At 43.1% G+C, this 72,089-nt stretch overlaps 1 protein-coding gene and 1 long non-coding RNA gene across 3 annotated transcripts; one reads left to right on the top strand and one right to left on the bottom strand.

The window, feature by feature from the left end:
- Nucleotides 1-29,148: 29,148 nt before the first annotated feature.
- Nucleotides 29,149-35,925, bottom strand: Tmem18 (transmembrane protein 18). The gene is made up of 5 exons (NM_172049.2): nucleotides 35,806-35,925; nucleotides 34,778-34,898; nucleotides 33,114-33,168; nucleotides 31,801-31,894; nucleotides 29,149-31,716 (listed from the first exon to the last, which is right to left on the bottom strand). Exons 1-5 carry the CDS (start codon nucleotides 35,860-35,862, stop codon nucleotides 31,621-31,623), a joined length of 423 nt encoding a protein of 140 aa, NP_742046.2. The 5' UTR covers nucleotides 35,863-35,925; the 3' UTR covers nucleotides 29,149-31,620.
- A 7,249-nt stretch (nucleotides 35,926-43,174) lies between these two features.
- On the top strand, nucleotides 43,175-57,763 carry Gm32259. Of its 2 annotated transcripts, XR_872635.1 has the most exons (4): nucleotides 43,175-43,246; nucleotides 54,580-54,641; nucleotides 55,731-55,830; nucleotides 57,451-57,763. It is a non-coding gene; the product is annotated as a predicted gene, 32259 (long non-coding RNA). The 2 variants fall into 2 exon arrangements; XR_381416.2 differs by lacking the exon at nucleotides 43,175-43,246 and having other exon boundaries at nucleotides 54,318-54,641.
- The last annotated feature ends 14,326 nt before the right edge of the window (nucleotides 57,764-72,089 follow it).

Here is a 72,089-nt window from a genome sequence, read left to right as displayed (position 1 = left end):
CTCTTTCCTGGTGCGGTGATCATCCATGCCCCGAGGGAAGCAGTCAGAGGAAAGTCAGGAAGGTATGGGGTTCGTCTCACACACACACACACACACACACACACACACACACACACACACACACACACACACACACATGCACACACACTTAGCTGCAGGCTGGGGCTCATTTCCTCCACCAGAGGACTTAAGGAAGGTTGCCAATAAAGCATGAAGTAGAATCACACCCCTGCATGCACTGCCCACACTTAATTCTGTAGTCAGGAAAACTGAAGGAAGCCACTCACTAAGTGCAGAGGGAATCCTGACATCATGGGTGAGCAATGAAACCTTCTAAACCTTCTAATCAAGTACCACTGAGACTGTCCCTATGTCATAATTGTAAGAACCTTACAGCACTAATGGAAATCCACCACCACCATCATCACCACCATAACCACCACCACCACCATCATCATCATCACCATCATCATCATCACCACCACCACCACCACCATCATCATCCCTGTTGAGCACCAAAGCCTACTTTCTCTAAACTTGCAACAATGTAAGGAGTAAAGTTTTGTCTTTCACCACAGATAAGGGGAATAGACAAATACAGAGTGACTCCCAAGTCCTTGCTGGGCCTGACTCAGAGTTCTACTTCTGTCAGGGAGCCGTGTTATTCCAGGACCTTAGAAAAGCTCATAAGACACAAACAATAAACACATCTACTTTCCTGATGAAATTTCCTGTGTGAAATCTTATGTTCTGAATTTTAATCATTTTTATTAATTATATTTTATTGACTCTCATACAAAAAAAATTTAAGCACACTTAGAAATAGATGGCCGGTTACTAAATAAAGCCAAATTCTGTAGTGTGATGGGGTAAGCATGAGTCAGGTAGACGCTGTCGCTGTCGCTGTCTGGATCATAAAAAACAGTGACTTTGACTTTAAATTTCTAGTTACAAGTCTTATTATGCCTCAGGCTTCCCTGGGGGCTAAAAAAGTAGCCTCCATATTTTTCACAAAGCAGAGAGGGTTGAGAGGAAACTTTGCCCAAAGTTCCACTGAAGCCCCTGCTCCAGGGACTGGGCAGTGTGTTGAATGTAGCTTACCCATTGTTTGCACGAGTCTCAGCTGCTCTGACCCAGGGAGACCTGGCATTGCTCATAATCATAGCTCAAGAGAAGAGAATTTGTGGCACAAGAAAGGAGAGTGAAGATCAAAGGTCCAGAACAAACATGGCATACAGCGAATAATCAAAAGGCGAAGAGTAGGGGCGGATAAAGTGGCACCTCGCCCTCTGCTTTCTCCTCACCAGGACATCCTACTGAACTGAAAGGAGAAACAGGTAGATCTCCTCTTCAGAAAACTGCGTGTGTAAACAAGTGCTTCCTACAGCCCTAATTACCTCTCCAACGCACTTCTGCAAGTTCTGATCCATCCAATTAAACACGACCAGAACTCTTGTGTTAGTCGTTCAAAATCCCTTCCCCACACTGCACATTCAGTAAACATTTGCTGAGTGAATGAACGACTAAAAATATGAGTAAGGACTGTTATTTTAAATCCAATCACTGTGATGTAGTCCCACTGCCGCCTCCTCTAAGCCCCTGGGTTCTGGAATCTTCTCAAGAAGAATCTGCTCCTGATTATATTTGGCAGCGTGCGTTTGTTCCTTTGTGAAATTAGAACATAACTCTTCTCACAGGCTTGCTGGGACTCCAGCACTGGGGCTCTCATACAGATGGGCCCTGTAATGTGAGAAGAATGGACTCAGAGGAGTCCTGGCCCCGGGATCACTTCTGCTCAAGAGTCATCAAGACAAGCACACACGCCAGGAGCTGTGTGCAGACCACACACGGCAGCTCCCGCGGAATGTCAGTTCCTTAAAGTTCCCAGTGCTGGCTTGGAGCTGACCAGCACTTTCCCCTATGGCCTTGTAGCTGTTCCAGCAGGACTGCACATTTTGACTGTGCATGAATGTGGTAGCATGCAGCAGCTTATGCAAGCACTCAGGAAACAGAACGGTAAGGAGGATGCCCAGCAAGGCCCTGAGGCTGACTCTAGGGGTATCAGATAGTTCCTTCAAATAACTTGGTAAGGACTTTATTGGTTATTAAAGGGATTTTTTTTTTATAAAATGTGCTAATTTTGAAGCTCATAATTGTATCATTAAATTGAAGCAATTGATCAGAACAAACTTGGATCAACAGAATGTTCTTATTGAGTACAGTGTATTAGCATTTAAAATTAGAAAAATAGATGTCTTGTAGTTATTTTCAGTGTTGTGTTTAAATTCTAGGCAGACAGCCTCCCTGGGATAATGCTCTGAAAACTTTCAGGTCTTGCTGACCTCGGGAAGCATCTACTGTCCCCGTGTGTGTATTTAGAGATGTATCTGTGTGGATGCTTCTAGGTAAGAAAGAGAGGCTGACTGTGTGTTACCAGAGCCTCAGCATTTTCCCAAGATTTTCCCAGGCAACAAGTGCAATTGTATCACTCTCCTGCTGTAAGCAATTAGTGCCACAAACGTGTACCTCTCTCCTACGTGCAAACGGAAGTTAGTGGTGAACAAAATAAGTTTCTCCCATTCCTGGGATTCAGAGTCTGATAAGACAAACTCACCCATAATTGAATACAGCACACTGACTGTGATTTCAGAAATTAATAATTTTTCACTACTTGAAGAGATCTAAGACTAAATAGAAAATACAATGCTATTTTTGTTTCTTCACAGAAAGGAGAAAAACGACCCCAAATTTCACATGGGACTACAAAAGGCTGCATTGCCAAAGCAGTATTGAGAAGAGAATAGAAAACGGGAGAAATTGTACTTCTTGATTTAAAAAAATGTTACAAAGCAAAAATAACCAAAAAATAAAGTGTTCCTAGCATGGGACCACCAGAGAGAGCCCCAAAACAAACCTATGCATATATAGTGAACTAATCCTTCCTGCAGACATCGAACACAGGGTGAGTCTATTCAACAAAATAGAATTGTGGGAGAAGCTGTTTAGCCACCTAGTAAGGAAAACAAAAATAAGGTCATATTTTGTGCCACAGACACAAATCAACTCAAAATATATTAGAATTAACTGTCAGATCTGAAGCCATTAAAAACCCAGGAAGAAAACATAAGAGAATATTGATCTTGAAAAAAATGCCCACAATAACCAGAGAAGAAAAGCAAAAATGAGGAAGTGGGATTATAATAAACAAGACACTTCTGTGCAGAAAAGAAACAGTCAACAAAAGGAATGGGCAGTTTAAAGAATGCTGTAAAATATTTGTGCCCTGACAATCTGGTAAAGAGCTAATACCTAATATAAAGAAAGAACTTGCACACAACAGAAAGGAACCTGCTTAAAACCAGGAAAAAGATCCAAATAGACATTTTCCAAAGGAGAGATACCGATGGCAAACAGGTACACAAATATGTTCAATATCACTAATCATCAGAAATCTGCAAATAAAAACCATGACATACCACCTTGCTCTAATGAGAGGGCTGTCATCTAAGGCTGGCAATGGTGTGAAGAGAAGAGAATTCATGACACTACTGGTGAATGCTTAATTATTGTAGCCATTTTGAAAAACAGTACAGAAGATGCTCAAAAAAAAAAAGTTTTAGACATGGAAGGAGTGACCCTGGATCTTATAATCCCACTGCTGAATGTATGTCCGAGGGAGATGAAATCGGCATCTCAAAGACACACCTGTGTTCCATGTTCATTGCACCATTATTCAGAGTCCCCCGAAATGGGATCACCTAAGTGTCCACCACTGACACACAGATAAATGTGACTGGGGGTGAGTGTGCACGTACATTTGCGTAAATGTCTATGTGCACACACAGCATTACTGTCTAGCTTTTGAGTTAGAAGGAACACTTCCCTAGTGTGTGCATTGTCCTGAGTTTGATCCCTAGTACCACATATACCATGTATTGTAGAACACACAGAGAAGCCCATCACCTGGGAGGTACAGGTAGGAGGATCCGAAGTTCAAAGCTATCCTCAGCTACACAGAGTAACCTGGGAGACACCAGACCTTGTCTCACAGAGAGACAGTCCTAATATCCAAATAGAGAACTTCAGTGGGATGTCTTAGAAGCACTCTGCTGATTCAGGTTGTCTGCCATCTTCAAAGGAGTTGCTGAATTCAGGGAGGTCTGGGAAAATGGGAGACATGGCTGGTCCACACTCTGCCTGTGGTCCAGCTCCTCTGGGTTCTGAGTTTAGTGTACTCTGTGATGGGTCGTGGGCCTGGAAAGCCATGTAGCATCTCTAGGACTGAAGTCGCCAGCCTGCAAAGGTGGGTGATGAAGTTGCGTGGCTGTGTACACGGGAGCAGGTACAAGCATGCGCATTTCTAGGTCTTTCCATACTTGTACATTCTCTACTTCAAATAGTAAAAAGTTCAAAAGAAATCTTTCATGACTAAGGTCTCTCTGTGTATTGCATGACTCAGGGCACTTTGTGCTGGGCTCGATGATTGCTACCTTTGATTGTGAGACAATAAAAGTACGCTTTAAATGAGATTACGAGGTGGGGCTGGGGAGAACAGGAAGAAGGGAAAGGAGGAGAGGGAGAAGGAAGAGAGGGGGCGAACAGAGTAAGAAGCAGATGAGTATGCCGGGTTCTGGTTCATTCTAGAATTCTATTTATTGTTTTATCTACTGTTTACTCTCAGACCTTGAATTTCCACTCTGAAGGCAGCATCAAGATCACACCCCGAACATGGTTCAGTTTTTAGGCTTCTCCTTCGTATTGTTTCCACAATCAGTTGCAGAACTTTCTGCTTCTGTGCACTGTGTGTTTTCTGTCTGAGGTCCCACTGTAATAGAACTGGATGTGTTTGCAGCAAACACGAACACAGGTGAAATTACATCAGCCTTGATGGGGGAGTCACAAGGCCCCACAGCCTGGTGTATTCATTCCCACAGGCAGCCTATCAGAAACGGCCCCACTTATGTATTTCAATGGTTCTACTTTTGTGTAAAATATGAGGTGGTAAGATACATAGGTTTATCCTTTCGTTAACTTTTATTGCAATCAAAACAAAATACAAACCAGGCACCCCATTACTTATAATAATTGCAAAGTACTAGAGTTCTGTATTTTTATGACAGACACCTTAGAACATTAATTTTATGTATGCCTACTTTCATATTACTGTTTTAAATCCAGCATCTTCACTATTGTTACTGACACATGAAACATACTGTTGCAGATGAGCTTTGAAGTGTTTTAGCTTTGTTTTGTGCTTTGTGCTTTTAAACCGAATGTTGTCCTGAAGCCCAGGCTCACCTCTAACTTGCGATCATCCCGCTCCAGCCTAGCCAGTGCTGGAATGACAGGCCTTTGCCACTGTGCCCAGCCATTCTAAATTGCTCTTAAATAATATTCTCACATTTTAACTTATTTTATAATGGCTGTATTTCCTTTTTCACAAGAAATTGTTTTTCTTGAATAATAAATCAAAGGACTTTTAAATCCTACTTCTGAGTGATGCTGTAACTTTATTTAAATGATTTTAGCTGAAAACAAATATGTGCTGTCTTGATGCATTGAGAGAGAATAATATTTCCTGTCATATCAGGTCAATACTGCATAAGCATGCTTATATAATTTACATGTATTGTGAAATATACAGAAGTATATTTAGTTTAAAAAAAGCATAATAAAATTCCATTTGCTTTAATAGCTGGGAATGGTAGTCAAATCTTTCAACCTCATTGTTATTGTCCTCCTATAGTTAGAGTGAGAGTCTGTCCACCTTGCTGATAGTCTCTCTTTTCAAAATGAGTCTGAAAAGTCTAGTGGGATAGAAGAAGAAGGGGCGGAGGAGAAGAAAGGAAGAGGGAGAAGAGGGGGGAGAAGAAGAGGAGGAAGAGGAGGGGGGAGAAGAAGAGGAGGAAGAGGAGGGGGAGAAGAGGAGGAAGAGGAGGGGGAGAAGAAGAGGAGGAAGAGGAGAAAGAGAAGGAGAGGAGGAGGAGGCAGAGGAGGAGGAAGAGAAAGAGGAAGAGGAAGAATAAGAAGGAGAAGGAGAAGAAGAAGACGAAGATAAAGACAAGACAAAGAGACAAAAGGATGTTCTGACTCTCTTTCTCGTGTCTCTAGCTGCATATGTATCAGAAGATGGCCTAGTCGGCCATCAATGGAACGAGAGGCCCATTGGTCTTGCAAACTTTACATGCCTCAGTACAGGGGAACAATGGGGCCAAGAAGTGGGAGTGGGTGGGTAGGGGAGTTGAGGGGGGAGGGTATGGGGGACTTGAAATGTAAATGAAGAAAATACCTAATTAAAAAAAAGAAAAAAAAGAATAAAGAATAAAGGCAGTCACTAAGTGGCATATGGACTGAGCTGGCTCACTTACCTGCATGCTCCTGAAGGCAATGCCTAATCCCTAATGACCCACACAGGTTTCCCTCCCTCACATCAGGTGTTACCTGGTTCATAGGCCCTATCCTGCCTCTACCACATCCTCAAAGTCTCACTCTACCTCCCATTGATGAGGACTGAGTGAGGTGCTGAACTGGTGAGAGACAAATGAAATGGGTGAAACTGAGCAAGCTGAAATCCAGCAAGATGAGCCTCACATTAGGACAGAGAAACACCCAGAAAATCTCAGCATGCAGTGAACTCCAGTGCAGGTAGCCTGGATGTAGGAGGAAATGCAAACGAAAGATGAGTTCCATGAGGTGCTGGGGAAGACTCAAAGCATTGCGGTAGACAAGCATTTGAAACCCTGGCATTATGAACCCCCATGGAACCTTGAAGAGGCATTCCACACCTTTCTAGCCACGAGGCATCAAGGGTTTTTATGAGGATTTCATGAGATTACACAACTGCCCCTTCATTCCCTCAGAGGCAACCTGAGGGAATGACCTCAACAATGCCGAGAAACAAATAAATAACAACACATCACAGAGCTCTGCAAGAAGCCACACTGGAATAGGACTGCGTTGGAAGAAGCAGGGGATTTGCACACCCCCCCCCAATCCTGAAAGTCTAAAGACTTGAGGGGATGTGAAGAGAAATCCTCTGGCACCCTCTGTGGTTTTGAGTCTGCACAGCACCTTGCAGCTCGGACCAGAGGAAGAAGGAAGGTAGGTTTGTATCTAAAGTCCTTCACAGAGGAATGGGAAGGCTGGGATGCACTGCACAACAGATCTCAAGAGCCTTGCTAACTCGTTTGTCTTTCATTCATACTGAAAGTTGACAGGCAGTAGTATCAAAGCATCCGCTAAGTGTGCCCTAAGCCCTTCTCTCCACCTTCCCAGGGCTAGTGAGCTCATGGACATTAGAAAGGAATCCACTACCTCCACTATGATAGGCCACTTAGTTCTTACTACAGTCTAAATCTTGTCTATACAGTCATGGAGGAGCGTAGCTTACACCCCACATCAAGGAAGTCCTTCTGGCTGGAGAGATAGCTCAGCGGGTAAGAGCACTGACTGCTCTTCCTAAGGTACTGAGTTCAAATCCCAGCAATCACATGGTGGCTCACAACCATCTGTATTGAGATCTGACACCCTCTTCTGGTGTGTCTGAAGACAGCTAAAGTGTATTTACATATAATTATAAATAAACCTTTAAAAAATCTTTATGCTAAGTGAAACCCATCATAGAAAACTCGATACACACCTTGATACAATGGATCATGGGGAGCCCAACCAAGGTGGGTATCTATGCCATAGTTCCTGTATCTGTGGCTCAGGAAACATCTTAGAAGAATGGGTGGAAAGATAAGAACCAGAATACTCAGGCCTTGGCTGTGAAGTCTCTTCTAGAAATGGCTGCATAAACAAGGCTGGATCAGTGGCAATATCTATGCACATGTTAACATGGACAGGAAAAGTTTGTGGAGTCCCGTCTCTAGATAAAGGGCTATGAGCAACTGGTGTCACAGAGGAGAATTAGCCTCTTCCAGGGATGAGTGCTTATTGGTTGTCCAGTGTAGAGGTAGACCTGAAACTGTATACACACAAAGAACAAAAGGGCTCAGCATGGTGTGTGTGTGTGTGTGTGTGTGTGTGTGTGTGTGTGTGTGTATTTGTGTGTGTGGTGTGTGTGTATGTACATCAATAACAGTAAAAACATGAGGTTATCAACTTGAGAGTGGGGAGCATGAGAAGACTTGAAGGGATAAAGAAAGGGGGAAAAGTAATGTAATTTTATTTCAAATAAAACATTTGAAAATTTAAAACTAATAAAAGACCCTAGCCATTTTCCTCTGATTAATACTTCTAGGCATCAAAGGAAGTTGTAATGAGAAATGTCTGATTCAGTTTCATCAAAGCATATATCTCAGGCCAGATGGATCCTGAGCAACAGTTGCTAGCAACTCCTCACCGCCAGACCTGTGTTTGGCCCTAGAAGCCACAGACACCACCTATCTTAACCTCCATGTCTAAATTCAGAACTCCATAGATCAACAATTGTACAGTTCTGGCAGATGCACATGTTGAATTTTTCAAGATAATCAATTATCTTCTTTAATGATTACGACTGGAATACCTAGCACTATCTAAGCTGATGCAGAGAACTAACGAACCAAAAATAAAGGAGCTTAATTAACCTCTCTGGATTTGGCTCGCAGAATGCGGCTCGGAAATGCAGAAGGTTATAAGGTGCACTTACAGACCAGTGCCCAGACAGAAATAAGGAGAAGCAGCGCATACAAACCTAGCTCCCTTCCAGGATCTCAGTGTATCCAGGGTGCTCTGCTTCTTAAATCCTAATGATCAAAGAGGATCTGGTCTTTGTGCCTTACCAAGCAATACAAAGTGTGGATGGAAGCCTGACTGGGCTAGAGATTCAGGTAGACTGGTTGTTACTGCAGCCAATGCCTTCAGACATGGTTTTCAGACAGCTCACCATCATCACATGCAACTTGAGATTCAGACTTCACCACATTCAGGCTGAGTCTTGAAAAAAAGATCCTAGGGTAGTTGTTAGTTCACAGCTCCCGAACTCATGAAGCATCTTTTAAAGTGAGCTTTTGATGTTGGGCATTTTATATATTAACAACCTTGTGCTTACATGGTAATTCAGAGACTGATATCTTAGGATGTGAAAATTGACCAAAGAAAATGTCACATAAATAGACATACATGGTCACTTGAGTATGCACCACACATGTTTTATATTCTCACATGCATAGAAATACACACATGTCTATATATACTCACACTAGACCAGCCTATAATATAAATTGACACGTTCACAGATAGCAAAATATGTATGTACATGTGCACAGACATGCACACCATACACATGTTTACATACATGTACATATACCAGATTTGAACAAGAGTCTACTGATCCAATGAGACTTACTGTCACCATTCCAGGAGCTGTGCCATGCATTAGATACAGAATCAGGACAACTGTGACATAAGCTTGGCAGGGTCAATAAAATAAAGCAAGAACTGTTTGATCAACAGTGTCAGATATAGCCAGGGAACCTATCAGTACCTGGAGAGACATAATTGTAGAAAGAGATGAATTTTAGAAACTGTAAGAATGAAAAGCATTGCTGACAATTGTACACTCAATTCTATGTGGGTGTCTTTGTGAACTTGTCCTGCACAGGACTGTGTTGACATATGACCCTGGCACAGAATACTTGGAGAGGCATACAGAAATAAAACTATTGCCACAACGTCACTGAGGCCAGCTAATAGGACCCTTAACAGATGTATGGCAGCATCCTTGTAGATAGGCAATGACAAGAACAAATCAGATGTGAGGGCCTCGGGAGTTTTTCGGGGAAGCTAAGGACTGTGCTTGGTCTGCCTGGAGTGTAAAGGCAGGTACATATAAACTTCATTTTTCCTGATGGAAACACACCGTGGCTGTTAGCAATTTCTTGGACCATAAGAATGGCTACTATTTGTTTTTTAACAATAAAACAGTCATTTCTTTAAAAGAACTCCATAATTCACCCAGGACTTGCTCTTAATTCATTCTAAATCTCCTGTTTCATGAACTGGAGTCGTCGGCATTCCTAGAACTGACGCTGGGAGCTTTGCCCCTGGTACAGTCACTGAAGTAAGGGAGGGTCACCCAGAGGCTCCCCAGCAGTCCACTCTGAAATGCCAGTTTGGCTCTGGGCACATGAATGTGCACGTTGGTAGGCACTCTGAGGAAGTGCCGGGTTGGGATCAGTTCTTTTTAAATATTGTGGACCGTATTCTTTGCTTCCCCATTCCAGTGCTATCTACTTCTATGAGATTTCTGTTCTCAACCTTTTTATCTGCCTTATCCAGGGAAGACTCACCCTTAAAAGGGGAAACCACTAAGAAGGATTAAAAGGAAAGTTCTGGGGAGAGTTTGCCTGCCATGTCTCTCGAGGTCCTGTGTAGTACCATGTCATCATGTCATTCATCAGTGTAGGTCATCCTTCATTGGAGCGAGCCATATGGTGTTAATACTTCTAGATGACCTAGCAAGATGAGATCAGCGTGGAGGTTGATGGAGCTCAGTTACAGGTCTCAGACATGGCCGAGTGAGACAGTAAGACTCTAACCAGCCTCACTCTCAAGACAGCAGGCCTGAAACACAGAGAGGTATGGTATAGGACGTGAATCCTACACTTAGGCTAATCTCAGGGATATCCATGAGGTGCAGTTAAAGCTGAGATCTAGAGTGTTGGGATGAACCTGTTGTTCATGAATTCTATCAGCTAAAAGAAGCGTTCATGGTTGTCACGACTGAAATCAAAGAGCAAGAACAACTCAACTTCTGCCCTGGCTCTCCCTATGAGAAGTTAGTCCCGAGTGCTCAGGAATAGAACTGACACAGTGTACTGAATCCTCCCTTAGGAAAAAAGCATGAAGTTGTGAATCAGAATTACCTAAATGGCTGTGAAAGACTCACGGAAACGTGCAGCGCCTTGGTCTCATTAGTTCCAAGATGAGCTTGGTGCCTGCGTGAGCTGCATAGCCAGCAGACAATTAATACGTTTTGCTCCAAGCATAGGATAGCTTGATTTAACTGAGCAGATTCAAATGTAATCTTGAGGGACCTAAGAAAAGTCTGGGTGGGTAGACAGTTCCTGAATGAACATCGCTGAAAACAAAGGACACATTGGCCACCAGGACCCAGACAAGTGTGACTCACGCTGCTTGGTGCAAGCACTGACTTTCAAGTCCTTCAAGTAGAGCATTTCCAAACACTTTTGTTGCCTGATCCTGAGCTGGAAGGCATGGACAGGAGGCTCTTTCTTGTGTTCTAGGCTAATATAGGGCCCCCTCCTGCAGGAGGGTGTCTTATTTACAGAAGCACAGGGCAGTTTCCCAGTTTAAATCATCTGATAATCCAGGAGTAGGAGCCAATCAGATTCCTAGAGTGGTATCTACCAGGGAACCTACCATTTGTGTCCTGTAGGTCATAAGAACAATACGCAGAAATTCAAAGGCCACAGGAGTCAGAATGTGGCTCATATGTGCAAAGAAACAATAGGAAAAAGAACCCTACATTTTCTTCACCATAACTGAATACAAAAATCTACCTTCATATCTGACTTGGATTAACTCTGCTATTCCCTTTCACAGATCTCCACTGATGTTAGTTCAAGGGTAAATAATCAGAGGATAGACTATGCTTAAACTATAGTGCTACTCTGGGTATATCAACTACAGGACAGGCCCTACTCAAGGGCTTGCTCAAGAGGAGTTGGCTAACACAAATAGAGTACTGTTCGCTCTCTCTCCCTCCCTCTCCCTCTCTCTCTCTCTCTCTCTCCCTCCCCCCTCTCTCCCTCTCCCTCTCCATCCCCCTCTCCCTCTCTTTCTCTCTTCCTCTCTCTCTCTCTCTCCCTGCTCCCCACTGTGTGTGTGTGTGTGTGTGTTCATGCTTCCTATGTTGAAGATAGAGAAATAACATGAAATTAACTGTATTGGGAGATGCCGAATCTGAGATAATCTGAGAGGTATTGGGGGAGGGGAAAGAATTTTATCAAAATACATTGTGTGAAAATGCCAAAAATGAAATATTAACGAATAAATAAAATATAGTTCTACTAAGGGTTTAAGGGGTAGGAATCTTGGGAGCAAAGCCACATCTATTCTATTCATACCAAGGTCCAATCCAGTCTTCCCATAAAAGCAGACACAGAGGAGGTAGTACGAACCATTGGAAGCAACCTCCGTGACCTCTGTACTCTTGCCTACAGGTTCCTGACCTGACTGCCTTCAGTGAAGAACTCTGAAGAAGCTGAAATAAATCTTTTCCTCCTCACATTTTTTATAGTCATGGTGTCTTATCACAGTGATAGAAACCCTAACTCAGAGAACATCGATCCTGTCCCCTCCACCGTGGGGATGTATTTCAGTTTAATTCTGTGTGTGGTTTATAGAACTGTGGCGTGAGTACACGCATGGGTGTGCTATAAAGACAGTACTTTATTATCCATCAGCTTCAGTAGCTAGATCCTTACTAGGGCTCAGCCAAATGCCTGGGTGTCAGCATGAAGCTTGGGGGTCAGCAGATCTGTGCTCTATGTTCAGAATCAGAGCCCTATTAGTGTGTCTGTTATTTTAGGTAAATTATCAAAATGTGCTGATAGAGTCTCTGAGTTTCTGTGATGCACTTGGCTGTTTGTTTGTTTGTTGTTGTTTTTTTCCCTCCACCACCTTCCTTGATAAGTTTCTTACATACTCACTCCTCTGTCCTAGAAAGGGCAGCCTGGTTCCTCACTTTCTCTTTCTCTTGGCATGCAACTGCACCAGGATCCTCCCTGAAGACCACAGGGACACCTGATACGATTCCACAGTCTGGAGGGAGCATCCGATTACATGTCAGATTTCCGAATGAGTGCAAAGTATGTGTTAAATCTGTGCACCTGCCAGACTTCAAAACAAACAGAAACTACAGAATGCCAAGTCCCCAGTGACTAAAGATAATTACAACTGTATCTTTTAAAACATAATACTCTGTACAAATATGACTCTACCAAAAGGGGGAAAAAGCAATTTACTCAGGCTTCAACTGTTTGCATATATAACATATGCATGATATCTATATAGATATTTAGATATCTATTATATACAGATAGATAATGTTTGAACTAAGGTTTTTAGTGCTGTATTTTGATAGAATTTACTGCCATTTTCTCCTGATCTATTTATTCTTTTTGAGTACTGTGCCACTGACTGACTTTGGTTGGAGAGAAAACACAAATAGCAGTATGTTTTTCAGACCTGTGGCCTGGAACTTCCAGCATCTTCCCCTCTTCTTGCTCCTCACCTGCAGCTAGGGTAGAGAATCTCTACCGGGGTAGGGGTGGGGAGCCTGGAAACGGAGGACTCCTGGGGTAGATATGCCTGCCACTGCCTCTAGGATGAGCTGTTTGGACTGAGCTGTTCAAAATTTTGGGAGTTGGTAGACACTTTCTGCTTGTGAGTCACCCTGTCACACGGTTCTTCAAAGAAGGGAAGTGCGTTGCACAACGTTGTCAACTTTGCAAATAGGAAAACGAAACGCTTTTCTCAGGAAGTAAAGCGGCTTTCTAAGACTAAATAGTGTAACCATCAATGTGTTGCATATTCATAAGATAATGTGAGCTTTGGTGATGGTTTGAAGGACTTCCTATCACAATAGTGTCTGCATTTTATGCTGAATTTCTCAAAACATTAAGACATTTCTATTCACAGAACAGATTTACACTGCAGCCTGTTGGGTGAGGGTGGGGGCGGGGTAATCTAAGCCAGAATCCCTTAGTGCTTTCTTTCTTCCCCAAGAATGGCCTCCATAGGCTCAGCTCTCCTATACGCAGAAAGTCAGACTTGAAACTCTAAGCGCTCCATATCACCATTCAATTGACCCCTCATAAATACAAAACTCAACTCAAATTAAGTGTATAGAAGATTTCTCTCTGCATGACCTATGTGAGCACATGGAATAAAACACTTGGACGATTATTCATACAACTGCATAACTCTGATTTTGTCATTCTTCTCTGACCTTAATTTGGAAAAGAGAAAAAGTAGCAGAACCCGTGTCAAATAGAGGGTCTTCTCTCAACAGTTGCAACCCCAGCAATAAGCCAACGGCTGCACATCCAAGCCTGCTGACGGTGGCCATTCCCATTTCCTGCAACCTCTTGCTAGATCCCAGTACCCTTAATGAATTAAGTGCAACATACCTGAAGACCTTGGGGGAAGCACACACCTTTAGTTTCAATCCAGGGCTCTCAAAAACCACAGGATTGTTGGGCAATCAATACCACTGTCATTCCAGATTCCAGAAAATTGGGCTTGGGGCCAGCCAGGCTCATTTGTCCTGGGAGAGTAAAGCCACTTTCTCGGCTTTCGTACAGGCTTTCGGGAAGGCTATGGACTTTGTTGTGCTCTGAGAAGATCTGGCTCTGCGGTCTCACCTGTGAACTTCACCTTTCCTGTCACTGGGTCTGTACAGAGGAAATCAAAGATTTTTTTTTTCTTGATGGATGTTGCTTGGACACAGTTCCTACTACCTGGGGAGGTCAGACACGTAGGAAAATTATGTACAAATATTAAAAATCAACATTTAGGTTTTGATTCTTGTTTGATCTGATGCCTTTATAAAAACATTCTAATAATAGAGTGAAGAAGTGGTCAAAGCTATGACAACATGGACTATTATTTATCAAATAATGTTAGACTGGTAGATTTAAATAAGGTGATTCTTCCAAGAGATAAACGAGCAAAACATGTAAAGTATTTTGAGCAATATTCAAAAGGGAAGTGCATGTCAATATTCTTCTTACACGACTCCACAGAGCCTTGTGGGAACACCACCAGCCTGAACCCTCCCCCCACCCCCGGGGGGGGGGTCACCCATGTGCTGACTGAGGGTGTCTGCATCAGGATGTAGATTTAACAACTTGCCCTCTGGGCAAAGGCTGGGTATGTCTTCAGACAAGTGGTCCATACAGTGCTCTGTCAGGCTGGGACAGGGAGAAGGCTGGGGGAGCTGAAATGAGCTGCAAGGTATGTTTAAGGAGAAAACTAAATCTTCTGTTTATCCCATGCCACTGGTAAAGGGGACCATTCATCCTTGTGTGATATCTAAGACTGTTGCCAAAGGCACTCTAAGGGGACCGAATGCTGTGGAGGGTGGTGTGACCAGGGTGGTGACCAGGGTGGTGACCGAATGCTGTGGAGGGTGGTGACCAGGGTGGCCCTGGTCAGTGTTAGGAAACCATCTGGGTCATCTGGATCTCTCCGAGTTTGATGTTTTGAGAAAAGATGCAAGGCAGGAGCAGACAGCAGCACAGCAGGATAAATGTGTTAAAATATGCAACCTCAGCAAAACTCCTACTAACTGTGTCATCAAACACAGAAGGTTGCCTGTTCCTAGAAAGGACTTATCCCGAGAAGGACACATCCAGGGCTCCTTCTCTTAGCCCTCCATCCTCCCGGGTGTGCCTGCCACCTGCCCTGTTGCACTGAAAACTCGCTCCTCCCTGGGACACGCATGCTCACAATGAGACAGCAAGGTCTCTGCTGGTTCCCTACACTGTATCCTGAATTTTCATGTGTCCTGGGTCCTCGTTGCAGCTCAGGGAGGTCTTTCATCTCTACCTCAGATGCCAGACAGGAGAAAGCACAGAACTCTGTGTATGAAAGGAGGCTCAAAGGGGTCAATTCAGCCAATTCTTTCCCCAGGGTTTCATTAGTGACACTTGGCAGGCCAGGGCCCTGCAGGGCAGCTGTATAGACTACAGTGTAGACATGGCTCTGAGCTATGAAGGAAAGGGTTCCCAGACCTGAGCCCTGTGCATCTGTGTCTCCAGGAACTGGCTTCGGGATGGGCCCAGAAGGATTTGCCAGTGCGGCTTATAACGAATCTCGCTCACTACAAGCCTCCATTATCTGGTTTGTGTGATGCTAAATAATGGGAAACGTATTAAGTATTCAAAATATTCTGTTTACTTGGGTGAATGCAATGAAATCAATAACAGTTGCTACTCAGAAATCTGGGAAAGTGATTTTCTGGAATGGATTCTAAAATATTTTAGCAACTCGGAAGGTGGGGGGTGGGTATTGTCAGCCTGATTGTCGATAAAGTAGGGGTCAATTACAGAGTGAATGCAGTCTAAATTAATGCCACATGCTGGCATGCTCGGGCCACTCAATACACATCTGTTTCTAAGAGGACTCGACATTGAACCCAGGCTCTGTTTTGCTTTCCAGTGAGGACATGCAGGGGAGACTACAGCGAGAGGAAGTTGGTGGCTAGAGAGGTAAGTCTGAAGTAACCAAGTCCAGTATCGGCTCGATTTCACCACGGGGCTGGAGGGGGCAGTGGACCCAATCCCTAAGGCTGGATTTTGCCTTTGAGGCCAGAATGGGTTCCTGCATTGTGCGTTCTGGTCCCCCTCAGACTTTACGAACCAGCCTGGCCACTTGCCCCCATTTAGCACAGTGAGACACCCAGCTCTGTGTCCTGTTCTAGTCCCTGTCTCCACAGGAGGTCCACTGTTGGGCAGAGTCTGATACATCTCCCATAACTACACTGGTGCCCCTGCAGACAGCAGGGTACTCAGAACTAAATGTAGCCAATGCAATGAACCCTGCGCCTCAGGCTGAGGTGAAGGCAGAAGCCAAGGAAACAGACTCCCTGGATCCCAGCTCTTATTGCCATAGGTTCCGTTCAGGGGCCCCAAAATATTTCTTCTTTAAACGTAGCTTTGTGACTTCGTATCCTATGTTTTACTAAACAAACAAGTACACATCACACAGAAATTACACCATTTCATATATCAGATTATGTGGAAGAAAATACAACACCCACAGTCACGTGCCTTTGCTGACCAGGTGTATAAAGACAGATGGCTGTGACTTGCAGGATATTTGGTCAATGGAAGGAAGGGGGATTAAAGATATGGAAGAAAAGTGGAGTCACTGGGGTGCAGACTGAAATTTTATGCTGGAGTCCCAGGGTCAGTTGTGTGTCCCTGTTCTGAGCCATGTAGTGACATCAGAGAATACTCAGATCTGGCTTTATGGCCTTACATAGGACAAGGGGACCACAGCATCACCACATGAGGCCCATGTACCCAAGAAGAAGCATGTGATGAGAACCCCAAAAGAACAGGACAGAAGTAGATATTAGAGAGTCAGAGAGGCTCCAGATAGGGTGAGGGAAGGGAAGGCGAAACCGTGCAAGATATCCCCGGAAGATAAATGTTCTCATGGAGCAAAATGAAGGAGGGACATTTCCTTTGTCCAAGACACGGAGGTAGAGCAGATGTTGGGCTAAAGGAACAGCTGAAGCTTGACATGAGACAAGCCCACGTGGGGAAAGATACTCAACCACGTACCGTGGACATGAAAGGGGTGGAAGCCAATCAGTCGAAAACCCGTGCCTTTCTACGGTACAGGATGAAGCCTCCTTTGTGAGGGTACCCTGAATTCCCCTAGAGACCAGGGAGCTCCCAGAGCCCCCAGCCCTGAGTCCCTGCAGCTCAAGTTCTGGCAAATCCTGACTCTCTCTGCTGGCTTTGCTGGCTGCAGAGGATGCTGCCGAGTGAATTGGCCAGCTGTGCTCATTTCCTGCTTGCTGCTGGCTTTGGTTTTCATTTTGTCTTTTCCAAATTTAATAAGATTACCCCTTGAATGTGACAGAAAATGTTCACCCACCAATGTTAGTCACACCAGCGCTATATTTATTTAAGCTTTGTGATTTAGAATAATTTTATCGACATCTTACTTCCCGACCACAGATATCATAAAATAGGATGAAGGCAGATTAGGTGCACTTCAAACACGTCTCCCCTTGACAGGAGAAGCTGTTTGCCCCAGCAGCATGCATCAACAGTGTATGGAGGGAGCCTGATCTGTTTGGGTTCCTGACGAATGGTAGCTCCTAAGCAGGGTCTGCTGTAACTTTCTTTCTCTGGTGTGGCTTTGAGGCACTAAAGTGGTGAAGCCTATAGCTGGGTAGATTGCTCTACAAAACTGAGTCCCATCCACCCTCCGTCCCCCCCTCCCCGCCATACCCCCAGTTAATGCCTTTGGTTTGAGATGAGACCAGTAAGGTTCTTGGAGATAAGGTCTGTACCCTAGGGGTTCACAGCCCTCCCTCCCAGGTCTGACATGTTCCTTGCCACAGGCCTGGTCAGGGTGTCTGCTAAGTGCACTGCACCTATCCCCTTTACGCCACATCTTTGCCAATGTTTCACATTTTTAGACTTGACAATGTTTAGCAGATCAGAAGATGGCCCCTGGGAAACCCGAAGACTGTCTGGTACTCTAATCACCACCTGGTTAGTCTTTCCAGGAAATTCGATTTTCCCCTATGTCCACTTTCACTTTTTTTGTGGATTCTTGGGGGAAAATTCTTCATATACTTTGGCTAGGACTCCTTTTGCCAATTATGTATTGCCAGGCTTTTATCTTTTCAAATGCTCTTGAGTAATGCTTTGAAAAAGAATTGTAATTTAAGTGTAGGCAGTCAGCTTTCTCCATCTTTCTCTTACTGCTCTGTGAAATTGGGAGGGGGGTTTACAGTTTGGCATCTGGTGGGGAGGCTGCCTGTTGATACTGCTGGAAGCTCAGCTCAGTACCTTGGGGCCTCTGTTTGTAGTTTGGTATCAATCCAATCGTGCATCTTCCTCAAAGGGCCTCTTTTCCCTTGGCTGCCCTGACTGTAGATCCATGTGGAGATATTTTATTTTTGACATGAAGTCTTCCTGTGGATTCTTTCCTATCAGGTCATCTTTGCATCTTTTAAAAACAATTTTGTGAATTTATTCCTAAAAACTTCACACATTGTTTTTACATTACTTTCCATAATGCTATTATTTTGGCTAATATATCATAAAACACATTTTTTATAAGATTACCTGATGAACTTTTAAAAAAATAAAATAAAATAAAATAAATGGCGGACATTGATACTGGAGCTAACTGTCTCCCTCAACTATTTTATCATGTCATCTACACATATTTTATTTACAACAAGACTATCTGTGATTAAGGACAGGTTTTCTTTTTTCCTTTCAAATTTTATTTCTTTCATTTTTGTACTTGTCTTCATCCAAATGAGCATTGCTCATTTTTTGTATGAACTTTGTAAAGTTTATTTCTTCTTATTTTTCCTGAGAATATCCCCAGTCAGTCTTTCTTACAAAGCAGTTTTACTACTTCTGTGCAGCAAAGGCAGTGACTGAGGTCACTTGAAAGTCGGCTGTCCAGCTTTCCTGCAGCTAAACTTACTTAGACAGCTTTGACTGTCTTCTCTGTGAGCAAGCACAGATCGGAGGCCAGCCCCCGTCCGCATCCTCTCCACTGCCTGTCTCTACCTTCCTGTGTTTTTTGTTTTAGTTTTATAGCGGGGACTTGAAATAGTGAGAGAGCAGCTGCAACCATTAGTCTTAATCAGGAAGCAGGATGGAGTGGAAGAAGCAGACATCAGTGGCTGGACATGCAAGGACACTGCCTGAGTTCCCTTTCTGCTCCACGCCGACTGCACTCCACGCCGATTGCACTGGTCCCTAAAGAGCTCTGTGTCCAGCTTTTCCCTTGGGCCTACCCATGAGCATTATATTCTTTTTTAAAAAATTAAAATATGATAACACTTTAATAAAACATGTACCCTGTTTTCTCACAAGCTGAATGAATACACAGTGGAATAAGCTTTCTTACAAGTCTGTGGACTCTCTTACTTCTGAACAGGTCTGCTTAAGCAGAGGCCAAACCTGTCATGGAGTCTTAGAGGGAATAGGTGTGCTGTGTTGGTCAGGAAGGTCAGACTCCATAAGTGAATTTGACTGGCCCAGCTGAAATGATAAGGGGGCGTATCTTCATAACACTCTAAGGGTGACCAAAGCAGACCTAGGGCTTCATTTTTAGAAAGGTGATCCGGCAGCTCTTACTGAATGAAAGGTGACGGAGACACCATGGCACAGGCATTGCATTCGATCCCCAGGGCCAGTGTAGATACAGGGATGGACCTGTCTTTTGAGAGGTTCATTTTTGGAATTTGTTACCATGTTGTGACAGGGAAGCCTGCCCCTGGTCCAGCTCCCCTTAGGCCAGTCAGTGCTAACCCACCATTGGGAATGAAGAGCTTGTAGCCTGGATTCTCTACTGCCACCAGCGTTGGAGGACTGAATGAAGCCAAGCTGTTGACAAAACTGCATGTCCACAGGAAGCTTAGAGCATAGTGTTTTGTATACAGTGAGGCTGGCTGCACAGTAGCAGTGAGGAAGCTGATCTCAGGTGGCTGGTCTGTGCTGCCCTGAGCAGCCTCAGAGGGGCACCCTCAGCACAGGGGCTTTCCAGAGATCGGAAGAGGCCAGCTTCTCCAGCCTCCTGGAGGTGTTCTCACCAAGAAATACAACACACAGAGAAAAAGATCTGCTAACAGACACCTCCATAAACTTCGAAGAAATTGCCATTATTACTCAAGACTGCTGCTGTTGCCGAACTTCTGCACGTCTCCAGAAAGCTCGAATGTCTTTGGCATGTGGGACCCCAGCGGAGATGTAGCCATGAAACCTGTTTCTCTCCTTTGCTGATTTTTCACTTCCCTGTGTTGTGGTGTCCTCCAGGGCTCCTCACAGTTTCCCTTAAATTATGGCTGAGCTCAAACTTGCACTGCACTTTAAAGGAATACCATAGCTGACACCTAGCCACTCCCAGGTGCGTCCTGCTCTCTGAAGCTCAAGGCTGGGCTCCAAGTCTACAGAGATGAGACTTCGTTTGTCACTTGCCTTCCAGTTTTAGTGCACATCAGATCATCAAGGGACTAGAGGAAGAAAACATCCCCAGGAAGTGAGTCATACTTTCAAGTATAAACTTAAATGTTAACTCTAGAGGTTAATAAAGAATCCATTGTGCTGTACCAAGTTCAGAAGAGATGCTGTGTGAGCCAGTCTTCTTTCCAAACACCTGGAGGTCACCTACAGTGGGAAACCTGTTACTTGACGCTACCCTCATCTTCTTTTATTTTTTCCTTTCCTGTTCTCTCTCTCTCTCAGACAAACATTAGACCTCTCTTGGCTAAGCTTGTAATTTGGGCATCTATTTCTGTTATGTTTCCCTGTAGATCTCAAGCTTTCCTAGAAGGAAGGGAGATCCCCAAACTGTCCACCCTGTAGATACTAGGCTTCTCTGCTCAGCCCAAAGTTGGGGTCTAGCTGACTCTGGAGAAGTGGCTTTGGCTCTAATAAGGCAGCAGGGTGTGGACCGGGTCTCATGCACACTGACAGGAGCAGCTGGGGCTAGAGGAATACAGTGAGAGCTTGGCTTCCAGCCAGACTCTGGGCATGTGGGACCGATGGGGAGATTGAAACTGAGGGAGAGAGAAGGTTTGGCTATGGCTCGGTGGGTAGAACTCAGTCTCCACCACAGACACCAAAGGAAGAGAGACATTGTGCAAGGTAACTCAGACTCAGACAAGACCAGCAGGATCTAAGCTCTAGAGATGCAGACATATAGGACTCTCTCTATCAGCATGGTAGGACTGAGCATGGAAAACATTGCTCGCTCTTCATTTCATTTCTTTCTTTCTTTTTCTTTTCTTTTTTTCTTTTTCTTTCTTTCTTTCTTTTTTTTTTTTTTTTTTTTTTTTTTTTTTTTTTTTTTACATTTCATATAATCATGGTGCCTTTTCGTAGAATTATTGCAAAAAGTTAAAGGGTCCACAGCTGAAAACATAAATCATGGTTGTGCTGACAGTGGACCTGGTGGCCTCTGTTGGCTGCATACTGTCTTTCTACCTTCTAGTGTATCCCACAATTCCTTCTGCCAGCTAGAGCCGGGACTTGCTACCATCTCTCTCTGCTTCTCCTTCCCTTGCTCTCTCCCATTTTTTCTTGCTGATGGCACCCTCCATGCATCTTCATGGTGGCCTCAGTACTTGGCTTCCAAGAGTGGATCCCTCTGTAAGACTTTCTCTTTACTCTGACCCAAGTGTCCTGTTTCCCAAGATACATGACTTCGAGGCATTGGCCAAACCCTACGGTCTAGCAATGGCGGCTGTAAACACTTAACGATAGGATGGTCTGTACCTGCCTCTCGGAGGCTGTGAAGTAAAGAACTACTGCCGAGCAGCACCAGTGCTCACCTCGCACTGAAGGCGCAATGTTGAGGAAACACGGGATGCTAGGGCAGGGTGAATCCCGAGGCTGCTCCCGAGTCGCTCTCCATTGCCTTGTCTATTGAGGGAGCGGGAATGGTCCTAGCACAAGGTCAGGCTGTGGTTCTGATCCTTGGTCCTCTGGAGGGTTCATAGCAAAAGCTTACGTGCATGCTGGGCATACTCCGTCACGTGACCAACCCTAGCTATTACCACCATCAGCACATGCGCGAACAGGTGAAGGAGCTGCTTGCCTGAGTCTGGGGCTGTAGCTCCCAGGAGCCTATGTTCCTTCAGCATCCAACTTATATTCTATACTCAGAATTTCTGAGGCAGAAGCTCGCCCATGCCAGGCACCAGCCTCCTCCCATATGAAGCCAGCACCTCAGTGCCAAGCACACAGCAGAAACTGTGTCCATAGTGATCAATTCAATATCATGTGAGATTATAGATTGCTTAGGAAATGGCCCCATTGTCTTTCCCACTTACTCTCCTTTCTTCATTTGATGAAACTATCTTAAGATCATTGTTAGTGTAATGGGAAAAATCAATTACTTTATCTAGTCACTTGTGTGCTTTGTATGTATGTGTACCCATATGGGACATAACACATTTGAGTGTTTTTTTTTTGATTGATAAATATACAACATATTATGCTATATAATGTGTTTTGTTAATCTACTTTAAATTTAAAAGAAACTAAATTACCATTGTTTGTCCAGTTCCTTTAGTTCTGGAAGATATTCCTCAATCAAAACTATTAGGTCATCTTTCTTTCTTTCGTCTTTCCTTCCTTCCTTCCTTCCTTCCTTCCTTCCTTCCTTCCTTCCTTCCTTCCTTCCTTCCTTCCTTCCTTCCTTCCTCCCTCCTTCCCTCCCTCCCTTCCTTCCTTCCTAAAATAATTTTTTATTATTTTATTTATTTGCATTTCAAATATTGTCGCCCTTCCCAGTCTCACCTCCGCAACCCCCTCCACCCCATCTCCCCTTCCCTTTGACTCTAAGGAGTGTTCCCATACCTGCCCACATCTTTCTTAACGACATTCGTTTTCTTCAATAATCATAACCCGGGCAGCTGAGTGTCTGATGGTGGGTGGCATGGAGCTTTGTTGCCCTCTGGTGGGTTAAGTGAGAAGTAACAGCCGTGAAGAACCAGAGGCACCTTTCAGCACTTGACACTTGTTTTATCAGCCTAAGAAATAGGGACCTCTACAGGACAAATGATGATGATACTTCTGTCTTACTGCTTCTGTAATCTTTGGTTCTCTATTTGGTTCATAACACATGAACATGCATGCTGGACAGACTCAGTCAGGTGATCATCCCCAGTTATTACCACCATCAGCACACGTGCAGGCAGGTCAGAAGCATTCCGATGCATCCCCTCTTTCAAAGATGGCAGTGATCTTATCAAGTAATATGGCAAGTAGCACTATACATCTTCTTACAAGGGAAAGTAGAAGTCAGGAAAATTCAGTGATTTGCCTAACATCACATTTTTACTAAGTTCAAGATGCAAAATTCCAACTCCGCACTTTAGATCAGGACCCTGCTTCCTGGAGAATATATCGTGTTCTTGTTACTCCTCTGAGAAGGTCTGCAGGAACACTAAGAAGTAAATGTAAAAATATTTTCCCTCAGGCAGAAGCCAGGATATTCAAACAGGAGATACTCACAACTTTGCCACACTGAGTGGGCCCAGAGGCCGACCTACAGCTGACTGTGTTGTGGCCCTCGGCGTCTTCCTCTGAGTCCATCCTTACACACAGCAGTGTGTCTCAGGAGCTGTTCCTGCTTGCTGACCTTTCACTAACTTTATCGTTACTATTATCAACGTGTGGAATTCTGAAACCACAGTTTGCATCTTTGCGGGGAGGGTGTGGTTGGTTCTAGTTACCTGCTGCTGCTAAGTGGCCTCTCCTGTAAGGCAGAACTGTTGAGCTTCCAGATGACCAGGAGACTCGGAGTAAGTAGTTGAAAAGTTTTAGTGTTCGTCAGGACACTAAACCTGGAGTCTCTCCTCAGCATTCTAATTTATTTCCATTCTGCTCAGTTGCTCAGGCTTCTCAGGACCATGTATCCAGAGTAAACTTCCAAGTCACTGCCCCTACACACAGCTGCAGGCCTATGGAAAGCATGCATCTAACCAGAGGACTAGCAATTTTTTTCAGCTTATTTTTTGGAGGGGGGTCTCTTACCCCCAACCAAAAAAGATCCATTTTTATTGTCTATATATTCACTAGAACATGTTCAAATTTCTAGTGACCAGGCCCCCAAGGGAAGGTGAGAATTTCTCCACCTGTATCCCCACAGAAGCCGTACTGTGGCCAGAGATGGACAAGGCCAGCTCTCCCAAGTGCCCATGGTCAGCTCTCTAATGAGGCCATAGAGAAGCTGGTCCAGGGACATTAATATGGCCCTAGCTGATAGCCCAGATCGCAAATCTCTGCATGGCCTTTGGTGGCAACACATTCCACAGGCATCAGTATGGTCTCAGGCTGCTTTAGGAACACTGATCCACCCATGGCCTTAATGGTTGCATGGACCACAGGCCTCAATATAGCCTCAGATTGCTCTACATGCCACTCATATCCAGATGTCTCCTGGAGGCAGCAAAGCCAGAGGATATCACCAAGGCATCAATCAGAGGCATACACTGTACACGTTCACAGGGACCGCAGGCTTTGTCATGGCTTAGGGCAGCAGCATGAACCACAGACACCAACATGGCCTCTGGTGGCATCACGGACCAGAATGGTACCCCAAGGAGGTTTAATCTATAAAGTGAACTCCTCCCCATCTTAAGCCTCCATTGTAGCTCAGAGCCAGGGTGATCCTATGGCCAGGCTGGTAGCATGTTCAGGGGCCTAGTCTGCATCTCTGCACAAGTTCCAGGTTGCACACCAGCCTGCGGACCCTATGCTCCTTTTCTCTAATTTTACTAATTCTCCATCACACACTCATTCACTGGAGTGGTGGCCAGGCTGCCAGTGCCAGAGAAGGACTATCAATTTAAAACAAGGAAGAGATCAGTTAACTCTGAGACTCACACTTGAAGAGAGACAATATCCTGTCAAGGCACTCCGCCTACTTCAACAGTGAAACTTCTAATTCTGTACACCAGATGTCTTGACATATCCTTGGATACAATTTTATGTTGTCAAAATATATTGCCTAAAGCTTCTACTGACTTTGTAATTATCACTATCAGTAACTGACAGAGAAGAATTTAAGAGAAGACTGGTCTGAGGGGCCACATGGACAGACAGATCATCATTCTTTGCAAATGCCCACAGGAAAGAGAATCAAGGCTTCAGGATTCAAGTTTGTGGGCCCTCAGCACTCCTGCCACTGCACTGGTGTGTTTGAGAGCTGGGCCTGAAAAGTATAGTGGTGTCCATCCATGGACCCCATGAAACAGGCCAAGTAGATGCTTGAGCATGGCCATGACCCCACACCCAAGACATTTGAGGATGCATTGAAGACTTCCTCAACCCCTGCTACCTATTCCTTTCTGGACCTGTGAGGAAGAGACATCTTCAGCCTTTGGGGATCAGAGATTCAGCCCTTAGGAATACTTAGTGGCTCAAGTATACAACTATGAATGTTAGAGAACTTTAACACAAGTCAAATTCAAAGGCAGACCAAGCAGCCCCCATTTGCATCTGTGGTTGATTCTGACATAAAATTAGAAATGTACTTGTAAATTCTACATAGTAACACAAAGAGTAAAGTGTGTGTATGATCAGACTATACAAAACCAGGCAATGTTAAGCAAACCTCACTGATAACCAAGGACATACAATAAGCAGTGGGATTTTACCAGTCAATCACAAAAACACTTTTATTGTGATTAAGTGGAGACTGGTCCCAGGACATATGTATAATTGACACCAGGATTCCTTTTGAATAGTAACTGAATAATATTTCAGCAACAATAACTGCCATAGAATAGTTGTTTTGTAAGCTACTTTGACAGACTTATCCCAAGCCAGTAACAGAAAGATAAGGCAGTTCCTGAAGATGAGAGGTATCTGTCATTGGTGGTCATTACAGAACTGCACCTCCACACCAGAAACTGACCAAGTAAGTTGACCTTACCTGGTTTGGTCACTATGAGGTAATGGACGATCAGGTTATATAATAGAAGTATTGTAATGGTGGAGTGACTGAAAAAAAATGCGACAGAAGATAAGCTTCTGAAGAGAGATGATGGTGACATGGCCACCTGTCCAAAATATACTGGCTGTTTCAAATCACAACACAGGTGAGCTTGAGTGAAGACTGGAAAGAGCAAGGAAAAACACCAAGCAGATGGCACAGTAGAAAGTCAAGGGCATTAGCTATCCTGTGACAGGGACTCTGGGACAGCACCACATGAGATAAGGCACACACATGCACAGATGAGCTGCCTCCAATAACTCACTTCTGCTGCTAGAGACATATAAGCAACATTGTCCAGTTTCCTAAAACAGGGGGTCCAAGCCTGTCATAGGAGCTGCCGTTGAGTGGAGGTCATTGCAGTGGGTCAGCTGAAGGCTACAAGAGACACAACCCACAAGTGAGATGCAGAAACCTGAGGTCCACCTGACTGATGCTACTCCTGGAGTACTGAATGAGACAAAGCCTATGGTCACAGTGTCCCTTTGGTCCCTTTGATCTAGTTGGTTTTCATCAACTTGCCACAACTTAGTTATTGAGAAAAGGGAACCTCGAATGCCCTCCACCAGAGTGGCCTGTGGGCAAACCTCTGGGACATATTCTTGATTGATGATTGACTGATAATTGATATGGGAGGGTCCAGCCCACTGCAGGCAGGGCCACCCCTAGGAAGGAGGTCTTGATTTGTACAAGAAACCAGGCTGAAAAAGCCAGGAGGAGCAAGCCAGTAAACAGCACTCCTCCATGGCTTCTGCTTCAGTTCCTGCCTCCAGGTTCCTGCTTTCCTGCCCTGACTTTCTTGGACTGTGATGTGGAAGGGTTAAGATGAAATCAACCCTTTCCTCTTATGTTGCTTTTGGTTATGGGTTTTTATCACAGTAATAGAAACTCAAACTAAGACGTTCTAAACTAAGACATTCTGCTTATCTAGAACCCATTTACATGGGGTCAGCACTAGTTTTAGAGATAAAAAGAAAGTAGTACAAAACAGAAAATCAATATATCAACAGCAGCTGGAATCAATATAATCAGAGCTGTGCCTTGCTGCAGCTTATAGGCAACCCTGAAACACAAGACAGGTGGGTTGCACACTGCAGGTGGACAAAGCATGAGCTCTGGAGCCAGTGGCCGTGGCAGACAGCTTTACAGAGGACTCCTCGTCTGTGAGAGAGAATGCATCTGTTTGGACTTCCAATTTGGAGCTCATCTCCTGCTACATTTTATATATTTTTATATAAATTCTATGTAAAAAATGTAACTAAGAAATTTTCAATATTGGTAACTTGAGTACTTTACAAGGCAAATTCAGACAAGCCTAGATGAACCATGATGAAACCGTAGGATGTACCATTGGTTATGATTCTAGCCCTCCATGGATGGAACAGACTCCAGGCAAGGCCAGGTGGCTGAAGCTTTGCTTACCCGAGGGCCACCAACTCCTTTCCCCTGAGAAGCAGCATCCCTTTCCTTCAGGTCTAACCCTGGACATGCTCTCTCCTGCTATAGACGTGACTCCAGCAGCCTCACTGCCTCCTCCTACCAAAGGACACTTGTCCACATCTGCTTCGGGCTTTGGCTGTCCAGTGAGAGACACCTGGCCGCTCTCCCCAGAGTGTATGACACCCACTCCCCCATCCATGTATGTATCAGAAGCAGCCCTGAATCTGTGGTTTCAAGTCCCTGCAATCTCACGCCTCTCCTCCTCTTCCTCTCAGATGACTCAGTGCAGAAAAAGCCTACAACGCAGGCCCGGCTTTTGTCCTGAACAACCCAGTCATGGGTATCCATGTCACCAGGAATGCCCGTCTGGACTTGGAGTCCCTCAGGTTGGAAACTGCTGGATGGGGTTTCTTTCTTAGCTAGGCCCCACCATACTCTTGGTCTCCCATTGTCCTCCCATAAGCCTGAAGCTCGTCCCAATCTTATAGGGCCCCACCATTCTCTCCCTTACGGAGCTGCTTAAGACACAACACCGTGCTAAGAGCCTCCCACACTCCTTGCCTTTTCTCCAGAACGTCTAATGCCCAACCAAGCCTCTGCAAGCTCAGGTTCCAGCCATGCTGGGCAGAAAACATTCCGGGGGAAACCTGCACCCATGCTGAACATGAGACTGTTCTAAAAATTACTTCTGAAAAAAGTATAGCTGTAACTTGCATAGTGTTTTCCTTGGATTGTGTATTTTAAGTCACCTAAAGATTAAACTAAATGGGTACTGTGTGTGGGTTCTGTGCAGATGTTCTACCAGTTTGTTAGACTGGGGCACTTAAGGATTTTGGTATCTGAAAAGGATCCAAGACTCCATTCTTGTGTATACCAAAGGATATCTGCATAAATGTAACTGTCTTCAAAAGGCGCTGTCTCTAACCACTGGTTCACAGTACCCATGTTGATGGTCTCTGGCATTCGCTGTCCATTCCTTCTCTGCCATAGGAATAAGTGGATGTAGGGCAGGCACTCCCTGGCCTTAGCTGACCCCTGTAAACATTCATAAACAGCAGGCAGAACATCACATCACCCTGCACTCCACTTAAGGCAACCAGGAGGCTTCGCTGTGGGAGTCCTTATCAAAGGAAAGCCATCAGGTCTGGCCCTCAGAAATGGAGCCAGTTGTGTGCTGGACTCCAATGCCTGTTGAGGAATGCTGAAGCTCTGTTCTGAATGTCAGCAAGCCTGTGAACACTTCACATCCACAGGTTGTGCTGTGAAGAGATGATGGTCATGGCTCTGCACCACGGTATGTCTTACAGACCGCCATGCGGCTTTCTTCTTCACAGATCTCCATCCTGACTTCTCTTTCATGCTGATGGCACTGCATGTCTAGAAATACGAGGGTCACAGGCAGAAACCAAGAAGGCAGCACTGAGAAATCTTGCTCACACACACACACACACACACACACACACACGAAAGCACACTGTATATTATCAAACATAGTTTATTGTATATTAATGCATAATAATCAACAAACATGAAGTTTCATAGACTGGAATGTATAAGATGGTTATTTTAGGGCTTTCCAGAGCTTTCCACAACTACTCAGTAAACTCAGTGCTCACTGTGTCCATCAGTGCCTGTAAACCTTCCTTTACGGAAGTGTGAACACAGCACTGGGCAAACCCGTAAAATCCCCAAAGCAGCACAGAACCCAACTGCTTGTTCATAGTTGCACCTTGCAGGATTTTCCTTAATATCAGGGCAAAATGTTTAAAAGTTCCTCCAAGTATAATTTTAGTCACAGAGTGAATGTCAGAAAACACACAACATTTGTGTAGATGCTATATGTGTAGCAGTGTGCACACATGTGTGTGTGAAAGCCAGAGGGCCACCTCAAGTGCTGTTGGTCGGGAGTGACTCGTGCATCACTTTATTTTGTGTGCACATACAGTTAGAGGACAACCTGTAGTGGCCGCTTCCGTCCTTCCATCAGGCAGGTTTTCCCAGCAATGGGACTTAGCGTGTAATGCTTGGGAACAAATGTTAAGTTCCTCTGGAGACCAAACTCAGGTGGAGAGTGCCAACGAAGCCATCTCTCTAATCCAAAACTTGCGTTTAAAAATACAAAACAAAACATAAACATTTAATTATGGAAAAAACGAAGCACATGTGCATCCACAACCACACGTGCAGAAACAAGGCAAGAAAGCCGGTCAGGGTCATGGTTACACAAGCTGAGGTATTAATACCGGCATATGCCAGAACGCGGACATCGCAGCCGCTCTCTGCCCCATTCTGCCCCACTGGCCTCAGACACAAAGGCCTGAAGGGAACACATCTAGTTGGTGAGTCCAGGCCTATCTGACACTCAGTTGTTTCAGATTTATCTAACGGACTAATTTGTTCTTATTTTCTATGAAACTAATCAATGTTATAGTAAGCACCTTTGTAACCATAAAATGATCAAATATCCTGAACCAGAAAACTTCAGAAACATACAATTAAGTATCCCTTTAGACACAATGTCCACGACTTAACAGTGTGATTTAAATTCAAAATCTGAACTTAACACTGTGTTATTTTCCTTGGCACTTTTTTGTTCAATGTGAAGTGGAACAAATCAAGAGACTGTGCACAATGCAGGTTAAGTGCTGCAGCAGGAGCCGCAAACTCACACCACAGGATGATCAGATTGTCACAAGACAGTGAGTAGGTTTCTGTTAAATCCGGAAGCTGGATAAACATTAGAAACTATATAACTGGGTTTCAGAACATAACGGTAGTCTATCAAACGATCTACTTTTAACCTTTTAAATATTTTTAACTAGATTTTATTTTAGCTTAGAACTTTGAAGAATGTTTAGAAAGGAAAAAATCCTATTAAATAAAGAAAATACTTCACAAATTATTTCTTTAAACTAAAGCCAAGAGTGTATTTCTTACTGTCTCTAAGTCTGGGTCTCTGTCACCTCAAATCTCTAAAGGTTTATTGCTCCGGATTCCATGGAAACCAAGGGTGTCTGACAAAACAGAGGCACAGGTGACAATACACCCTGCTGTGTTCGCCAGCCCCCAACCGCACAAATGTGACACTTGGGAAGAACTGTCTGCACTTGTCACAGTCTGGGTAGAAACAGATAAGCCATTCACAGAGCATGCAGGTATTTATAATTCTGTATCCAGAAAAAACAAGACCAAACGGTTCATTTGACATACTATTTTCCACGGAGTCTTGACTTTACAGCTTTCATTCTAGCTTAATATTTTTAAACAAAACATTCCCAGTGGCATAGCCCCAACTCAATTATTTAGAGGCCTAGCTTCATGGGAACTGAAACACACCACATTCTTCCCCAGACCTGACCCACCGCTCCCTCAGCCTGGGCACTGCTGACATTATGTACACAGCAATACTCCACGGTGGGGCTGTCCTGTGCCCTGCAGGACTCGGCTCTGTCCTATGGACACAAGTACCATGTCCACCTGCGGTGACAAGCATCAGCAAAGTTCCTGGGGAACAAAGCCACCCTTAGCTGATAGCCACCGCTACAGGCTAGAAACAGAAGAGGGAGCAGGTAGTGATCCCAGCAGGATCGGGGCTCTTTATTTCCCAGTGTCCACACTTAGAACCTCGTGAACTCTAGTTACATAATGAGGTCTACCAGCAACGTGTGAGAAGCTGTGAATAAAGTGGCTGAACCAGGAAGCTCTCCCCATGTAAAGGAGGGGTCCCCATCCAACGTGTTTCGGTGATGCCATCAGTTCTTTTAAGAACCAGCTTTAAGAGGGCTCCAAACAGAGTAAACTATAAGAACCAGTTGTGGTGTGCTAAGCTATAAGGACCTTTTTCTAAACCATGAGTCGGCTGACATTTGGCATCTGGGCCATGTGCAGTTAGTTCCCAGCTGGAAACAAGCAAGTCAGAGGACAAACATGGCGCACAGCAGCAGTTCACCATTACTCTTCCTTCCTCCTCCTCCTCCTCTCCTTTCTTTCCTCTTGTAAGGTCTTCAGGTCGGTCATCACAGTCAAAGTCTTCCGTACCCACATAATCTAAAAACCATTTGGAGTCATGATTAAAACTGCAAAGGCTCTGAGTGAAGAAAGCCAGGACATAAGCGTCTGTGTCATACATACCACAATGAGCATGGCGTTGAAGAGCAGTGGCGCTGAGAACACAAGAGAAATGAACATCCCCCGGGAGTCAAAGTACTGGTACTTTGAGAACAATCTGTTGTAGGAAAAGCAAAACACAACACAATGATTGACGTTCGGTCCTGGAAGGTAACAGGAGAACAGTGGTTAATAGTCTGGGTTCACTGAAGGGTTCTCAAAACAACACAGAAGCAGCTTTGATGTTTGTCATAAATTAGAGTCAGAGCTGCATTCTTGCTACAGCTACTTAAGAAAGTGCTGTGCCTGGCGCTTCCTGCTCCCGTCCATCTCAGTGAAGTAACTGCCACTCTGTGTAGGAGACTCGAAGGCCACATGAGTCCAACTTGCCCAAAGGTAGAAAGCCGGGCAGTAGAAGGCAGGACTTGTCTAGGGGTAGACATTTCTGTCTTGGTAATGCGGAAATACGGTAGAGAGTTGTTTTCATTGACCCGGTAACAGTGATTGGGAACCTGCTACGTGAGCTATAGATTACAGCAAGGAAATGTAGAGACAGGTCCAGCCTTGAAGGAAGCCTATCTTCTGGAGAGAAGAAAGATCCCAGATAGTCTGACTTATTGAAACAAAGCTGAGAGCATGTGCATGTGTGTGGTGAGAGGTCAGGAGGACACTGACCAGAAGAAGGGACAACACACATCTGCTGTGGCAAGGGGCCCACAGGAGGGGCTACAGAAGAGGCTATGGGCACCAATACAGTTCTGTGCTTGCTCCTGAGTGACTAAGGACACACTGGAACATTGGGAGTCATCTGCTCTGAGACAGGAGAATCAGTTAGGACAAGTCAGGCGCGAGGGTTGCGGCTGGGGAAGCAGGGAGTAACTGTGGAGGCTCTGGCACTGTGTAGGTATAGGACAGTTGTTTTCAAGTGAAAAGGGGAGAGGGCAGGAGGAAGGCCAACTTCCTCTCAAATAATAGCACATGCTCAATATTCTCTCAAATTCCCCCTTATTAATATTCCCAGTGTTTTCTCGCAGGCTGTAATTATTGGTCAGCACCTTTAAGAGCTCACGAGGGACAGTCAACCACCAATGAGGAGCTTTTAACTATTCTAATAAATACAATTATTAGTTTTTGGTCAAAAACAAGAAAATATTTAACTAATTTATTTCTTAAGGCCTAACCCCATATGTATAGGCTGTTCAATATTTATGTGGCCACGATTCCTGGCGTCCTCAATTTCCCTGTGAGCTTCATCTTTTCTTTAGAAAGTGCCATGTGAAAGTGCCACTGTGGAGGAAGACTGAGGCAGAGGCGAGAGCATGAGAAGCCAACTTTACCTCCAGTTCACTGCAGCCACTTCGTTGATGTACTCGGCACTATAGACTAACACTACTAAGAAAACATAGAAAACTTATGTTAGAATTTTGTGACCAATTACAATCACTAGAGAACGAGATAATAGATCTTTACGTGTTCAACAGAATACCAAAACCAAATGTAATTCCTATTTTAACTATGATATGGTAAGGACTCTAAAATTGTCAAGTTATAAAATATGCCCACTTAATAGGAATCAGAAAAAGATCAACACATCTGTGACATGCCAAGGGTCTTACCCAAACTCCCATGAAGCCGTTCTATCCTGGCAGGACCACCACCAGGATCCAGGTGCAAATCTCGGTCTTATCACCTCAGCATTTGTGAAGAGGAAGTAAGCAACTGCAGTGGTTTTTTATTCTCTGAGATTGTAATGAGCCATAAAGCATACAGAGCACACAGCAGTGTCTGGGGTTCCCCAAGAACTCCTAGGGTTATCCCTCTCCAAACTGCAAGTGCATGCATTGTCCTTAATCTTAAGAAGTTGATCCATCTTTCAAGGTCCTTCCCCCGAGACTGCCGTGCACACTAGCTCTGCACCAAGTTCTCAACCTGGCCCTCTCACCTGCTCACCCCTATGCCTCTCCACTCTGCCTGCAGAACTCAGGCTCCTCCATATAGTCCCATGTACAGACCTCAGTTCTTATCAAAAGAATCATTACAACTGGCACCAGGACAATTAGAAAGCTTCTATGGTTAACTACTGAATCCCAAGTGTCCCCAAGGAAGCCATGCTAAGTTTAGGAGTCTATTTTGCTTACCAGTGTAACCCCAAAATTTCTCAGGTAAAATATTCCAAATGAAGAATGGACACCTTTCTGTTGTAAGCTCACATTTCCTGCCTCTCGGTTCCCTGGTTAACTGTCTAAAATCAGCTTTTCCACTCATCAAGAAAACTCTCCCCACCCTTCCAGTGTCCACAAAAATCAAGTATTTACCCTGTAACCACTCAGTTTGGGACACTTTGCTCCTGGGGATTGTGGTATCTGACCTATGAGCCAGCTTCCTTCCCATGTCCCACCCTGTATTTTGGGGGCTCTGAACACTTATTTTCACTGGGGCCAGACCTCACACCTAGGCCAGTCAGCTGTTACTCATCTTTTCTTCCTGACATTTTACTTTGTATCCTTCTGACCCAACTGAGGGGCCCAAAATAGTGAATGTCCCCATTTGGCCAAGTACCAGAACTTTTACTGTGTGCCTGTTTCTGTGCAATAAAGACTCTATCTTTCTCCATTTCACGTACCTAATTAATCCCTACATAGAATTCCTAAAGCCATTATCTTTAAAAATAACCAAAAGTAATATTATATGCATAGTCTGATTTCCAGAGCAGGCAGTATGGGACTAACCCCAGCAAGAAAACATCTACATGAGAGATAAATTGCACTGAACTCAAAGCAGGAATTATCTGTGTAAGAGTCAGCATAAGAGAATCAACATCTTAGTGTACAGATGTTTGGCATCCTTAGTGACCAACCTAGAACATGTCCAAAGATTACTTCATGATCTCCATATAGAAATGAAGGCTTGGGAAACGCTGTGAAAACACAACGCAAACAAACCCAGGGGCAGTATCGCAGCAATGAGAGTGAGCAGAGGGATTCAAGGTTCTCCTACTCACCCAGACACAGGAAGTGCCCGATCTGTAGCTTATACCTCTGTGAGGAGAAGCAAGTGAGAAGGAGGCACAGCAGGTGGAAGGCAAGGAGTCCTAGGAGCCACGGCTCTGTCCAGTCTGTCTCCTGTGAGGAGATAGCGTTAGAAACCTGGAGGGCAGCGAAACGAAACTGCTTTCCTGTGGGGAGTGGGAGCTACTGGTCCCTTCCATTGAGTTTGGGGGTCTTCCATTGGTGTTTGTATACAACCAGAACTCTCAGACAAGCAGGAGCAAGCGAGAGGAAACAGCGATGCCTCAATTGCAAACACAGTCACAGATTTTTATATAAAGATTTTAAAGTCTGAGCACACAGGATGGAAACTACTGTCCACTTGCCTCTTTGGACTGGGTGAAATCTAGAGGGTTATTATCAACTAAACTAACGAGCTAAGTAAAGTCATGTTAACTTGGAATGTGTGAAGCTGCGTACACCAAGCTCCTCTGTGCATGGAGGTCTGGAAATGAGAGCCATCCTAACCTGCAGAGCTGACTGTCCCTGACACTTCTGCACCATGCAGCCGGCTAGTGTGCTTTGGGGTCTTAAGTACAGTCCCCAAGGCTCCAATCTTTCTGATTCTGTCTCCAACTAATATTAAGTTCCTAGTCCCGACTTCTTAGAGCTTCCCATGCCATTTTCCAAGGGCACGGCTCCGCAAGGCAAGACCAGCTCCTCTATCTGGAGCCCTAAAGCTCTTGGGGACAGCTTGAAGTCCAGTTACTGGGTAACGCTCATCTCTTCTGTGCCACATCGGAAAGACAGCGCACTTGAGAGTCTCTCCAGACACTGGCAGGGAAGTCAATGTATGGCGCTAAGACGCCACCGGGGTGAACACTGGTGTTGGGGACTCAGAGGACGGCCGGTGCGCACCCGGGAGCTGCCCCATCCAGCGGAGCAGGGAGCGGCTTCAGGCAGCCCGCCCGCCCCTGCGCAGTTCTCGCAAGAACTAGCAAACCCCACCAAACGCCGGCGCCACTTAGAGCCTGCGAGTTACCATGATCACCGCAGGGATGCTGACTGGGAAGGATCGGACTGAGTATGCGGACGACATCGCGCCAGGGATCCCAACAGCCGGGACGAGTCCGCAGCTTCCGACAGCCGGGAAAGGCGCTTAGACTTCTCGCGAGATCTACGGGTACGAACCTGGCGCTTGGCTCTTCTCGCGAGAGTTCTGACTTTTTTTTTTTTTTTTTTTTTAAAAGAGCGTCCAACTTTCGTTATTGCAGTAGTGCATTTCTGTAAGAAGTGTCAACGTGCTCACCTAGTTCTGTTTCTTCCAGACTGCCCAGAAAGCGGAGGGTTCGTGGGTTCCACAGATGCAGCCGGCGGCTGGGGAGAGTTTGCCAGGGTCCGATGGCATCCTTGCTCCAGTAGCCCGCCAGGCAGCCGGCAGGAATCCCACTTCTACCCCAGTGGGATAAGGACACCAACCCACCCACAAAACTTTTCACCTCAAATTTGTCTTGCCTAAAAGAAATGCAGGCACAAAGATGAAGCAGAGACTGGAGGAATGGCCAACCAATAACCAGCCCAACTTGAGACCCATCCTATGGGCAAGCACCAATCCCTGACACTATTAATGATACCCTGCTATGCTTGGGGACAGGAGTCTAGCATAGCTGTCCTCTGAGAGGCTCCAGCCAGCAGCTGACTGAGACAGATGCAGAGACCCACAGCCAAACACTGGACTGAGGTCGGAGACTTTTATGGAAGAGTTGGGGGAAGGATTGAAGGTCTTTAAGGGGCTGGGAACCCCACATGAGGGCCAAAAGAGTAACTAACCTGGACCTCTGGGAACTCTCAGAAACTGAGCTGCCAACCAAAGAACACACATGGGATGGACCAAGGCCCCTGAAACATAAACAGCAAAGGCGCAGCTCAGTCTCCATGTGCACACACACACACACACACACACACACACACACACACACACACACACACACAACTGGGGCAGAGGCTCTCCTAAAGCTGTAGCCTGACTGTGGTATCCATAGCCCAACAGGCCTCAGTGGGAGAGGATGTGACTAATCTGGCAGAGACTTGATGCACCAGGGTTGGGGGAATACCCAGTGGGGGCTCACCCTCTCAGAGGAGATAGGGAAGGTGGGAAAGGGTCTCTGTGAGGGGTGACCTGAAGGGGGTAGCGTTTGGGATGTAAATAAAATGAAATAAAAAGTCCCAGGATGAATATAGTGTCAGGTCTCACCATGCTGGATAGATAGCAGCTGAATCCTATAATCCACACAGCCCTTACCCAGAGAAATGGGCTGCCAATGGTGTCTGTACCACAGGATTCCTGTCCCACGAAACCGAGATAGACATTCCATCAATAGGACATAGTGAAGCAGCCCTATCCAGTAGACTGGTGCATATGGTATCTGCCCCCAAGGCCAGCAATGAATATACAGTCAGTACTTGCAGATGTAGGATGGGCACAGTATTCTTCCCCTTGGCCATTCACATCCTAACTCATTGATCTAGAATAGACAAAGATAGTGGTGTTTCTATGGATCTATGGGATAAACATGGCCCTAGTAACCTTGTGTGGCTGGCGATGCTATCCCAATTCTGGGGTGGTAGATTGCTCAAGGGTGACATAACACTGGACAGTTTGGAGTATCCACGATCATGCAGACTGAGCCATCTTACTTTTACACATGTTATTGGAGAAGGGGCAGGCCATGGAATATGAACTGGTAATGCATTGTTTAATGGTTTTAAGTCAATCCACAGGAGGCTGTTAAACACAATTAGTTCATGTGTGAAGTTCTCCTAACTGCTCGTGTAAACAGTGAGGACCCAGGATTCTAAGTCTTTATGTCAGAACATAAACCTGTGCACACGTGCATGGCCTCTGTCATATGATCAGGGCTTGCTCTTTCCCTTGGTGGTGTGATCACTGATGCCATAGCCACCTCCACTAGTCTGAACAGTGACAGTCATAGTCTGTCTTCTTCACCGTTTAATGGGCTCTGATGTAGTAGTCCAATATCCTCCATCCATTTAGCATTGCCCAACCTAAGGCTTCCTCCTCTCTCCCAGAGGCACGCCCAGGCTGTCTTTGTTACCTCCTCTGTACTTTTCAGATTTGGGCTACTCTGCTTCTCAGGTATGTGCTCCACCCAAAGTATGCCTCTTCACCAAAGGTATGGAAATGGGGAAGAAAAAGAAGAGGAGGAGGAGGGGTGGGGGAGGAGGAGTGGGAGGAGAAGCTGGTGGTGGTGTCAAGGTCATTTGGATGTGCTCTAAAGTTGTGCTTTAAGGAACACAGGGCGTGTCCACGATACCCAGCCGAGGACCCTCCCTATTCAGTGGTTTTAGTGTCATTTGTTTAGAGTTGGTGTGTGGGTTAGCTATTCCTGATGATTTTTGGACCGACATCAGTGAGGATATGAAATGAAGAGTAACTGTAGTTGCTCTGTCATGGTGATGGGGTCCACCCTTCTGGCCAATTTGCAACCAAGGAAATTAAAAGCATCCATGATGGTGACATGGGACTGAATTCCTAGGCTGTGGAGTCAGCCATGAGTACCTATTATTAAGCGATCTGCATTGCTTTCCCTGGCTTGCCCCAGCTCAAACTCCTCCACAGGCAGCACATGAGGACTCTTACCTTCATTTCGAGGTACCTGAAGTCTACGATTTCCTCTACACCTGTACTGTGTCCCTGCCGCAGGCTTCTGTCTCACAGACAGTTCTTTATGCCACAGCTAGAGATCTCTCAACACAGACAAGACTTCTCAAGTGCTTCGTGTGAACACTTCACAGCTGTCCTTTGCCCTTGAGACCCCTTACCCCTTCCATTGTCAGGCCAGGCCCTCCTCTTCTGGCCAGGCCCTGTCTTCTTTTCTCAGCGCTCCTCCCTTTGTCCCCCAGCCCTTTGGCTCTGATGCCATGGTGTCCTCACAGTCATCCAGGCCTTTGGAGTCCCCTGGCTGCTCACTTTCACCTCTTCAGCCTTGTCCTCTGTGTGCTGGCGTCTCTGGGCTGCTCTAACAAGGTACCGGCAACTCTGGTGGAAGATTAGAGGGGAAGAAGGATCCCTCGCTCCTGGAGATCAGTGTTCCGGGCTGATGAGCGAGTCCAGCTCCCGAGTGTTCCGGGCTGATGAGCGAGTCCAGCTCCTGAAGGCCCTGGCACACTCTACCGACCTCCTCTCAATCCGGGTGCTGCAGAAACCCAACACACATTTGGTGGGCAGGGTCTTCCTTCTGAGTTTCTTCTTTTGGTTTGAGCCCAGCCTGACCTCCCACAGTTTCACCTAAACATGATCCCATCTGTAGGGACTTCAGTATGGCTACATTTTGTCCTGGTAGGTTCTGGCTACCACTTTCTCATATCTTCCTTGTGACACTGTTCAACCTACGATATGGCTTAACGTTGCTAGTATTTTTACCCATATTATTCATTTATTTCTTGTTGGGCATATGTTTATCTTACTGTTTATTAAATGACTCACTTCTTTGCTATGCAAGCCCAGGACCAAAACCTATCCCTGTCTTCAGTGCACCTTTGGTTTGCAACACACAGTAAGTCTGCTTGCATTTTCCAAATAATTGAATGGAATGAATTTATATATGGATTAACATGATTTCAAAGCTTTACTCCTCTGTTCTTTACATTTTACATGAGAACTATTGAGTACTTTAAAGATTTTTCCCACTTAATTAATATATTCAAGCCCTTCCTTTCCTTATAAACGTTGATAACCAATATATTCCTGGAAAATGTGTGTTTGTCTCACAGTTTCAATTTTTTTCCCATTGTCTTCTGTTTAAATTGTTAGAGGAGTTTTAGGGCAAACCTAGCTCATCAGGGAGTACTGAGAGACTAGACTCAGCCACTGTCTTGATGTGCCAAGGAACGTGATAAGTAATGATAAAAAATAGAGATAAAGGTTTAATCATTTCAGCCATATAGCGAATAGAAACAAGATACAGGAGTTCAGTTGCCCTAAGTCTGTCTTCAGGAAAGTGACATGAGGTTTAAATAAAGGGATAATTAGGGTAGACTGGCGAGAGCTATTCATAAGTAAGCAATTTTGTCAAGAACTGGCAGGGTTGATAATTATCTCAGTTTCAGCAGGTGGTTAGAAGTCCTTAATGAATCAGGATAGAAAAAAAATTAAGGAGACACTGGAAGGGAAAGGAGCCCCCTCACCCCTTCCCTGAAATCTCCCATCCATTGAGATCATGAAAGATGGCTGTCTCTAGGCTTTTATCTGCACTGGTCAGGAGACATGCAGGTCATCATGGTCGTGTTCTGGTAACTGACAACAGTGGTGCTGTTGAGCATCCTCCAGCAGGAGAGCTGTGCTCAGGTGATTTCAGGCCAATACTATTGATGGCCTTACCCTACAAGCTCCTACCTCTGAGCCTTAAAAACTTGTGTGCCAAGTGACTTCTCCAACACTTGTGAAAAGTCGGGTGAACTTCCTGGAAGGTAGCTGAGAGCATCTTAGGAAAGGTTCGTAAGACTAAGACCATATCTGTATCTCTTCCAATGATCTGCTACCCAATGTGCTTGGTTCTGAGGATCAAGGAAGATACCACGAGTCTCTACTACAACCTCTAGAAATTATCCTCTGCTCTCTGGTTTAGGACTCTAGTCTTGTCATTCATTTGGGGGTCTAAGAGTGCTGGCCCATGACTTCATCTCAAGGGTGTCTTAGGAGGTGGTGCTGAGCACATCCCTCAGGGCCAGGCACCCATTGCCTCTCTGTGTCTCACTTGAATGATAGTCAGATGTGTAGAAGTGCCTCTGACCTAGGGTAAAGAAAGATAACTTATCACCAAATGAGGGCCCAGCCAGGCCAGACACCAGTCATCTGCTGGAAACCTGACTTGGGCAGATGCTCTGTGGATTCCTAATCCATTTTGACCTGACCTACAATCCAATTTTTTTCCCTTTAGTATCAGCTACAAAATTTTAACAATGAATTATTTGATAGCATTTCTCTTTTTATTAGACGTTTCAAAGGAGGTCAAAAAAGCGTTGTTTGACTGTTCAGGCAGGAACTCCTGGAAAGACCAGGACCATCTAATCATGGTGCTCTTAGGGAGCATGACTTTGCCAGTCAGCTGATCGTCTATGTTGCCAGCAAGTCTGACTTCTTTGGTCATCTGATCACCAACTCCACACGGGCTTGGCATCTACCCCTGGCCTTAGGCCTCGTTTTTGCTGCTTCCTAGCTTTTTCTTAGTTGAAACACCTAAAACAGCATTTTTCATCTGTCTGATGTTCAGTTTTGCACATTGCTACAACACAACGGAAGGGAGAATGGCCTGCATCTGATCCACTGTATACAAGAGGAACAAATACAAGGGATGGATCATATTTCTTCTTAGAAGATACCATGAACCCTGAGTGAGAAGCACAGAGTCTCTCATCCTTCTCCTGTGCTCCTCCTGTCTCATTTCCTGAGATTGTACAGTGCTCACCTTAGTGGTCATGACCCAGTGCTCACCTTAGTGGTGATGACCCAGTGTTCATCTTAGTGGTGATGACCCAGTGCTCACCTTAGTGGTGATGACCCAGTGCTCACCTTAGTGGTGATGACCCAGTGCTCACTTTAGTGGTGATGACCCAGTGCTCACCTTAGTGGTGATGACCCAGTGCTCATCTTAGTGGTGATGACCCAGTGCTCATCTTAGTGGTGATGACCCAGTGCTCATCTTAGTGGTGATGACCCAGTGTTCATCTTAGTGGTGATGACCCAGTGCTCACCTTAGTGGTGATGACCCAGTGCTCACCTTAGTGGTGATGACCCAGTGCTCACTTTAGTGGTGATGACCCAGTGCTCACCTTAGTGGTGATGACCCAGTGCTCATCTTAGTGGTGATGACCCAGTGCTCATCTTAGTGGTGATGACCCAGTGCTCATCTTAGTGGTGATGACCCAGTGTTCATCTTAGTGGTGATGACCCAGTGCTCATCTTAGTGGTGATGACCCAGTGCTCACCTTAGTGGTGATGACCCAGTGCTCACCTTAGTGGTCACGACCCAGTAGCAGCTTTGTCACTACTGTGCTCCTAAAACCCTTGTTTTTTGTTCTACTCCTCATCCACTCATAGCTGTAGCTTTTTAATATTGCTTAGACTCAAACACACACACACACACACACACACACACACACTCACACACACACACACACTCAAAACATCCAGAAGTTCAAACCGCGATTCTCTCTTTGTAATTACAATAGTATCCGTATGAGAACAATCGCTGTCACTCCTGCAAAGGGAGGAGTCATTTACTTGTCATTTCCCCAGTAGTCAGAGGTCTGGGAAGACATTCTGGTCTTGCAGGCAGGGCTTTCAAATACCTTAACTGGACACTAGGGGGAAGCACCTTCCTTCCAACAGGCCAACAGGCAGCCTGTCATACATTTCCACATTTGAAAAAAGTAAACTTTCATATGTTCAGTTTCTGAAGCGAGAGCTTTAGTTTGCACCATTAAATATATTTATTGAGAATGATGGAATAGATAAACACAGCATTATTTTACTCCTCTGGCATAGATTAAGTTTTAGAAGACTAGTCATTTAAAAATTGCCTGTGAAAAAAATTGGTAATCACAGGTACAACATTTAGAGAAAAATACCTACTGAATCTGATAGCACACTGTCATTTTATACTTATGATATTTTATTATTCTCCTTTTTCAATGCTCGTGGAGACATTCACATAAACACTGAGCAGGACACATCCCGCTGTCTTAGTTTAATTTATTTATCCCTGTCTCCTTAAGTATGAACCTCTCATGTGGCTCACCAATCTGTGCCATTTATTTTCACACCTTCAACATCTCTAGCAGCACGGGGATGGCTGAACAAAAAAAAACCACATGTGATAACTCATTTAGAAACTGCCCCAAGGAAGAGGCTATGTCTTCCATTTCTAACCAGGCACACCTCTGTAAACTGCCTTATATTAACAGACAGGCTACTCCTTAAGAGGAAGGAAGGGGGCAGAAGGAACCCATTGCCACTGCATTTTCTTGGGACAATGCAGTCAATACAACACAAGGAGTCCCGATTTCTGCCTCATTCCTTACCACCAAGCGATATGCCAGAAGAATATGCATATTTGGGGAGCTAATACCAGCAGGTGCATTGATTATAACCCTCAGCATCTGAATACTTTTATCTCTCCTTTTGTTTTTGTTTTTTTTGCTTTGATTCAAAATAGAAAAAGAAAAGAAAAACGCACCTGGCTCTATGGCTGGAGGTACAGATGCACAAACACTCTCTTGGGTGTTTGCTATATTTGAAGTCAGGGAAGTGAGAGGAAAGCCAGCACAGCGTAGATGAGCAGCTCTGTCAATGTTTGTATCTAAACTCCAGACCTCTGGTGGCTCCAGGTGCCACCCTTGTCAGCCCCAGCCTCCTGCTCCTGGTTGGTGAGTGCCGTGCTCTTCTTTGCAGGCAATGCCAGGTAGGCAAGGGCTTGGGTACAGGTGAAGCATGGCAGTTTTCCTTAGCTTATTTTCCATGTGTGTAGTTTTTAGTTACTACTACTTGAGCCAGAACAGTACTTCTGGAGTCTAGCCCAGTAAAACTAAGAGCCAAGGCCATTCATGTACCTACTGAAGTCAGACAGAGAAGCCAGGGTAGACTGGATGCAAAAGTAGAGGCCCTGGCATGGAGGCCAGTTGGAGCTAGACTTTAGATTTTGCTGAATTCAGCCTTCACTGAGAGACAAGGATCAGGTCAGGGCAGATCAGGTTCAACACAGCATGTGGTTGCCTGGTTCCAGAGTGTGTAGGAGAGAAAGTAGAAGATGGTACTGTAAGTAAAACTGTTGTCTCATTTGAATCACTCTTGTCCTTAGGAACAGAACTCCATAGAACCAACCCTGTCCTTAGGATCTCATGAGTGCTCAGGTAGGCTGGCAGTTGCTTGTCAATCTACCTCACAGAAAGAGGTCATGCAAGCCTTCTGGTGGCCAAAGTTTTCAAGAGGATCCTTGAGTGGGAGGTTGAGGACATTGCTGGGAAGAGAACTGAGAAGTTCTGTCTTTGTTGCCAAGTTTAGGGGGGCAGAGGTCACAGCTAACTGTGTGGGGCTTGGGCAGCTGCAGGGGAAGAAATCCTACTTACCTCCAGGAGCCAGATTTCCCTGCTTAGGTTTCAGGAGCCACGAGGCCTCCATGCTTTATTTTGGCAGAAACAGGAAATTGGCCAAGGCAGGAGTTCTTTGGTCACTTGGGTTGTGTGTTTGCCCTGCCTGAGGCAACTTATTAGGAAGAAAGTTTAATATAGGCTCGTGTTGTGAAGATTTTAGTTCACGATTGGCTAGCTCAGTTGCCTTAGGTCTTTGTTGAGGCAGGACATTCTGTGGGGACACATGGTAGAAGATGCTGCTCACATTATGGTCACAGAGAGCAAAGAGATAGAGAGAAGGCTGAGTCAGCACTATTCCTTTCAATGGTATGCTCCTGATAAGCTAACTCCCTTCTACCAGAGCCTGCTTCCTAACAGTCATACAACACTCAGTAGTCCCAGAGGCTGAATAGCAAACCTTCAGTATTCTGCTGATGCACTTCAGTGGTCACTTCAGATCCCAAACAACCGAAAACCCCATGGTTTATAACCATGTGTGCATGTATGGCTGCCTATTCATGTTGGTTATAGGTTTCCATCGACCCGATCTCCATCTCTAGTCCAACGTCTACTGGTTTCTTTGTACCTGTTGTGAAACCAGCTTGGGCTGCTATCATATATTACCACAGATATGCAGCCTTCCTAGTTCTGGAGGTTGGAAGCCCGTGATTCATCTGCTGGCAAATTCATAGACACTTAGGTCTTCTGTCTGTGAGGCCACTTTGATCCAGGGCGGAGTTAGGGCAAGAGTTGTTTTATGGCCTTTCTCCTTCTGGAAATGTCCACACATCTCCATAAGCGCATAAATGAAATTTTACTTGCATAAATAAGTTATTTATCAGCCATTGCCTTATAGCTGGGGCTAGAAAGGTGTTGGTCTCTACAACTCAAATGGAGCTAACTTTTGGGTTGTAGTATGAACCCACCCAAAGCAAGGCATAGCCTGATGACCAGAGTTCGACATAATACGGAGTCACTAAGAGGATGCCATAGAGTTCTCTCTCCATCTGCTTATAATCTTATGGAAGAAACCCATAGTAAGTTCACAGCGGTATCATTTTTTACTTCTTATTTATATGTAAATCAACATGTCAAGTTCTAATGGCCAGGGCACTTGGCTTTTCCTTAGGTCAAATGTGGCTCTCCAACTGGCTACAAATCACTAATAGAGGGATTTGAAGCATATTCTCAGATACTACCACAGCAGCCTGCAGTCTATTCCTGCAAGAAGGCATATAGGGACAGTACATTAAACCCAATGTAGGGTGGGGTCTTTCTCTCCTTATCACTTGTTCCTCTGTTACTGCAAAGGCCCCTGCTCCCTCTGACCTTCAGGGCTTTGAATACCTCATGACAACTGCTCGTTATATTCTCGAGCAGTTAAGGGGTAGATGGAGATGGCTTGACAGTTTCCTGGACTTTGTTAGAGATCAGTTTGTCATCTCACTGATTTTTTTAAGAAATGCTATATAACTGAAATATAATTTCAGAGACTTTGTTAAGTTGCAACAAAATTTCCTCCTCACTTCAAGCAATCAGGACTCATTCTTACTAGATTAATGGTCCTAGAACGTCTTTTTTGCATCCCATTCCCTACAACGTAACTGCAATTTTCATGGGGCACAAAAAGAGACAAAGCCCACGAATGGATGATGCAGGTATCTAAGCTACTAAATTGTGAATAAAATCAGCAGATGATTGTCCCTGAGTTTTTAACATGCAGATTTTTGTTTGGAATTCAATGAATGGTGGGGCAGTTTTTTTGACAAAAAAAAAAAAAAGTGGTATTCAGAAACCGTGTCTATAAACCGTGCCTATAGAAACATAATTGGCAGAACCGAGCTTATGGGTAGTGCATTTTTCATCGGTGCATATATCAGCTCTTGATGTCATTAGGCTTATAGGAACGGAGATGTTACAGTCAGTCTCTGGCCTGCTTGAGAGTTGTCACTGATGTTCTGGGTACCTTTCTGCACTATGGTGGCTGCTTTCACGCTGAGGTGCCTCGTGTTCAGTGGATGAAACTGCAGAAGTTTACTTTTTCACAGTCCTGGAATTGGAACTTCTCAGCTACTATGGTGCAGGGCTGCTTTCATCTGAGATTTTGCTCCTTGGTTTGCAGATGCTGGACAAGTCCCTAAAGAAGATGCCAGCAGCAGTGGTGGGAAGACACAGTCAAAAGCTCTTCACAGCAGCAGGGGGCATTTGTTTTAGAAACCTACACTCAGGCAGGGCAGGGTCCTGTGCCAGAGAACAGTTCAGGACTAGCAAGAGTGAGGTAGACTTAGTAAGCTTAGGAAAAAGGCAGTACACAGTCTCAAGAAATGAATGTTAGCTTCTTAATAGACACACACACCTCCTCGTCTTTACTATAGCTACGCTTATGATTTTGTAGCTCCCCAAGTTACATTGCTTAAATGGTGTAATTCAGAGCAAGATTTACAGAAGAGAAATTTAAAAGTTAAATATAAATTTTTAAACTTGGTTTACTCATTTCTCCCATCTAAAAGCACTTCCTTTTGTAAATAAAATTGTGAGACAGATTCATGGGGTGAGATTTAGGCTTATGCATGAGAGAGGCGGGCTGATGAGTGATCCTAAAGGCAATGCTTACCGGATATGAGCAAGCATGGCTCCTTTGTTGGTTTTAGCATCCTTCTTTGAGGTGACTTTAGGAAAACACACAACTTTGTTGGCAATTGTGTCGTTGTTTGCTATGAAGTATCTTTGACTTTGAGTCAGTGGGACAGTCAGGGCATCCTTCCTTTTTCTTTCCTTTTTGTCTTCTCCACCTTTCTATCTTCATGGTGATGTGTTGGTAGGTCATAACCGTTGTCACCCTATATGTCCTTTTTCAGGAGTGTAAGTGAGGATGTTTGTTGGTCTAATGTGTTCAATATGGTTTCACCCCCCCCCCTTTGATACAGTTTGAATATACTCATGTGCTCACGTGTTTCCAGTAGACTTTGATACTTTCATTAGACTATATACTTGAAAGGATAAGTTATCAGTCTGTGCCTCATGACTGGTGCTGGACAAGTGGTGGCATCCGTGTGCACAACGAGATGCATTATCCTGCTTCTGCACTCAATATGAAGCCATGTGCTGCTTGTAGAATAAAGTTATTCAGGGCAAGACACAGGCTGAAAGCCACTGCTTCATATAGTTCATAGTCACTTAGAACAAGGACTAGCCTGCCCCTGCCCTACAGTTCCTTGCTTTAACTCTGTGTAAGCTATATTGATAGGCTTTCTGGGCAAGTGAGCGGGAGATTTGACAAAAAGACCTTTAATGTCGTGCATTGATCTAAAGATTCATGGTCTTCACTTAACAGCAGCAACTGTTTCTATATTTTTCAACAATAAGGTATTTATCTTAACTCTTCCAGGATATCTTCTATTTATCTCTTTTCGATGTGTAAGGCCTGTACTTCATATTCTAGCTCTTTATTTAATTTAATTAATTTATTTGTTTTGGCATAAGGTAGATGCTATGAAGACAAAATAGCAAAACATTGTTTCTTTTGTTTGGTGAGTAAATTATTTTATGAACTACATTACAGTGGTTCATCTGCTTCTCTGATTATAACAAAATATTGCATATTGTACTTGGAAGAGATTTAAAGGACTAGAACATTATTTTAGAAGGTATAGTTAATCCCCACTTGATTCACATGACTGTGTGGTTCATACTGTGCTTTGTAATCTGCATATCCTATGTTAATTAATCAACCAGTTATTTACAGAGATCTTCTATCCTGGGCTGGATCCATGGGTTAGCTAGCAGTAAACCTTTGACTGAAGATGTGAGTGTGTTTACTTTGCTGTCTTCGTTTGCGTTCTAACACACCTAGCTCAGATTTCTCTTTTCCATGATTTGAAGAAGCCATAGGAGGAAGATGTAACTTCTACCTTAAATGGTTCCCAGAATGTTAGAGAATATAGGTGACTAATTAACTCCTCAGAAAGGAAATGGACATTCGTCCTATGGGAGGGAGACACACTTGGGTCAGACTCTTATCTTTTCTCTTCTTATATGACACGAATGGAATTTGTACATCTATACATGCCGTACAGGTTCCTGGAGCTACAGGCAAGCCCAGATTGAAGAGGCAGCAAGCCAGCCATGAAGTTATTTGGGCTTCATGTGGTGAGACAGACTTATGGTATCTGTCATCACATAATTTTGGATTTTATTTTTGTGGCTGCTAAGATTAACTTATGAGCAATATTCCCTCGTTCAAGTTTGGATAACTGTTACCAATATTAATAGCATGTCACATTTATTTATTGAGTTCTAGACTAAGCCCTAATAAACATTATCTTTCAAGAAGGGTAACAGACCCTTCTGCAGTGAAGTCCCATACCACTCTCTTCCAGCCACAAGAGGAACATCTTTTAAATCATTAAGGCATTTTTAAATCACTAAAGCTGGAAATGATCATTGGTTAGTGACATTCAGAGGATAGGGGAACTCTGTGCTTTAATGTAGGCTGCTGATTACAGATAGAAGCAGGCTTTGCTCATATGCTGCTCAGTGACCTCCAAGCGAAGTGTGAATTTAATGATAGTTTAAAAATACCCCAAGTCCAGGACACTATGGTTTTTTTTTTTCCATTTCTTTCTTATTTTTCTTGTTCTTTGAATTTGTGAATCAGGCTCTTGTTTTGTGACCGAGAATAGCCTTTAACTCATAATATATCTCAACTGACATGCACCCTGACAACTGCCCTGGATCTGCATGATAAATTGTGTCCTCTCTGATGCTATGGGTACATGATCAGGTCGTGATGCCTAAGAACTCTACATAGAAAGAGTTCCCCAGCAGCTGAGCAGGCTGTGACACACATGCCCCATGTCACCCACTTGTTTTGCCCTTACACGAGCCTTCTGAATTCTTGTATTTCTGTGATTTGACTGACAAACATTGGGCTGCCATTTTGAGGACATCATTTATCATTTTCTGGGACTCCTGCATGTCTCTGGTTGGACACTTCCCTGGGTTTACTCTTAACTTTGGTAGATTAATTATTCTAGGAAGTTCTTGAGAAAGATACATGGATGGCAAATTTCAGGATGGTATGCATCTAGAAATGATTTTATGTGGTTCTTCTTATTTGGTTTATATTTTAAGTGTCACCAGGACATTTAAACATGCCATAATAGCCCCCGCATCCCCAATCCCTGCATTGCTAGAAAGGGTTCCCTCTTTTTTCATATAACAAAGGCAGTAAGATACAAGCAGTTACAACTTTATTGGATCATAGAACTGTCAGTATAATACAGTGAGACTTGAGTAGAGGTAATAAATCTGTAGTTGATTGAATGATAGTGCTTACCACTCAGGACTACCTTGTAATATCTGTGATTTTTGCCCCTGCAGCAAAAGACACTAGACTGGTGACTATCAGAAGGAACTGTCCTGTTGAATCATACACCCCATCTGTTTATGTCACCATGTTATAACACTAAGAACTCTAAAAGCAATATGTAAACTAGGACAGCTCGCCCCTGAGATCCTGGAGAGTCTCTGGTCTCCACCTCTCATTCTCCATAGATGTAGTAAGATTATACATGGTTGCTAATCTTTTAGTAACTAAACGTGAGTCATTAGGTGTATGCACCAAGTGCTAATATACACTGAGCAATCTCCCCAGCCCTCAGGATGTCTTAAGAATGCTTAAAAAACAAAATCCCTTAGGAAAACCCAGTTAACATTGTGGCCGTCCAATTTATGCCCCTCTTAAAAAATAGCATTAGGATTTAGAAAATAGAAGGAATTTTTTGTTTACTTAATTTGGCAACTTCTAAAAACTGTGTAACTGAGTAGTGAGGTATATTAAAAGCTCTGAGAATGTACTCCTAGCATTTCCTTGCCTATCTTATGATGACATCTAGAATGCCCTGAATTCGTTAGCACATGATGCAATATGTAACATATATTTATATGCATCTACAATATGTATTTTACCATCTCAGAAGACCACTTCATCAATAAATAGGAAAGAACTACAAATGAGGTATCTGTGATGCCTATTCTTGGTTGACAGCTTGACTACATTTGGAATTAACTAAAATCCAAAAGGACACAACTCTGGGGTATTCTTGCTTAATTTGGAGTGGGAAGGTCCACTTCTAGTCCAGATTTCTGAGGTGGGAAGGCACACCTTTGATCTGATCCATGCCTTCTGCTGGAACCCTATGTAAAGGCATGCAAGAAGAAAGCTTTTGTTCTTTGCCAACATTTTCTCATCTCACTAGCAAGTCAGTTTCTTCACTGGCATTAGAGCCCAATTCTGGCATATACTGAAGACTAGCTAAGACATACAAGCCTTGTGGACCTAACAACTACTGAACTCTTGGGTATTTAGCCATAGTTAACAATTGTTGGATTAGCTGGACCACAGCCTGTAAGTCATTCTAATAAATCATATACATCATTCTGTAAGTGCATTCTTATAGAATATATCTTATATCATTCTATAAGTTCTGTTATTTTAGAGAACCCAAGAGTCTCTTTACTTTCTCTACTGCTAAATGTTACTCTTGTGTTGAGACTTAATGTCTCTATGGCTGGGCTGGGCTCTGGATAGGAAGAACTGTTGAAAGGCATATATATGGTTTTAATCACTCAGTATACTCTCCATCCTTGAATTAACCAATATGTTACAGTGATGATAAAGGTAGAAAAGACACTAATTCTAGGATTGTCTTAGACTTTTATAAGCATCATCTCTCCAGGGCTTGTGACAACTTTGGGACGCAGCTCAGATTGGAGACATGTGCTAAGCATAGTGGAAACTTCTGACCTTAATCCTCATCAACAACAAAAGTGTTTTAAACAGTAGGGCTTCAGGTATGGGTCTGTGCCTGAGAGTGCTTACTGCCCTTAGGAAGGACTTAGGTTCAGTTTCCATCACCTATATGGAAACATATAGCCTCCTATGACTCCAGTTCTAGCAGATCCAGTGCCCTCTTCCAGTCTCCTGGGGCTCCTGCACTCACGTGGTGCATATAAACCCAAACGAGCTCAAACATATACATACACATGCATTTTTTCAAATTAAAATAAACAAAATAGGACTTTCCCCCCAAATATAACAGACCCCATATATATTTACATTCATATGCATGCATAATTATTCAAAACAACTTTGTCTTGAGTCTTTTTTTACTGGATATTTTCTTTACTTACATTTCAAATGTTATCTCCTGTCCTCATTTCCCCCCTCCCAGAAACCCCTATCCCATTCTCCCCTCCTACCCCTGCTTCTATGAAGTTGTTCTTGTACCCACCCACCCACTCTCACCTCCATGCCCTTGATTCCCCTACACCGGGCTCCTTCATGGCAGAGTTGGGCTTATGGTTCTTTCCATGTCTCATAAGCGTTGCCCCTGGAAACCTTCAGCAGAAGAGTAGCAGGTGGGAGTCAGTTTCTCCTTCCTTTGATTTTTGAAATGGCTCCTATTGTATTACTTGGAGGGCATAGTTTTCTTTCTCGTTTCCTCTCAATTTTCAGGAAGCTTGATTTCATCATTCTCTAACTTTAAGCCATCTCCATAAGATCTTCACACAAGCATGGAGAGTGTTTATGAAAGGAGTGCATTGCGTGCTTCATGGCAGCTTTACCTGTGACAATAGCTTTAAATCACAGACTTCTGTTTCCTTCCTGAGGGTGCGATTTCCCCTTTCTATTTCGTGAAAGATTGCATTCTCTGAAACAACCTCCATTTATTTTATGGGACTATCCACTTTTCTTTTTTTCTATACACCATTATATCTTATTTCATAATAGTATTAAAATTATTTATATAAATTTATTACTTATATATTTACTTTTTATTATGGGGTATGAATGGGACTCAGATTTGTAAAATACACTCTGGAATGAAAGAGTAGGTTAATGCAAAGTATTGATAGGTCTTTGGTATCAGATCTTCCCTCCTGCTAGGCTCAAATTTTCAAAATAATCCCCAGCTTTTCTTTTTGAAAATCTCTCATATTTTCATTGACTCGAGTGTTGAGGCCATCACCAGAATTTTATTTTCCCTTTCTGGTTGCCTCTGAGGGCAGAAATACCCCATGTCCTTGCACATTGTGGGGGCTACAGGGTAGAGCTGTCAGAGGTAGCTATCTTCCTAAATTCAGGTGTGAGCACAACTCACGTCTGTGGCTTAGCTTTATCAAAACCCACTTTAGTAAGGGTTCTTTAATAATCCCTTTAACCTCCCTTTCCACCAGCGTTACTGGAGAGCTTAAGGGGGATGTGGACCTGTTTAGAAATCGTTCTTTGGGAGCGATTTCAATCTTTGTTGTCTGGATATCAGCAGTCTAGTTCGCAGGAATCAGCAATAGTAGCTTGATCTACTCACAAACACCATCAGAAATCATCAATGGCAGTTCAATCCAGAAGAAACCACAGGGCTCTGCCAATTGGCTGGAGTCTGGGAAAGTGGCAAGTAACCGCCTGAATATCATGAGAAGTTCTTTGTTGTGTTTCTCTCTACGAAGCCAAGGAAGAAGGCAAAGCAAACCAATGCCACCAATGCCATAGTGCCAGCATCAACAGAGCCCAAAGAAGACCAGCAAACAATGGCAAGGTGATTCAATGCCACAGCATTGGTCCACTGTCTGTTAGGTTGTACTTATATTCTTTCCAAATATCCTGTGTCTTCTTAAGCATCCACTCTAGCAAAACATCACATGCCCCTTTTCTAGGCCACTTCCAGAAAAACACCACATGTCTGTTCTCAGCAAGATGCCCTCCCATGTGTCTTGTTCAGCAAAAATGTCCTCCCACCTGTCTGCTTCAGCAAAAATGTCCTCCCACATGTCTGCTTCAGCAAAACATTCTTTCATAAAACAGTTTCCAGAAAAACATCACATGATACAACTGAGTCTTAAATATTTTAGTTTGTCATAGATTAATATATGTTGATAGAAATGTAAGGTTATTTTGTTTAATTATATATTGATTGTTTATTGTATCTTGACAGAAATTTAAGGTTGTTTTGATTGGCTATTGTTCAGTGATAGAAACTTAAGTTTGTTTTGACTATTGTTTGATATATTGTACACAAGCAGCTTATTTAAATGTGATATAAAGTTCTATTTTTATGGTTCTCATAATTATTTCTATGTGTGTAGATTATTAATGTTAGAGAAAAAGACAATTCTTCAAGACAGAAAGGGGGATATTATATGGAAATTTCTGGTTTCTTTAACAACTCAGTTGTGTTATGTGATGTTCTTTTAGAAGCTGTCTGTTGAGAGGGCATGGGATATTTTGCTGAAGACAGTTGACAGGGCACATGATGTATAGGAAGAATAAAGATAGAACCACACAGACAGTGAGAGGACACTCTTGCATTTCCATCCCATGAAATACTTCTCTGTTCTTTGTTGGTCTTCTTCGGTCTTCACCTCACAGAGGGAAATGTACCAAAGAACTTCTTGTGGTATTCTGGCTGTTTCTGGACACTTCCACTGACTTGTGCTGATTTGTTGGAGCCTAGCTGCTTCTGCTAGATCATACACTGATACCATTCATGTTTGGTGTTTGCTTTTGAATCTGACTGCTGGTTTCCAGACAATAAAGAGTGGAATCACCCCCAATGAACTACTTCTAAATGGGTCCACAACTTCCTTTTTCTATGAATGTTCTTTTTCCCCTGAACTTTAAATAAAGTAGGTTTTGAAAAGTCTAAGCCTACAAATATTAGTGTGTTTTCTTTGGGAAATGATTATATATCACTATGTAATTCCTCAGAAAAGGTTTTTGGTTTGCTTGTTTGTTTTGGTTTGTTTTGGTTTTGTTTGTTTGTTTGTTTGTTTTTGTCAGTATTCAGGATTGAGCCCAGGGGCTCATACATGTGTTACCACTAAACCAGAGTCACAGCCTGAATGTAATGCCTTAACTTCTATCACAGTCTCATTAAAGAAAGCTGACTCTACTAGGGCTGAGACTTCTTGCCCACCTTTCCTCTACATGCTGGGATTTTGTCTGTCTTCAGCTTGTACAGTTCTTCTGCATAATGACACAACGGCTATGAGTTCGTGCGTGTAACTACCCTGCCACATGCAGGAAACACTGCTTCTTTTAGTCAAGTACCATCTTTGGCTTTCATAATCTTTCTGCTCCTCCTCCCTTCTCAGTGACCCCTGAGCCTTACGAGGAAGGAGGTTATGATATAGATGTCCCATTTAGGAAGGAACATTCTACAGACCCCTTTTCTCTACACACAGTAGCTAGTTGTGGGTCTTTTTATTAATTGCCATCTACTGTAAAAATAAAATAAAGTAAAACAATCAAAAACCAAAGGCTTCTCCGATGAAGGTGGAGAGGAGCACTAGCCTATGGATATACTAGAAAATCATTAGAAGTTAATTTAACACTACGTCTTATTTAGCAGACTAGCAGTAATAGCTTTTCCTTAGGGCCAATGACTTATCTAGTCACACTATTTTGATTAAACAGTGATGCCAAATATGGGTTTCAACTTGTGGAGAGGACTGTAAATCTCATTAGAAACTGGTTGGTTACTTTCATGACCTATATGTCACTATTACACCAGTGGGCATGTATTGCAAGGTTGGTCATTATTGTAACTCACAGGGTTCACATCTGGGTAACACTGATTATTACCAGCGTTATTCTCCTTGGTAGCATGGAGGGACAGAGCACGTTCCAGTACTGTGACAGCCAGCCAGGAGGAATGAAGTTTCCATGTAAGTACCAGCTTGATTTTTCCATGTTCTATTACTCAATCCAACATTCTTTAATCATAGTAGTCCTTGAAAAACTGAAAGTACATGGGATGTATCTCAGCACAATAGAGACAATATATAGTAAGCCTGCAGCCTACATCTTGCTAAATGGGAAAAAAAAAACCCACAAAACCCTTCAATCATTTTCACTAAAATAAGGAACAAGACAAGGATGTCTACTCTCCCACTACCTGTTCAGGTAGTAATTGAAGTCTTAGATGGGCAATGGGATGAATTAAGGTGATAAAGGTGATACAAGTAGGAAGGAGTCAAAGTATCCTTATTTGAAGTTGATATAGTCCTATACACAAAAGAGCCTAATGACTACTCCAGATATGACCTATAGCTGATAAACACACTCAGCAAGCTAGCAGTGCATAGTTAGTTTCTTTTGCTGTGATAAAGCACCATGACCAAAGCAGCTCAGGGAAGGAAGGGCTTACTTAATCTTACAGCAGGGAAGTTGGGGCAGGAACTCAGGCAGAGCACTGGGCGTAAAACTGATACAGAGACCATGGAGGGGTGCTGCCTACTGGGCTACTCTTTCTGGTTGCTTAATCTGCTTCCCCACAAAACTTAGGACCATATGCCCAAGGTTAGCTCACCCATACCCATGGGCTAGGCCCACTCACATTAATCACCAATAAAGAAAATTCCCTATAGACAATATGGATGGAGGTATTTTCTCAGTTGAGGTTCCTCCTCCAGATAATTCTAACTTTTGTGAAGTTGACAAAAACAAAAACACAAGGAAGATGTAAATCAAACACACAAAACTCAGTAGCCTTTCTACATACACACAACAAGCGTATTTAGAAATAATCAGAAAATAACAGCAAATTCACAACAGATTCAAAGATATATTGGTATAAATCTCGTAATAAAAGCAAAAGACTTGCACAATGAAAACTTTAAGAATATGAAAAATTGACAGAGCTCTCATTGTTCATGGATTGGTAGGGTTAATATTATAAAAATGGCCATTCTACCAGATGCAATTCATAGTTCCCTATTAGAAACATTCATGCCTTTTATGTCTTTGCATTCTAGCTTGTAAGAGCCCATTCGTCTATCCTGGATCTCCAGTTCTTGTCCTGGCTGGACCCGCTCTCCTGATGTACCCACGCGAGGCCTTGCCAGCAGCATTGGAGTGCGTTGAGTTCTAACATTTACACTGATTCCTTCATAGAGGTTCCATATTTATCACTTGTTTATGATTCTGGGTATCAATTTCTTTTTCTACAAGGGCCCTAACGTATCATTGATAACTATTATAAATATTCTATCTGTTGATTATAAAGTCTGCCTCATGCTTGTGACTGTGCTGATATTAACATTGCTGTTTGAGATATATTTGTCTCAAATGTCTCATTATGAGGTAAAAAAAATCAGACAAGCATTTTGAATAGCAGCAACTCTGGACAGGATATCTATAGTATATAGTAGTATATAGTATATAGTAATCTATAGTATGGGGCTTTATGTCAAGTTGCCTAGGAGATAGTCTTTATTCCCTGTTTTCTCTGGCTGTATGTGCCATGGTCTTCATGTATCATTTTGTGCACATTTATTCATCCCATTCTTGCCTTTAGGATGTTCTGGGTGCTTTCTAACTAAATTGGAAGATGCTCACTTTTTAAAAAGGGTCTTCACTTACCAAATTAGAAACATAAAGATGTGACGCTGACGGTTGATCCATTGTTATGGATGTGTCTGAGAACATTTACACAGAAATAGAAAGTGATGTGACTGTGAGAAGTATCTGCTCATAGACTAGGACCCAGTGGGGTAAAAGTGCAAGAAGAGATCACTGAGACAAGCATTCTCTTTCTCTCCTCTCTCTCTGTCTCTCTGTCGCTCTGTCTCTGTTTCTCTCTCTCTCTCTCTCTCTCTCTCTCTCTCTCTCTCTCCCCCTCCCTTTCTCCCCCCTTCTCCCTACCTCTCTCCTCCTTCTCCCTCTCCCACTTTCTGTTACCCATTGCTCCGAGACTGCTCTCTCAAACTCTCTACCTTGATTTCCTACCTCACCATTACCCTGAAGCAACAAAGCTAGCCAACCCTGAACTGAAACTTCTGAAAACATGACCAGTATGCATCTCTTACCCTTTAACCTGCTTCCTTGGGTATTTGTTACAGTGGTAAAAATCTGACACGTTCAGAATAGTAAGCTAATAGAAAAAAGCAAAATTTTGCCAATATGTTTTTGAATCTAATTGCAATGAAAAAAATTCTTAGATATGCCCATATAGTAAAAGTATCTAGGAAGAAATAGAAAACTTTAATATGTCTATGCCTCTTCAATATCCTGAAACTATTATGGAAGTTTCCTGGTGAGTCAGAATTCTGGGTCAAATGGCTTCATTGTTAAATTGTCTTAAATTTTTACAAAGCCAGCAACCAATTCTAAACCAATTCCTCTGAGAATACTAAAATGATAACTGTGAAGAGAGTCCTCAAAATGGATGCATACACTATTTTTCCAGATTAAAGAAAACACTATCGTATGAATGAAAGTTTCCTTAAACAGTAGGTGACATTGCTGTCCAGTGTGATGATAAGAGTCATAATAAATTAAAGCTTGGGGGATAGAAGACAAAGAATAAGAAAGTTCTCACTGAAGGGAGAGACAATTGTTCTCTCTCCCAACATCAGGATTTACTGGAAAGCAGTGTGTGGTCATTAGACAGTATAGGAATAGAGGATATTGAACCAAGCAGAGTCCAGGCAAACTGATCTAAAACTAAAGTTCTGTTGTGCCAAACATTTGCAGGCATACATTCAGTATGGTGTCCTAGGCACACACAGCTGCTGAATCAGGAGACACATCAACATGGAGATGGCCTCACTGATATAGCAGGGGCAGAGTGTATTCTCCATTCTTCAGGGAGTTAGACTTTGCAAGGCCTCGGTGCCACGAAGAGCATCCTTCTCGGTGACATCACAGGGACAAATTTGCCTCTTCTGAAGTGAGGTCTTGAGAGCGTCCTACACCTCGGCTGGCTGCTCCTCATCTATGGCAAGATCATCCCCTTCCTGTCTTCTCATGATCATCTCCATCAATGATTCCCTAGTGTAGAGGAATGCCAGTGTGGGGGAGGTGGGAGTGGGTGAGTGAGAGGGGGAGCATCCTCATAGAAGCAGGGGGAGGGGGGAAGGGGGTTCTGGAGGGGAAACCAGGAAAGGGAATGACATTTGAAATGTAAATACATAAAATAATTAATAAAAACGGAAAAAATAAAATAAAATATTAAAAAAATCAGTTGTTTGTTTCTTAAAGACAAGAAAGGAGAAGAGGGACATTGGAACTAGTTGGGAAGAGTAAGGAGACAGTGAAAGTAGGAAAAGGAAATGAGAGTGAGTAGCCAGTTGTATATGACCTAATATATTATATATAATATACATTATATATAATTATGTGTAAGTATAATATTTTATATACATATATAACAATCCATACATATATAAAATATAATTATATATAATATGCTCAATATGCATAGTTATATAATATATAATTTAATATATACTATATAGTATATATAATGTATTAGGTCACATATGTATATAATATATGAAAATGTCATAATGAAACTAATCAGATAATTAGTATGTAAAAATAAAAGCTAGAAAAAAATCATGTTTTTATGAAGAAAATGTGAATTCTCTTTGTTTTATTGCTTTAAATTCGGTCTTTCATGCAGGACCTTTCTCTCACCTTCCCAGGCACATTAAGAAGACAATTAAGTTCAAGAGAGAAACACCGCCTGAGCCCCATTATACCCAAGAGTTTTCCTCTTCACCACAGAGTAAAGGATCATTTAACTTTTCTGATTATTTCAGTGGGCTAGCTGAGAGATTTATAAACTGACAGTGGGATTTCTTATAGACATTCCAGATAACGAGGTGAACAACATTGTGTTTAGCGTGGGAGGGGCCCGGCCCCTGAAATGTTGTTTACCAAATCGCCAGCTGGATCTTATCACCGGCAAACAGATTTACTTTTCACACACATTATTTTTCAGAGGCATCTGAAATTCAATGTGGGTGCTGAACCTTCAAATATGTTTGACGGAGTTTGTCTGCTGGAAAACTAAATAGCATTGAACTTGAAATGTACTTCCCCCCGACTATCTAAATCAGACTTTCAGCAGGACACAGCTAGGATGAAGTGGCTTCTCGCCTTCCATTTTCAGTCTCAGAGTGAGGCAGGAGGAAGCCCCGCTGACCTTGCTGCGGCAGCCTCCAGCCGCTCTGTGGCCAGCCTCTTTGTAAGGGTGAATTGTTGGTTTTATAATAGCTGCCTATCCAGTGTTGCTGAAGTAGTTTGAAGAATGGGAATGTGTAATTTTACAAGGCCCCTAAGATGCCTGATTTCTACCTATTAAAACTATAAAATTTCGAAAACGCTGGCCAAAACACATCATCAAAAGCCTATTTCCTAACTGGTAGTTGAGGCGGTCTCACTCCCTCCCCTTCCTCTTTCCTACACACTGTTCCCCCCTTCTTATCCTCTTTGTTTCCTCTCTGTTCTCCTCTTCCTTTAGATCTTTTCAGATACAGTTTCTTGAGAATACTTCTTTCCTATAAACTGTGAGGTTCAGTAAACCTCGTCTTCCTTCGTCTCAACTTATTTTCTTATTTTACTTCTGGATTTTTTTTTCTTTTACACATTGGATACTTAGGAGTACCTTGCCTAATTTCTCTTTATTTATGCATTTGTTTTTAAAATTTTACTTATTTATTCACTTTACATCCCAATATCAGTGCCCCTCTCCTCCCACTATCCCCTCATGAAGCCTTTCTCCCATTTCACCCTCCTCCCACTATCTACCCTATTCCACCACTCCCATCCCCTCACCTCCGACCCCCTCACTCCCCTTCCCCAACTCCACCTTTGGCATATCCTCTCCCACTAAAGCCAAACAAGGCAGCCCAGTTAGGGGAATAGGATATACAGGCAGGCAGGCAGGCAGGCAGGCAGGCAGGCAGGCAGGCAGGCAGGCAGGCAGGCAGGCAGGCAGGCAGGCAACAGATTTAGGGACTTCCCCTGCTCCAGTTGTTGGGGGACCCACAAGAAGACCAAGCTGCACATCTGTTGCATATGTGCAGGAAGCCTAAGTCCAGCCTGTGCTTCCTCTTTGGTTGTCAGTTGGTTCAGTGTCTGGGAGCCCCTAAGGGTCCAGGTTAGTTGATTCTGTTGGTCTTTCTGTGGACTCCCTGTCCTCTTTGGGTACCTTAATTCCCCCAGCCCCCAAATTCTTCATAAGCCTCCCCAAGCTCCATCTCATGTTTGGCTGTGACTCTCTGCATCTCCCTGCATTGGCTGCTGGGTGGAGCCTCTCAGAGGACAGTTATGTTAGACTTCTGTAGGCAGGGACAGCCCCTGTTCCACTTGTTGGGAGACCCAAGTGAAGACCAAGCTGTGCATTTGCTACATATGTGCAGGGGGCCTGGATCCAGCCTGTGCTCACTCATTGGTTGGTGTCTCAGTCTCTGGGGGCTCCCAAGGGTTAGTTATTTCTGTTGGTCTTTCTGTGGAGTCCCTATACTCTTTGGGTTCCTCAATTCTTCCCTTAACTCTTCCATAAGACTCCCCAAGCTCCATCAAGGCTAGTCCTCACTTTATGTTCTATTAAATTTAGTGTATCTGGTTTGATGTTGGGGGTCTTTGATCCATTTAGACTTGAATTTTGTGCAGGGTGATTAATAAGGATCTGTTTGCATTCTTTTACATATAGGCATCCTGTTAAGACCAGAACCATTTGTTGAAGGTGCTCTCCCCTTTCCATTGTGTGGTTTTGACTTCTTTGTCAAAAAAGAATCAAGTGTCCGTAGATTGTGGGTTTATTTTTGGGTCTTCAATTCTATTTCATTGATCAACCTGTCTGTTTCTATACCAATATCATTCAGTTTTTATTACTATTGCTCTGTAGTACAGCTTGAAGTCAGAGGTGATAATATCTCCAGAGATTCTGTTATTGTTCAGGATTGTTTTAACTATCCTGTTTTTTTGTTTTTCCATATGAAGTTGTGAATTGCTCTTTCAAGTTCTGTAAAGAATTATGTTGGAATTTTGATGGAAATTGCATTGACTCTATAGATTGCTTCTGGTAAGATGGCCATTTTCACTATATTAATTCTACAGTCCATGAGCATGGACAATCTTTCCATCTTCTGATATCTTCCTTGATTTCTTCATTCTTGATTTGAAGTTCTTATCACACAGATCTTTTACTTGCTTGGTTAGAGTTACACCAAGATATTTTATATTATTTCTAGCTATTTTGAAGGGTACTGTCTTCCTAACTTCTTTCTCAATCCATTTATCATTTGTATAATGGAGGGCTAATGACTTCTTTGTCTTAATTTTGTATCCACTAACTTTGCTGAAGGTGTTTATAAGCTTTAGGAATTCTCCAGTAGAATTTTTGGGATCACTTATGTATACTATCATATTATCTGTGAATAGTGATACATTGACTTCTTCCTTTTCATCTCCTATCTCCTTGGTCTCTTTTAGTTGTCTTATTGCTCTAGCTAGAACTTCAAGTACTATACTGAAGAGATAGAGAGTGGACATCCTGGCTTGTTTTGTCCCTGACTTTAGTGGGATTTCTTTAAGTTTCTCTCCATTAATTTGATGTTAGCTACTGACTTGCTGTATATTGCCTTTATTATGTTTAGGTATACATCTTGCATTCCCGATCTCTTTAAGATTTTTAACATGAAGTGGTGTTGCAGGTTGTCAAAGGCCTTTTCAGCATCTAGTGAGATGATCATGTGTTATTTTCTTTCAGTTTGTTTAGATGGTGGATTGATGGATTTTCATATACTGAACCACCTCTGCATCCCTGGGATGAAGTCTATTTGATAATGGTGGATGACATCTTTGATATGTTCTTGAATTTGGTTTGCAAGTATTTTATTGGGTATTTTTGCATCAATTTCATGAGGGAAATTGGTTTGAAATTCTATTTCTTTATTGAGTCTTTATGTGGTTTAGATATCAAGGTGACAGTGGCCTCATAGAATGAGTTTGACGGTGTTCTAATGTTTCTATTTTGTGGAATATTTTGAGGTGTATTAGTATTAATTCTCCTTTGAAAGTCTCGTAGAATTCTGCATTAGAGCCGTCTGGCCCTGAACTTATTTTTGGGTGGGGAACTTTTAGTGACTGCTTCAATTTCCTTAGGAGTGATAGGACTATTTAGATATTTCATCTGATACTGATTTAACTTTGGAAAATTTTTATCTGTCTAGAAAATCATTCATTTCATTTAGATTTTCCAATTTTGTGGAGTACAGGCTTTTGAGATAAGACCTAATGATTGTTTGAATTTCCTCAGACTTCATTGTATGTCTCCCTTTTCATTTCTGATTTTGTTAATTTGGGTACTATCTCTCTGAGTTTTAGTTAGTTTGGCTAAGGGTTTTTCCGTTGCATTGATTTTCTCAAAGAACCAGCTCTTGGTTCATTGGTTTCTTTTGTATTTTTCCTTTTGTTTCTAATTGATTGATTTCAGCCCCACGTTTGGTTATTTTCTGACATCTACTCTTGGGTGTGTTTGCTTCCTCTTCCTCCTCCTCTTCCTCCTTCTCCTTTCTTTTTCTTCTTCTTTGTCTAGAGCTTTCAAGTATACATTTAGTTAGTATAAGAATTCTCCAATTTCTTTATGAAGGTACTTAGTGCTATAAACTTGCCTCTTAGTTCTGCTTTCATTATGTCTCATAAGTTTGGGCATGTTGTGCCCTCATTTTCATAATATTTTAGAAAAATCTTTCATTTCTTTATTTTTTTTCCTGACCCACTAATCATTGAGTAGACTGTTGTTAGATTTCCATGAGTATGTAGGCTTTCTGTTTTTTCTGTTGTTGAAATCCTGAGTTAATCCATGATGATTGATAAGATGCAAGGGGTTATTTCAATCTTTTTGTATCTGTTTAGGCTTGCTTTTGTGACTAATTATATGGTCAATTTTGGAGAAAGTTCTGTGAGATTCTGAGAAGAAGGTATATTCTTTTGTGGTTGGGTGAAATGTTCTATAGATATCTGTTATTTCCATTTGAGTCATAACTTCTGTTAGTTTCTTGATTGTGCTGTTTAGTTTCTGTCTCAATGACCTGCCCATTGGTGAGAGTGTGGTATTTAAATTTCCTGCTATTACTGTGTGTGTGGCTCAGTGTGTGACTTCTCCATTCAGAAAAAAAAATACTTCCTAAGATTTAAGCTTTCTGTTTTTAAAAGATTGATTTATTTATTTTATGCATATAAGAACACTGTAGCTGTCTTCAGACACACCAGAAGGGGCATCAGATCCTACTACAGATGGTTGTGAGTCACCATGTGGTTGCTGGAATTTGAACTCAGGACCTTCAGAAGAACAGTCAGTGCTCTTAACCACTGAGCCATTTCTCTAGCCCAGACTTAAACTTTCTAATATTAACTGGGACTTGTTTTAGAGTCTGAGCTATGTGTCACCCAGGTACCATTCTGCGCACAAGGATACAACTATCTATTCTGATGTCAGTTTTGGTTTTCTGTACAAAGCTTTTGTCTATAATGTTTCAAAAGTCCTTCACTCCCTATTAACTTGAAATACTGAGAATTTTTATTGTCTGTAATTCTTGTGACATTGCCTTTTTGCATTTGAATGACTTTTTCCACTGTGCTACCTTGCTATCCACATGGAAATTATTTGTCTAGATTTGGAAATAAATTGCTGTCTTCACCAATAAAAAATCAGGACATCTCTCTCATTTTACTCTACCTCGAGGGTCAGTGTTCCCTGTTCTATGTAGTAGAAATTAACTGGGCAGGCATAATCTGGTGGCTTCCTGTAGCAGACTATCTAAGTGTACCTACATTATAATATAGGTTCCTGCATCACTTGCCCTAGGTGTGTGAACATCACCTCCACTGATGCACTCTCTGAGCATCCTTTGTCTTCTCCTGTATCATCTTGCAGTGTGACTGTGACTTGAATAATGAAGCCTATCTTGCCTTCCTACTTGAGTTCTGGGCCACCAAACACAAATATCCTTTCACGTTAAGAGCTCTTTCTTTGTGAGAAGAGGTCTACAAGTGCTTTATGTTTTACTAAGAGTAGAAATAAAAAGAACGTTTAAGTCTTTTTATGAAAGATTCAATAACCATATATTGAAAACAGATCTATGTCTTCTAGGGAAATTTTAAATAGGCAAAGTCCACACAAGGCAAGCCTGTATGTTCAAGTTTAAGAGTGTAGAGAGTCTGCATGAGAAGACATCTTCAGGGAGTCTGCAAGTGTCTTTGAGTGTTTGCGTAGTGTGGTGCACCTGAACATTAACACTGACTGCATTGACTGCTCGCAAGCTCTGACATCACTAGAACATGGTAATAGCTGCATTAGATTCTCACATTCAAATTTGAATATTAAATTCTAAACTGAATTTCAGAGCTCAGGCATTCTTAGGGGTAAACAAATATGGTCAATTTAAAGAGGATGTGTTTTGGTTTGGTTTGGTTTTGTTCTGGCTTTTGCTGTTGTTTTCTATAGTGCTTGGAATGGAACCCAGGGCATGCAACAAAACAAAACAAAACAAACAAAACAAAACAAAACAACAACAACAAAAAAAACCACCCACAAAACCAAAACCAAAAAACCCACCCACTACTGCCCTTTAGCTCTAGTTCCTCAGTAGAGGAATATTAGTAGTACATAATTATGTTAGGAGTCAAAGTGCCTTCATATCAAGTTATTTTAATTAGTCCATAATGACCTTTATTACCTGAAATTAGGAAAACTGTGTTCAGAATTTTCTTGTTTGAAATGAAGACTATCGAGCCAGGGAAAGGCAAGTCTTCCTTTGTGAATACTGGAAGGGTAATACACAGTGGAGTCAATACTGTGGAAATGTGCAGCTGTCATTGGAAAGCCCATCTGAAAAGGTGGGTTATTTATCTGCGGGAAAGAGCTCCTCTCTTTCTGAGAACATGTCGAATGGTTCAGTAGAGTTGTCAGGTGGATGGGTTACATATTTTCTTTCCATGACACTTCTTTATTTTCACTAAGCCATCTGTTTGGGGAAGATGCTGGCAGACTATACCTTCAGAAACAGTGTGTGCTATGTTGGTAGCTCATCAACTCACATCTTCCTCTTTCTTTCTCCAGGCAACAGGTGTGCTGGAAAAGAGGTCTCTGTGTGAGTTAGAATGACCCAGGCACTTGGTAATCCCCCACTCGCACCCCACAAACTGTGACTTTAGGTTGCTTAATTAATCTTCCAAATGTCTATACCACCTGCCCCAGGCATTTCTGTATCACTTATTCCAAGTGTGCTTCCAGTACCCACCCCTGGCATTTCTTCACTGCCTGCTTCAGACATGTCCATACCACCTGTTTGAGTGGTTTGTTTATATCACCCATTCTAGGCAACTCTATGCCACCTGCTCCAGGCATGGTGTTACCACCTGCTCCTGGTGTATTTATATGATCCTCTCCTGGCATGTCTATATCATCTGCTCCAGAAGTGTCTATGCTACCAGGTTTTTCCTCTATTACCACTCTGGGTTTGTCTATACTTCAAGCTCCAAGTGTGTCTATACCACCCTCTTCAGCTTTATCTAATTACCTGTTCTGCCTTAAAAGCAATAGGTACTAAAAAGCAACAAGTCTGTTAAAAGCAAAACAAGCTCTTATTTTTTTTTAAAAGTGAGTATTACAATCCCTTCCCAACACCAAATTACTAGATGATGTGAATTTTACAACCCAGCGTGTGTGCTCTCTGGGATTTATTTAGCTAGCTCCAGATGCCTCTTTCAGAGTATGTGTACATGCTGTGACTTAGTGAGACAGTAATGTCCTGGTGTGGGAGGATTCGATCTCCTGTGTCTCCTTACTGGATGTTGATTCTAACTGGCTAATTGTACTTTTTACTTTTTATCCAAATTCTTTCCATAGATTGTTCAATGTATTAATTTCTCATCTGTTACATTAGATGGGTAGATTTAGGTCTGTGATGGCTATTTTTTTTTTTGTTAGCTTGACATAAACTAAAGTTATCTGAGAGTAGGAACCTCAATGGAGAAAATAGCTCCATCAGATCAGGCTGGAGGTAAGCCTGTGGAACATTTCCTGGTGGGTATGAAAGGGTTTTTCCTACTGTGGATGTTTCCATCCATGAGCTGGTAGTCCAGAGAAAGCAGGTTCAGGAGCCCGTAGGAATCAAAACTGTTAGCCGGACTCACCATGGCCTCTGCATCAGCTCCTGCATCCAGGTTCCCTGCCTGTCTTCATTTTCTGCCCTGACTTTCCTGGAAGATGGACTACAAGAAGTAAACTGAAGTAAACCCTTTTCTCAAGTTGTTTTTGGTCATGGTGTTTTATCACAGCAATGAATACCTAACTAAGAGATATTCCATATGGTTTTCAGAGATTCTGTCATTAATGTTTAAGACCAAAGAAACCAGTCCTCCATCTTTGCCCATGTTCTCCAGGTGCTGGGACCGTGCAGGCAGAAACTGACTTTCCATCCTGCTCTTGCATCACCCTCCAGGTCTGCACTGAGAGCTCGGGTCACCCATCACTGCTTGCCTCCTGCTTTCCATCCTGCTGTTCTTGGGCATCATCACAAGTGCTCTAAGGACAACAATACAAATGTAACTGTGTTCATGATAACTGCAGTGAACAGACTCTACTGTCATCTTGTCTCTTATCACAATAATCACAGAGGATGGGACAGTGAGTTACCAGCTTTGTCCCTTGTAACTTATTCCCAGAAACATTACTCAAACAATCCAAGTTGTAACTATACCTAGGAGATGGGATGAACAATTTCATCATGACAGTGTATATAGGAACGCCCTAATAAATTAAAATCCCATTCCAATTCAATGTAACTCAAGTTTTGCAGCTACTTAGACCACTAAATATTTAGATATCCAGATATTCTCTTACTTTGAGATTTCCAAGTACGTGTGTCCTAAAGAAGCTGACTGTTGTTCCTAATGGCAGATAACTGCAATTCAGTGTGTGTGCTCTGGACATAGGCCAGTGGATTTGACATTTCCTTAGGTCTTAGAACAGCCTGAGTCTGGGCTGGGTCGTCTCTAAGCTTACAATACATGATGAACAATTTTTTGATGGTATCATTAATCCACATGAAGCAACAATCACACTGTAATTTATTCTGATTTTCAAACTTAAAAGTATCTTTAAGAAACACACAATTTCCCTTTAAATAATCTGTTTACATCTTATCAATGTACCTAGATTGATTCCTCAGACATTAGCTTTTGAATGTTTAATCTATAATAAAAATAAGTGAAGTGTAGATTTCTCTGGGGATTTCTGCAGAGATCTGGCTTTGTGCCCAGCCCCTTGCTGGGCCATAGCCACCCACTGTTAGGATTTCCCCAGTCCTAAAATGTCCTATCCAGGTTACAGTTCCCATTCTCCTCTCTGTTCCTTGAATAGTGAGTTTTTTTTTATAATATTCTTTCACCATTCTTTGATAATTCCTGTGAACTTCTATGCCTTCATTTGACCCCCAGATCAGATTATTATTTAAATCGACTCATTAAGTAGAGGGCTATCATGTATGGACAGCTTGAACCGGAAAGCAGGGAAGCTGGCAGAGGCAGAGCCTGAGCCACTGTGATGGTGTTTAAGGTGAAACAGCAGGAGAGGCATACGTGCAGCTCATCTGTGCTTCCTGGCAGAGGAAGGTGCATACCAAGGAGCTGGTGAGTGGGAGCTGAGCATTGATCGCTTCTGGCCCCTTTCACCTATTTAAACAAAATCCCCACCCTGGGAAGGGATTGAGAACTCATCAGTTGTAAACTCTCCCCATGCAGACGCCACACAGTCACTTGGCCAAGGTCACGTTGCTTTATAGAGGGGGCAAAAACCAATTTCAGACACGAGAATCCTCTTCTGTTTAGATATAAAGGATGATTTAATGACAGCTGGGCAATAGCTATCCTCAAATTGGAGGGCATGGTCTTAGTCTTTAACAGGTCTCAGTTTAGGGTGAGGAGGGGGCAGGTAGCAGGCTTGGGGGCTCCCCATCATCTAGCAAGGACTGCTGTATGCAGAAGGGATCCTGTGTTTGGAAAAGAGGAAATTCAGGGATGCATTTCTCCAGTGCGAGCAGGGTTTCCTCAAGGGAGGCAGAGTTTCAAGTGGAGAGTGTTTCCTCAAGGTAATCCACGTTCCTTCACAATGGTAAGAATTTCCTCAGAGAGGACAGTTTACTCAGACTGAAAGCGTTTTCTCTGCCTGAACAGTTTTTATAGTGGGCAGAGTTCCTCAGTGGACAGTTTTCTCAAAGTGGACAAAGTTTCCTCACAGTGGGCAATGTTTCATGATAAATGGTTTCCTCACCTTGAACAGCATTTCCTGAAAGTGCACAGAGTTTCCTTAGTGTAAACATGTTTCTTTACAGGGGGCAGCATTTCCTCGGGGTAGACATGTTTTCCTCAGAATGAAGAGAATTTTTTTTTTGAAACTAGATGGTATTTCTCCAGGATGGACATCATTTTCTCGTACAATGTTCCTGAGGGAGAATAGAATTCCCAGGGTTTTGTGCATGATAGGCATATGCTAAGTGATATCTTCTTATACTTTCTCAATAGGTGTAGAAGATTGCCATTGAACTTACTCTGCACCCTAAGCTGGGCTTGAACTCCTGAGCCCCGTGGGCAGCCAAGATTACTGGTCTGAACCACTGGGTCCATTTAGAGACCTGTCACAGTCGATTTTTGTGTTGGTGAAATCTCGCTCTTGGGCTCATTTAAATTTTCTGGTGAAGCTTAGTTGATGATTGAATTTAATCATTTATGCATATTATTATAAGTTTTGTTTCTTGGGTTGTACTAAGAAAATGGGCGTTGGGGCCACACCTCCTCATGGATGACAGACGGACTTACTACTTTGTTAGCTTTATCTCTGTGAATAAATGCCTTTTCCATTTCCTCGTCTAGAAAACTGGAATGAAAAGTGTCTCTCTTGAGCTTCTGGGAAGGAGGATGACTGTATACATGTAGAGGTTCCTCTGCAGGAGATCGTAGTGATGTGGAGATAATAGATGTGGAGATAATAGTAAGTTTTCCTGAGGAAGGAAAATACTCTGAAGTAATTGATGAGATGTCTCTGGGTTCACACATGCATGTAAGACTTGGATTTTTGAATGGAGCCCTGAAAGGGCATGTGGCCCTGGCATCCAACGAAATCCTTGGATTTCAGCTTCTTTGTCCTGGCCGCTCACAAACAGGAATGCTCCATGTGCTTAATGTTGGTTTTAATTGCCTGTTGTTCGATCTTTATGACACAGTTTCTTCACAATGTCTCTAATGTACCCATATCTACCCAGTACTCACAATTCATGTTTAATGTAATAGCTACAAGCATTTGTAGAAACACAAGTTTTTGTTGGATGTTTGGCACAACTTCAAGGTGTTGTCGGGGAAGACCCTAGAAACATAGCGAGAGCTGGTTACTGAGCTCTGAGCTCTCTCCTGCTGAGCAGGTTGGAGAAATGGAGTTCCTAATCTCCCTGACAAAGGATCTGCTGGGGTTACTGGGACATAGAGGCCAGGCTGCCTTCCACAGCAGGACAAGCACCTTAATCTCTCCTCCTGCAGTGGTTCAGGGAGGCAGACTCCAAGTCCTTTAGGAAGGTGCCTGGGAACAACTAGAAAGATGGTGGAGGAGAGGTTGTGGCAAAATGTGGAAGGAAGTTTCTGGCCTATGAGAGTCCAAAAGCAAGGTTACACAGAGGGAGAGGTACAGCCAAGGAAGGCGTGCCAGAGACCTCTTGCTTTCTACACATGCTCTGTTATGGCCACTTTGCCTGTTCTTCTAACTTCCTGGCACTGAGCTGTGCGTGGATATCCTACCACATACTCACAAGGCAAGGCACCAGTCATGGCACTTAACTGTGTATTCTCCCTGCCTCTCTTCTGGTTAAGCATGGCAGAGTGTGCCATCAGGGCACAGGAAGGACAGTGAGGCAAGGCACCATTGCCCACCTGGATTCCAGCTCTCCTTGTCCTCACAAATAGGCTGGCCTTTGTCAGCTTCCCCAGATACCCTAGCATCACAGTAGTGAGGAGCTTCAGTGTGTCTCCTTACCTGATCTCCCCTCTGCCCTGTGGTCTGACTGCCTCTCCTAAAGCCCCTTTATTCCTATAGTATTTACAGAAGCTCAGAATAGCCTGATACAGGCTGACTCTAGATAGGTGGACCTAGCGGTAAGCAGAGTCCTGCTGGCAACTTAACTTTAATAACCTACTTTACCAAATCTCATTTTTAATATTTGATTATGTTACTGTCTTAGGGTTTCCATTGCTGTGAAGAGACACCATGACCAAGGCAACTCTTATAAAGGACAACATTTATTGTAGCTGGCTTACAGGTTCAGAGGTTGAGTCCATTATCATTATGGCAGGAAGCAAGGCAGTGTACAGGCAGGCATGGAACTGGAAGAGCTGAGAGTTCTACATCTTGTTCTGAATGCAAACAGGGGAAGGCTGTCATCCAGGCAGCTAGGAGGAGTTTCTCAAATCCCACCCTCACAGTGACACACTCCCTTAAACAAAGCCACACCTACTCCAATAAGGCCACACCTCCTAATAGGGCCACTCCCTGACCCAAACTACCACAGTTAGGTTCTCAAGAGTAGGTAATACCAGCATTTAATTTAAAAAGAAGAAAAAAGGAAGAAAGGAAAGAAAATATTTTTCTTTTAATCCTTAAACTTTATTTGATTTATTTGGTTATATTTCAGTGCAACAGTGAAAATTTTATTTGAAGGGAACTAAGGACATAGTTTGTAGTGTACTTCTTTTATATTCAAGAGAAAAACAGTTAAAAGATTTTAAAATTATTATATGTAAATAGAGTATGAAAAGTAGATCACATATATACTTGGTTGTTGCAAATGCAAGATAACAAGATATAACTTTTTCTAATAACAGTTTATTCAAATAAAAATTTTATATTTACTCCAGTATGAATTAATATTCCTGTTACTATGTACCTGGACTTTATTATGTTAAAAAAAAACTATCCATTCTCATAGCACTTACTGCCCCTTCTGCCAATGTAGTTTCTAATTTCCTTCTCAGTTTTCTGCATTAATTCAAGAAAAAATTGAAAAACAATTAAAAAAATATCTTCTGTGTTTGTATGGCTTAGCTCTTGAATCAAGATTTGCAATGTTTCAGTAAAACATTTGTGGGAATAATGAGAAGAGACAAAGCACAGAGCCAACTGAGGTCTAGAGTACTGCTCTGTTAATGTTGGTGTTTTATTTTCATTAGCAGGTATTCATGGTATATAGCAGTGAGTAGTTCTCATATGACATTGTAATACACCTATGTAAGGTGTTCTGACCATACCTACCCCTCCCACCTCCTGCGTCCTTTGCCCACTTGTACTGATCCTCTTTCCGACTCGCCCTCCTCCTACTTTTGTGATTCGCTTTTGTTGGTTTTGGATTTGTTGACCCAATGAGTTTCCATTATTGTCTCTTACAGAAGCATGGGGAACTTAACCAGTGGCTACACCACTGAAGAAAATGTGTCTCCTTCCCCATCCCAGCAGCCAGTAACTGCCTACAGATTCCTTTCAATTATGATCTTTCTGACCTGTGCTGCAGTCTGTGAGCCTCTTGCTTGTTTTCAGAGACCTGGGGAAAGGCAGGAGGGCTGGGACAGGTGCTGGTGTGCTTCTGGCTCCTCTCTCATATCAATGTGCCGTACTTTACTCTAAAACATTGATATCCCTAGAGCCTCCATGGAGGAGATGTTGAAGTGTCTCTTCTTTTCTAAGAGGGGACCATTTTTTAACTCTTTTGACTTTGTTGTCTTTTCCTTGCCATATGCTTCACTCACCTAACAACCCAGAATATCTGGCATGGTCATGCTGTGTTGTAAATATATTTTATCATTTTTTTCCCTAGTGGATATCTGTTACATAGAGATAAATTTTTTTCACACTGATGTCAAGTGAGAGTTAGATTGTGTTGAGGTGTCTTACATGATAATTCCAGAACTTCAACGCTGATGAATGATGTCCTCATCATTTTGCTTGTGAATTGCTGCTTATTCTCTGTTCTCTAGCAGAGATTGTGCAATTGTAGCTTTGTTTATACCAAGAGGTTAGGGCTTTACTGCTGTGAACAGACACCATGACCAAGGCAACTCTTATAAGGACAACATTTCATTGATGCTGGCTTATAGGTTCAGAGGTTCAGTTCAGTATCATCAAGGTAGGTGCATGGCAGTGCTCAGACAGGCATGGTGCAGGAGGAGCTGAGAGCTCAATATCTTTTTCTGAATGCAAGCAGGAGAAGACTAGCTTCCTGGCAGCTAGGAAGAGGATATTAAACCCCATGCCCACAATGACACACCTACTCTGACAAGGC

This window comes from Mus musculus, chromosome 12, assembly GCF_000001635.26.
Source record: "Mus musculus strain C57BL/6J chromosome 12, GRCm38.p6 C57BL/6J".
NCBI classification, from domain to species: domain Eukaryota; kingdom Metazoa; phylum Chordata; class Mammalia; order Rodentia; family Muridae; genus Mus; species Mus musculus.
This window is presented reverse-complemented; position numbering and strand designations above follow the sequence as displayed.

What these genes read in the sequence shown, in the direction of transcription:
- Tmem18 (NM_172049.2), bottom strand. Translation starts at nt 35,862, where the DNA reads ATGTCGTCCGCATACTCAGTCCGATCCTTCCCAGTCAGCATCCCTGCG. An exon ending in GCATCCCTGCGGTGATCATG is followed by an intron (nt 34,899 to 35,805) that starts GTAACTCGCAGG and finishes ATCTCCTCACAG; the next exon opens with GAGACAGACTGGACAGAGCC. An exon ending in CGGGCACTTCCTGTGTCTGG is followed by an intron (nt 33,169 to 34,777) that starts GTGAGTAGGAGA and finishes ATGTTTTCTTAG; the next exon opens with TAGTGTTAGTCTATAGTGCC.